Here is a 72,089-nt window from a genome sequence, read left to right as displayed (position 1 = left end):
TCATCAAGGCAGTAACATGGCAGCATCCAGACAGGCATGATGAAGGAGGACCTGAGAGTTCTACATCTTCATCTGAAATCTTCTAGCAGGATATTGACTTCCAGGCAGCTAGCATGAGAGTCTTAAAGCCCACACTCACAGTGCTACACCTATTCCAACAAGGCCACACCTACTCCAACAGGGCCACACCTTCTAATAGTGCCACAAACCACTATACCAAGGATAAGTTTTATGGAACGCAGTATTGTGAGGTGGGAAGGCTTCCCTCAGCAGGCCTATGCTGAGGCATCCTCCTGGCCCCCACCCCAGGAATAGAATGGAATTTATTTGGGGGGCATGGAAAGGAGAGTTGAGAAGGGAGTGGAGGCAGAAAGAAAAAGAGAGGTGACAGAGAGTGACAGACGGGGGGGGGGGGGGGGGGGGAGCTGGGAAGGGGGAGGGAGAGGGGGAGAGGGAGAGATAGAAGAGAGACCGGCCAGAAACGGAGGATGGGGGGGCGGGGGGGGGGGAGAAAGGGGTTAGAGACAGAGAAGTAGGTCAAAGAGAGAAAAGAGGCAGAGAAAGCGAAAAGAGGCCAAACAATCCTTTTATAACTAGCCAGGCCTATCTGTCTATTGCTAGGTAACTGTTGGGCGGAGCCTAGAGAGAGTGCTGAGGTGCTAACGTTAAGGCATCATCCCTGTTGCTTTGCTTCTGGTTAACCTACTGAATCAGGAGTATCTCAAATACACTCACATAACTTTAGCATTTCCTCTAGGCTCTGCCCAACAGTTACTTAGCAACAGCAAGGGGTAGGTTCCAGCCAGGAGCCAGGCACTTAAGAATTGCTCCTTCCATGAGCTCTTGGGCCCTCTCTTTTCTCCCTCTCCCCATCCCCCTGCCCTCTTCCTCCCCTCTATCCTCTTCTCCGGGTCCCTTTTATACTAAGCCCATTCTATGGCTGATTTCTCAGAGGCAATACTTCTCTACACAGGCCCACCTAGGTGCTCCGTTTTGCTATTTCACAGCAACCATTTTATAAAACACAACACTAATGAGTGAATAACAAGGCTATCTCTGAATTAGTTAATTACCGCCAGGAGGGCCGGGGGGAGCTGTGATTGCCATATTTTTGAGCTAACAAATGTGTTGAGACTTAGACTGAAGCAGAAGCAGGGTGCATATAAAATGGAAAGCTATAAAAAGTAGGAAATTGGAGGGTATTAAGCTATTGAAACTCATCAGAGTAAAAATAAAAGCAGTTTTCATTCAGTGTAAACCATTAACTCATCTCTGAATGTCACTGGTTACTATAGGAACTTGTGTGATGGAAAATCAAAACTGTTTTTTATGGTTCCTATAAGTGTGTTACCCAGCAGGCCTACTCACTGCCAATGAAGGGTTGAGATCAGCGGGGGGAGGAGATTTTACACGTAAGCAATAGGAAGGAAATGATAAGCAGAGGAATATATCTTTAGATATCCAGTTGCATATTAAATATTTTAATCATTTTACTATTTCATATTGTAATATTACAATATTAAGATTGTAATTATAAACTATTATTAAATTAATAATTTAATAATTAAAATCATAAAACTACATGTAATCAAACTCCAGTTTATTAAGTTAAATTTGTTTGAAAGAACAAAATATTGAGTTTAAACTATAATGTACCATGTGTTATGTAACACTAGAGAGGCAAATTATTTATTATTTTCTTGATTTTTTTCTCATTCCTGAACTATTCTTTCAATTCAAATCTTCATATTTCCTCAGATAAACTACTGAAAGCCACTTCGAAACTCCATCTTCCATTTCTTCCTCCAACTCATTCTTCACAATCCTTCTTTAGCTTACTTTCTGAAATACCACATCTTAGTAAATAACACCCAACATTCCCCCAGTCTACCCAAAATGCTCACTGGAGAATGTGTGCACTTTATAACTAAAATCCTACCAGTGTTTTATATTTCAGCTTATTAAGTTATTTAGGACTATATAATTTATTTTCATAAGAGAATAATATGATAGTAAAATAAAAAAATGTTCATTTGCATTCAAGGTGACTATTGATAAGTAAGGGCCAACTCTATATTGTCCAGATGGAGTATTGTATCCTGCCTTCTTATTGTATATTTTTATGGTATGCTTTCTTTTAAAATATGGTTGGAATATATAATGTGGATGATTAAAGTCAGAGAAGGGTGAAGGAGGCAGGGACAGTAGGAGTTAAATAAAGGTTACTCAGGCAAACAGAAATAAGTTCTAGTATTTACAGAAAGGGTGTGGTGATTAAAGTTCATAGTAAATTATTGAATATTTTATGAATAATTAAAGCAGAGATTCTCAGAAGCTCTAAACTGAAGTGGTGATTGTTTGGTTTGGAACCCTTGGACAAGGGACTGAGGTAGATATTGTATATATTAAAGCAGACCTGGCCTCCAGGTTCTCCCAGCTTCCCTCAGTTCCTACCTGGCATATCCTGTACCCAACCCTGAACTTTTCAGCCCAGGAGCTTGGCTGCCCTTACCCCAGAGGCTTTTCTATATATAATCCAGACCCACCTCTTCCTCTTCCTCTACCTCTTCCTCTTCCTCTTCCTCTTCCTCTCCCTCCCCCTCCCCTTCCTCCTCCCTCTCTCCCTTTTCCTCTTCCTCCCTCTCCCCCTCCCCCTCATCCTCTTCTCTCTGCATGTATGCTCTTTCTTTCTTTCTCTTTACCCTCCCCAACTTCTCTCCCCATGGTGTCTACCCTGGCCTCAACCCAGCTTCCCAATAAGCCTGCATTTAATATAATCTAATGTGGCTTGAATTGGGTCATTTCACCTGTGGAGAAATAACCTATCACTGACAAGCAGGTGTGAACTGGAGAGTGTAGTTTTGGCTACTCTGCTTTGAGCTCCTGGCAAGTCACAGGTATCCACCCGCCTAAGAGCTATCTTGGATCTGCAAACAGAAAACACATACGCACATGTGCACAAATACACACACACACACACACACACACACTCCATTTAATCTTAAAACACCTTGGCTAACTCAATCTCCAGGCACTCCTAAAACGTTGCTACCCTGGCTCAATCTGGGAAGTGGTCACTTGCCTGAAAATTCACATGGCTAGTTGGATTTTTCTCCTGCAGCTATTGTGTCAGGGAGTTCTCAAGATTCTCCTTTGATCCTACCTGAGCAAGTCTCAGTGTCCCACCCAGTACTTAGCCATTGGCCACTGGCATCTTTATTGATAGATCAAAAACCAATTGAGGACAAGGACCTTCAGCATCTGGACATGCAGATTCAAAGCATTAGCACCAATCTCCAACAGTGAACACTAATTACACTGATTTGATCAGTACATGTTTTATAACACATGTTGCACTTTCACCTCCACATGCACACTTAGATATGTCAATCAGCTCTGCCTCCTCTTCACATTTCTACCCAGAAATCTAATGTTCACTCAGTGTATGTTTCTATAAGTGTGACATAATACTTGGGTTTTACAGTTTTCATGATTCTTGACACTCAGGGATAAAGTTTTCTTATTATGTCTACGAGGGGGGTTGTGTGGGCCTTCTATACCAGAGGTCCATATCTTTCTCAGGATTTACCAGCATTATTTATCATCATCATCATCATCATCATCATCATCACCATCATCATCATCACTATTATTATCATTATGATTGTTGCTATTATGTGTCTGGTGTGTGTATGGATACATGTACCACCAAGTACCTGTGAAGGTGGTCGGAGGACAGCTCTGTAGAGACAGTTCTCTCTTCCCACCACTACATGGATCCCAGAGATCAAGGTCAGGCTATTAGGCTTCTTTGACAAGTACCCTTAGGCACTGAGCCATCATCTCTGCCACAAATTAGACGAATTTTTAAGCCATTATTTAATCTTTTAATCCCTTCCTTTACAGCAGTCCCCAACTCTGTAAGCCCTAAAAATAAGAATATTTATTCTTTTTGATTTATATTTCCCTATTTCTTCCTGCATTTGTTTCTTTACCTGACTGAAATATTTCAAAGTCCTTGCTTCAAGTCCAGCCTTTCTTTTTTCTGTGTGCTTTAGCTTGTAGTTGAGGCTTTCAGATGTGTGTGTGTGTGTGTGTGTGTGTGTGTGTGTGTGTGTGTGTTATATGCATGTATACTTGTATATGCCAGTGTGCATACTTGTATATACATGGGGACAAAAAAGGACAGGGGGTCATTTTTTCTATGAAGCTCTACTTTATTCTGCTCACACAAGGTCTCTCTCTAAAATCAGGAGCTTGTTGTTTTACAGCTGGGTAAGTGGCCAGTAAGCCCTAGAAATACTCCTGTCTCTATTTCCAAGAACTAGGGCTTCAGACTTGCATAGCGACAGCCAGCTCTTATGTGGATGCTGGATATCCGAACTCAAATCCTCATGCTTGTATTGCAAATTGTCTTCCTCACTGGGCCACATCTCTAGCCTTCAAATATATTTTTAATTTGACTTATTAATGAAGCACTTATTTGCTATAATTTAGGGGACTTTATTAGGCCTAGAGAACAAAATATACTTTAGTCAGGGATGCAGTTATCTTTCTTCTGAGGAAAAGACAATGATTAGTAAGTATGGGACACACATAAAAAATCATTTGCGAAAAAAACAGCTATTGTCATGAATAAGTTTACTCAACTCTGGTTAAGTATCTTTTTGGTGCTTCTGTCAAATAAACATAAGAATTTTTCAGAAGCCTCTAACTCTGATGACAGGGAGAGCTCAGAAAAGATTAGATGAATCTTGATTCTGGACCTAATTTTAAGGACTTTTAATTTGATTTTTTTTACCATGTTGCTCCACATGCCCAAAGACATTGGATGTGTATTGTTCTCTCGGCCCGATATGAGCAAGAATGCATGCAAGATAATTGTAAATAGCAATATTAAACTTAAAGCTGTCATGGCAAAAGCAATAATAATGAAAATTCTTGTGAGCCACTGGAAAGTTCTTGAGTTTGTTGGGTTGTGGTAGGATGGTAGGTCAGTGCAACAAAACCATCTAATTTTTCCCATTGTTGATCATAAAAATTTGGTTCTGAGACTCCACAAAGAAAAAACAATAGTGATATAATCATAAATGAATAAATTACATGAGGATGGCCCACATCCCTAAGAAACAGATTCCTGGATTATTAGTTTCAGTGGCCTATAGTCAGGAAAGGCTTGTCTAAAGTTTAGTCAACCTGAGAATAAGATCAATATGCCTTTCTTAGCCCCTATTCTTTTCTTTTTCCTTCTTCCTTCTGTCTATTACATCTCAAAGGCAAGGATCCTAGATATTATTCTGGTACCTTCTGCTCTTGTTAATCAACATTTCACCTTGGATAGCCTGGGGATTTAATCATCTTAGTGACTCCCTAAGCGGAGAACCTCGGTGTCTTTTTTACTGCTTCACTACCCACCCCATCACAAATCTGATCTCTTAAATGCTTAGTAAGCTGGCCCCACCCTTTGAATGTCTACTTTAACATGTCACATGTTTAACCTGTTTCAACTTAAATCAGTTTCTCCTACTAGCTTCCTGTCTTAGGATCTCCATTGCTGTGAAGAGACACCATGACCAAGGCAACTCCTACAAGGGGCGACATCTAATTGGGGCTGGCTTACAGGTTCAAAGGTTCATTCCATTATCATCAAGGTGGGAACATGGCAACATTCAGGCAGGCATAGCACTGGAGTTGCTGAGAGTTTTACATCTTGAATGTAAGGCAGCCAGGAGAAGACTATCCTCAAGCAGCTAAGAGGAAGGTCTCTCAAAGCCCACCCCCACAGTGACACACTTCCTCCAACAAGACCACACCTCCTAATATTGCCCCTCTTTGGGCCAAGGATATTCAAACCACACTTTCATTCTCCCAGATGTTAAATACTCCATTAAACTGAGACTATGTAAATAATTTAAGCTCATTCAAAAGTTCCACAAAATACAAAGATAACATCTAATTTTCCTAACATGGAAAGTACATAAACCTCCACAAGCCTATTTTAACCTAGCCCTTGCAATGCCACACACTGTTTAGCCATGATTCATGCTGTCTTCCTACTTCAACAAACCAAATCCAACCCATCCAGTGTGATTGATTCTCAGCTTCTTTTCCCAGAGTCTCTGGTCCTCTTTAATTAGGTAGAGGATGTCTATAAAGCCTTGAAATTAAAGTTCTACATCTGTTCATATGTATCTATGTATGTTTTACACTGAACATGAAGTTTTTATAAGCACCTCATGTTTTCCACTTTTATATCCCCCCCAGTGAAGGACACAATGATTATTACATGGATGTCTGATAATTGCTTGTTGATTTCATTCACAAAATGAGTTACGTAGTGAAAAACTATTTTACTCTGTTGTGGATACTATAACAAAATGCCATTGTTAGTGGTTTGTAAACAACAGAATATATTTGTCCCCATACTAGAGACAGGAAAATTGAAGGTAACTTACGCATCCTTGCTTGTTCACAACCAAGTCTTAAACAGAGCAAGTGTGTTTGTGTACACAGACATGCAGAGAAGAGTTTGTCCACACACTCATTTACAGATCTTTATAGAAATAGGATACAGAAGTAAGTGACCTTAAGGCTTTTTCTATGAACTTAACAAAGTCTAAGATCTCTGACTTTAAGTGTTTCAAACATACATTACACCAAAAACTCTGAAACATGGGTGTGGCATGTATAAAACGATGCTGAAGGAAGAATCCAGATAATCTGTTAGTGAGCTGCAAGCCAACAGAATCCTTCAAAGCCAGGACAGTACACAAAACCAGTTTAGAAGCAAGATTCAGGTACCACTGGAAAAGATAAAGAGCAAGAGACTTCCTACAATTTTATTTCCTGTTTGTGCAAAGACAATGAATATCTGAAATATTTTTGAAATCTGATACATTTAGAGTACTATTTCCCTCCTAACTCATTTATGTCATGCATTAAGCTAAGTGACAAGGCATTAGATGTGACAATGAAAAAACTTGCCAACATGCTAATTAGGTGATAAAGAAAGCTAAAACACTCTCCTGTTTCTGGAGTGTGTCCTTGCTAATTACATGCTGGTTGACCACCACTGGAGTGCTAATACAGAATTATGGCAACTGACTACCACTTAGGTAGAGATTAAGGTTATGTCCTGTACATTTCTGTCACAATGGGTATGCTAACAAATTGCAAAGCAGATTAGAGGCATTTTAACACCTACTACCTAAAATACATACAAATTCTGTTTGTAAAAAAAAAAAAAATACAGAGGAAAAGGAACCTGGCTACTGCTTCTTTACTCCTTCCATCCAAGAGAAATTATGGGCTGGGATTTATTTTGCAACTGATCCCACATACACTTTACAAATAAGATTTCTACAATCGATATTTGAGAAGAGAGAAGAGAAAATGTATTTGATGCACCTTTCCAAATGTTTAGCACTGGGCCTCAGAGAGAAATAGTTCTTCATGGCTTTATTATGTCATCAACTTATGGCCTGAGGCATTAAGATGAATTTCTCCTAAGTGCTTCTTTTTATTAACAAGATGAAAAATAAGTAAGACTTTCAACATTCCAAGACACAATGCATTCTTCTTTAATGTGGCTGCATTCATCTTTTGCCTCCGTAATGGTGATGAAAAACACGTAGCATTATTGTTGTTTAGACTTGAAAAAGACATATTTGCAAAGTTAATCCAAGGTGGATGCACCTTATCAAGCATCTGAAATCTGCTGTTGAAGGCAGCTCTCAGCCCTGTAGGATGAAGACATTATTTTCTTTTGAAAGTCAAAACATCATAGATCAACTCACAACACAGCTTACAGAAATATATTTTGATATATTTTCCTTAAATTTATCTTACATATGAAAAGTAGTCAATTCCACATCTCAACTGTGGCTTTTTGTGCTGTAAGCTTGAAATACTACAGGTGACAAGAAAAGCCTTCTGAATGTCAAATACTAAATTTTTGTTGAATACTTATAAAGGTAAAGAATGACCAAAAATGGACTTAAGAACAAGAGAAAAATTGAAATATTTATTTTTTAATACTCTAAATCAATAAAAAGACATAAAATGTAATACATATACACACGCTTCCTGGGGGGGGGTTAAATAATTTTTATTTCTTATAAAATAAGAATTACATATTATAAATTAATATTACATCTCAAATTTCTTTAAATTAAATAAAATTTGGTAAAAAACAGGTCAACTGGTTTAGTAGGCAACAGTTAACATTTACTTTTATATTGCTGAGGGCTCTGTTTACTATGTGGAATCACATAGTAACACATAGTAAACTGGGATAAATTTCTATATCATTCTGTAAGTTTATCAGGCTGATAAATGTGTGTGCTGCTCTTGAAGGTATGGCCATCCTGGGTCTCTGCTTACTATGATCACACCTAAAGGCAGTTCACCTATTTACATGGGCACCTTGATAGATGCTATTAGTGTATATAGATTATATGCTGAGCAAATCTGTTGGGTGAGAAACCCTAGATTTGCTTCTCGAATACTGAAGTTAATCTGCTTTTCCATCCCCATGATGTACAGCTTCCCAAGTTCTGCTCCTGGGTCCTCACAAGGACGCTTTCCCTTCCGTATTTCTAACTCAAAACAATATGAAAATCATCCTATTTAACATTGAAATGTAATTCCTTATCTCTTTTACTCCATCTTGGATGCATGTTTTAAAATGAACATTTTGTTACTGATAATCTGAGGTAATGGCTTATAAGAAACTGTTGATATTAAGGCGTTCGTTACTCAGCAGCTACGAATTTAGAATCTCTAACGCATTAAGTTATGCTCTATTTTGTGCCATTAAATATACACGAAGAATGTCAATAAAGAAAACAGAAATGGATCCCAGGCCTATTTTCTCTGGAGGACGGTGAGGAGAGAAGGAGGGAGGAAAGAAGGGAAGGAGTCATATAACAAACAGAAAGGCATGTATATTGGGTGATTAGTGCTATGAAAAGCATTGAGAAAGTAGAACACAGTGAGGGGTTGACAGCATAAGGACAGGGACAGGGAAATGTTGGTGTGCTTGTTGTGCAGTGGAGATGACTGGCCAAGCACTGAGGAATATACAGAACAGTGAGAAGAGAACAGAGATTTGCAAGTTAAGAATGGGAAACAGAAAGGGGATGACAAGATGATTTATGGCTTTCTAAGGAAAGACTGAAGAAGTTACCAGAGTCAAACATGGTGTAGAAACTCTAATTACAATTGGGAATTTATTTTCTTTATTCAGTTAATAATGTTTGTGTTTCCAGTAAGACAAGAATTATGGGAGTTTCAGGTGATCCAAACATGAGAAATTGCCTTTGGAGAGTATACTCAGGCTATGGTAGGAATGGTTCAATAGGAATAGTTGGATGGTTAAATCATAAAATGTTAAGTGGAGAGCCAGCAGGGGATAAGCAGTACTTGAGCTAAGCTGAGATGAGTAGAAATTGTGAGGTCTCACGCTAAGAAAAAGAAATAAAGATGTAAAATAAAAAGTAACATAAAGCTTAAAGATTGTCAGGTATTGCAAACAGCTCAACAGTTTTCCTAGTGATAGAGTGATAGATGGTACTGACGTTAAAGCAAAGTGAATTATGTATGCATGATGATGTCCTGTCTGGTCTGGTGGGTAAATCAGGCAAGTGTCCTTAAGGTGAGGAACAGTAGAACTAGCCACATACAAATTTAACCATGTGTACTGAACATGATGAGTTTGTGGAGATTCTCCTGAGTTTCTGGTGATTACAGAAGCATCTTACTAAAAGAGAACACCCTGCTAGGCCCATGTGAGCATCCCCAATTCTACAAGCATGGAGCACAGCAATTTGAGAGCACAACAGAAGCAGGAGCATCATAATGGTTTCCAGTGTCATCCATAAGCTTCTTCCAATCATTATGGCCTTTAATCCTGCCAGCAAGGTACTATCTCCCTCTCCTTTATAACTTTAATGAAAAATGGTTTTAAATTATTTCAACAGCTCATTTTGTTTTAGACTATCCTGACATTCATAGCAGGAGTATAAGAGATATACCTATGAAATCTCAGGAGCAGGTCTTTTTAGTATTCTTCAGAGGTAGCCATGGGAGCCTTATCTAAAACTGCAAAAAGCCAAGCAAAAAAAAGAGTCCTGAATGTCAGCACACTGGAGCCTCTGGAATAAAGTAGTCCTCTGACCAGATAACCAAAGGTCTCTCTCTCTCTCCAAATGTGATGTCTAATACTCAATTTTAGACAGTAACTTTGAAATTATAGTAATCTTTTTCCTTCTGTTATATTCCAGAAATGAAAAGCAAAACATCCATCCATATATAAAATAAAGAAAGGATGAAAGCCAACAAAATTAAACCCTTAAAAACTTTTTAAAGATTTCAATCATGGTTACTATGTATGTATATATACATACATAAATATCATTCATAAATATAACTTAATGGGAAAAATTACTGGATGTTAATAGTGGAAGTTTATGTTGATCAGCATAGACCTGTGCTCCTCAGGCTTCCTAGTGCTATGACCCTTTAATACATTCCTTGTTGTAGTCATTTTGAACTATAAATTCATTTCACTGCTACTTCATAACTGTAATTTTCTATTGTCATAAATTGTTATGTAAATTATTTGATATACATGATATCTGATATGCAAACTCCAAAGTAGTAATGACCCACAGGTTGAGAACTACTGGTCTACACTCTGGCTTTAAACAAAACAAAAGAATCTTTATATTGTTCCTATTTTCTCCAGGAAGAAAAATAATCTTCAATACATGAAGTAAAACTTAGCTGGTATGTATTGAAAACTGGTGTGATTTGAATGAAAATATATTTTGAAGCTTTGATAACTTCTATGTCAGGATATGAGTTATAAACAATAATCTACTTCCCATAATTTTGAGAATTTCGAGTGATAAGAAAGAGTAAGCAGAAAGAATGACACTATGTTAGAGCTGTCATTTTCACAGAGGTACACAAAAATAATCTTCAACAGACATGAAAGTAAAGTCCCCAAGTTGAGAAAGTATAAAATAAAATTTAGCCATCTTGTCAGACCATGTGAGGAGAGAATTAGGGAGAAGGTTGGATGGAAATAAAACCTAACCCTGGGAACTATGAATACTAGGATAAGTTACAATCTACATAACTTATAACAAGTTAGTTATAAATGTTTTTAGCTCTAAGGACATAATTCAAAACTTATGTTCTCTTCATAGTTGTTTGTCTTGTCAAAGAAATACAGCCTGTCACAGCACTTTTAACATTGTATGCCTGTATGCCCAGTGATCAAGGATCCCTTATGTTGTTACAGCTGTGTGTACTAAACAGACATTCTCATAGTAGGCATATAAGACCATCCTAAGAACTAAACCATGGGACATGTGCTAGGAAACTATCTTGAGGAAATGAGGTTTCAATACTAATCTTGAGGGTAAAGTTTACATATTTTGTCTTTGAGAAATAAGAAAATAATTTCTAAAAAGAAAAAAGAAAAAAAAAACCTGAGATGACTCCGATACAAAAGGACGAGAGGCACAGAAGATTAATTAAAATAATAAAGACAAGCATGGAGATACATTATAGGAGAAAGAGTTATGCATTACACTACTCACTTCCACGCAGTACAAAGTGCCCACAGACAAAAAGCTTGACTTACTACCTATGGAAAATAACGATCATTTCCAAAGACTTGATAGATTTTCCAGTCAAGCTAGTGCTCTTGGCTTCCTTTATGTGACTCGTGATGATTTCTGTGTTTTTTCCACGGTAAGAAATCAGAATGTGCCTTTTTGGCAATATATCTTTTCCAGTGCCTTCCAAATTTTACAATCATAAATGAAGGTACATTCCTCCATAGTTTATATCCCCTTTTCTGAAGATAGTAGAAATTTATACTCAATAATAACATGTGCCTTTTTCCTCTGTAGAGGGGAGAAGGCTCTGAAGTATGAAAGAAAAATTAATAAAATGGCAAGACAAAAGTTTTTATTATTGCAGAAAAGTAAGACTAAAGTTTATCTTATCCAAACCATTCACAGGGTTCTTTGAAATTATTGGATATTATACTATATATTACACTGGTCATACTATGAACACATAATCCATATTTATTAGATGAGTGACAAGAATTATTAAATGATTATATGTATGTTGTTGAGGTACCTTTCTTCACATTGTATTAAGGTATGTGCCTGTATTTTCCATTGCTAATTCTATACAAGCAGAGCGCTAAGTACTGGCAGATTTTGGGTATTGTCATTTCTATAACCCACTACTGGGTTTTCTATTTGTAAATGTTTGTCCCTCCACACCTCCCAAAACATGAGTTCAGACAACCCTCATTGGCTAAAGGCAACCAAAGAGAGGTTCTAGTGTTATCTCACTGCTGATTGATTAAAATAAAGATCTGACAGCCAATAGCTGGAACAGGATGTAAGGGGGAGGGACTTCCAGGCAGGCAGAGATTCAGGAAGGATGAAAGAGAAGTGGAAGGATTGAAACAGACATAGAAGAAGCAGAAGTGAGACCTGAGTGGATCAGGGAAGTAAAGAGCTAGCAATGTGGCAGGGACAGTGCCCAGTGCCAGGAAGTCAGGTTAAGTTAGAAGCTAGCTTGTTGTCTTAATTAAACGATGAGCAGGTCCCAAAAGCCCTGGTATAGTATATCAGTAGGTAAGGACTAAATACTTAATCAGTAAGTGTTTTTTATGGAAATAAAGAATTATGAAACTAGGCATTCACCAATCGATGACAAATTCACAATGAGCATAACTACTTCATGGTATAAATAATTAAATAAAAACATCTTTACATTTGTATTCCAGTTATAATGGTGTAAAAGGTGAGGGCTTTAATATGGAAATGATTAAGCAATAGTCAATATGGTTCTGTGTGTCCAGAAAAGGTGAAAAAGCAATGGGAGATCAATGACTGTACCAGCCCACTACAATAGTCACTGTCTAGGCCACAATTTAAAGGAGGAGAATATGATCAAAGCTAAAATACTACTAAGATAAAGAGATTAGGGTTTATGGGGACAGAGTCAAAAATTGAGTGTACCATCTAGAATACTAAAAAGAGCTCTACAAGAGTCTTTAGCTGAATAATCATCTACTCACATATGAGAGACATTCTCCAAGACCAGGGTAATAGCTCTAAAACTGGTAAGTAGACTACATAAAGGGCTTTAAAATGCTCATCTTTGTATCACAGTGCAAAGATCCTAGAATACAAAGAACAAAAAATAAAATCCCACAAAGAATTGTATGCATCCCTAGAACTATTGTTCCTATTCTGAGGATTAAGCTATTATCTCTATAGTGAGGGTTGTTCTCTGCCCATCACTATAAGGTTTAAAATGAAGCTTCATATGATTATATTGACTAATTTTATGTTACAGTAAAACACATCTGACTATAGCAGCCAAAACCATTGTTTACAAGGACCTTCATCCAATAACAGAATTCATATTTATGAATTTAAAATTAACTACAGAGTCCATGACTAGGAGAAATGTTATTAAATAGAATTAGATGAAATCAATACATCAAAAAATCACTATTGAAGCCACTTGTTATAAATGTTTAGCAGACAGAGAAAATAATGAACATGACATTGAAAGGAACTGATGCTGTAAAGGCTCATACTGAACTTCTACAGATAACATTAAAAATAGAGGAGATGACCAGGTAAAATTAATAGCTAAATAGACCAAAAGAACAGAAAGAACTTGAAGATAAGAACAAAATTATCCAAATTAAATACAGGAAAATACTAGAGGAAATGAAACATAATATCAATGTCCTGGTGAATAAATAGACTAAGTAAACCCTACACATAGAGTCACAGAGGTGAGGAGGGATCTGAAGTGAAGAAAGAAAGAACAAAACAAGTAAAAAACAAATACTACTTATAAAGCCCCTAAATCTGATGAAAATTATTCAACTTCAAATATAGGAATCTCAAAAAATCTGAAACTTACAACAAGATTGGCAAAAATATACAAAACCACATCTCTAATGAAATTTATGAATATCAGAAACTCACCTATGAGAAAACATTTTAAGATAAGTGAGTTATTGCTAAATTTTAAATGGCATTCTAGAGATGTTCAGGAATTGTGACTCATAGTGTTAGCTGACCCCTGTGATACAAATATTTCCATCTGGATTATTTTAATATGTCATTTCAATGTTCCTGAATATTCAACTTGGAAGTAAATCACACAATCAGCTTGTACAAAGAGGCACAGCTAGACATAACATGTCACTGGCATAAAAGAACAAATAGAATATGCTATAACACTTCATTTTGGAAGCCAAACAACCAAGAAGCTGAAAGACAAAATCAGAATAAGGCAACAAAAAATTATTCACAAGTTTTCATTAACCATTTTTAAATTAAGCTAAAGGATACTATATAAATCATTTATTTAAACAAAAATAGAGTTCATTAGCAGAAGATACATGTTACAATAAAATATTAAAATATATTCTCAAGGCAGAAGTAAACTTTTTGATGGGATAGCTAGTAACATAAAACATAAATGTGTCATTAAGCATAAAATCATCTATTTATTATTTTGAAACTATTTAAGTGATAACCATGGAAAGCAGATTAGCAAAATATTATAACATGAATATTTGGAAACAAAATATATATCAACAATGCTGTAAGGAATAAAAAATGAAGTAGAATCTTGCCTATGTTTTAACATTGTGAAAATATACAATATTTCCTGGAGGGAGACTCTATTGGGATATATTTATTGTAAACAATAAAAGAACAAAAATGTATTGGAACAAATATCAAACACATGAAAAATATACTAAAGTAAACCAATGTTTATGGTTGTTATATTAACTATGAATGGCTCATACATTCTTACTAAAAGGCAGAGATAAAATAATGGACTAAAATCAAGACCAGAACACATATAGTCGACAATAATATACTTGCAGATTAAGACACAGATAAGTTAAAAAGAAAATGGATTAGTCCATTCTCAGAAAAAAAAAACTTTCATACCAACATCTAAAAATCACAGTTAACATTTATTTTGTTTTCTTTCCAAATTTTGTTCATTTGAGCATTATTTTTCACTAACAACTTCATGTTGTGGTATTGTAAAATAAGCCCAGTAAGTTTAATGTGCCAGGCAATTAAGACTACCATATGCTCTGTCACCCATTTTCTTTTTTATTTAAATAATATTATCATTTATTCTTTGAGAATGGTATAAATATATACATTGTATTTTAATCATATCCATCTCCTAAGTTCATGGACTCATTAAAAATTTCTCACTAAGTCTATTTAGTATTGCTTTTATATACATAAATTGGGAGCCATTCTACCAGTGGTCACACTCTCAAGAAAAACTGACTTTCCCTCTCAAATGGCCTCAACTTTCAATAGATCCTCAGGTAGGAATGAAGCATTCTGAGCTCCTCCTTCATCCATACTGGAATGTTGACAGGTATGCTATAGTACAGGCAACTACAGTTGCTTTGAATTCATGAGTGCAATGACCATGTCATGACTAGAAAACTACACAAACTTTTCCAGGGACTAAAATATAGTGATCAAGTCCTAAGTTATTTTATGAGACATGCATTGTGACAGATCCTGATGCCAAAACCAAAGTCTCTTGAAACAAATAAACAAAAAAGGCCAACTTTCTTCATAAACATAGGCACAAGAAGCCATACCATATTTTAGCACACCAAACACAGTATCTCTTGATCCAATTTGTTTTATCCCAAGAACACAAAGGTTCTTTAACATATAAAAGTCATTCAATGTGTTTACCATTTCAGAAGTCTTAAAAAATCAGAGGGTTGGAGAGATGTCTCAACAAGTATGAGTACTTACTGTTCTTGCAGAGGATGTAGAATCAATTCCTGGTACCTATATCAGGACACAACCCGCAGTAACTCTAGTGGTAGAAGACCACAAACCCTCTAGTTTCTATAGATACCTGCATGCATATGGTATACATACACACACACACACACACACACACACACACAGTAAATAAATCTTTAGAAAGAAAAATTATAGGATTATAATAAATATAGTACAGCATTTGATAAAAGTCAGTATTTATTAATATTTTAGCAAATACATGTAGAAGTAAAATAAACAATCTATTAAAAGTATTTGTGGCAAACATACAAATAATTTTATCCTAACATTGAGAACAAAGTAAAAATCTGTAGTGGAGGCTTTAGTCTCTTCTCATTTGAATACGGCATGATAACCTAAGTACAAATTCCTAATGAATGTATAAAGTAACAAATTATCTAAATGGAACTATCCAGTGGGCTTAAAAAGTATTCAAGATTCAATATTAATGTAAAATCAATTGCATCCCTATATACTTATAATGGAAAACTAGACACAGAATTAAGATGAAATACTATTGAACATGCTAAAATATGACATATGTAAAAGATGTGTCCTAACTAGTGAAAAGCCTGTACATTGACCTACAAAATATTGCTGAGAGAAATGAGAGCAGAAATAAGTGCAGAGGTATATCATGTTCACAGCTTGCAAGACATTTTTACGATGTCAATTCTCTCAAATATGATCCATATATTCCTTTACAACCCCAATCAAAATCCAAGAAGCCTATTTTAGCAAAATCGTCAACAAATTCTAAAATATACATAGAAATTCCAGAACCTAGAATAACCAAGTGAACTTACAAAGTAGGTGTTGATTTATATAATGGTGTTGATATTCTCTCCATAAGATTTTTGACCATTTGTTTATTTAGTTTTGATTAGTCTAGTACATCAACTTCTTCACTAAAACTTTAACGATTCATAGAATGTACATGGAAACATTTTAAGTGGATTAAAATTCGTGACAGACTTCTCACCAAAGAAGATATTAAAATGACCGATCAAAAGAAAAAGAATCTCATTCTCATAATCAGTAGTGAGAAGAAAATTTAACATGTGACACCACAAATCAATCACTCAGATGATTACATCTAAAATATGCTTCATCTCTTATCTCAAAGATGAGACACAAAGTATAATAGATTTGGAAGTTTTTCTGATTTTGGTGTGATTGTAGATATATGAGGAGATATCTTACGATGATGTCTTAGTTTCTTCTCTGTTGCTGTGGTAAAATAATGTCCAGAACCAATTCAGCAAATAAACACTTTATTTAGATTATGAGTTACAATTCATTATCAGGGAAGCCAGAGAAAGAACTTAAGACAAGAATCTGGAAGCAGAGAACATGGAGGGAAATTCCTTATTTACTTACTTCCTCTAGTTAAACTTACCTCCTTATAAAGCCCAGGATCACATACCCCGGGACAGAACTGCTCACAGTAAGAAAAGACCCACAGACATGACCACAGGCCAATCTGATTGAGGCAGTTCCTCAATTGAGGTTCACTCTTCCTAGATGGGATGTGTCAAGTTGACAACAGAAGCTAACTATGACAGACGGTAACCAAGAAGAAATACTAAATACACACATTCTCATAGGCACTATATATATATATATATATATATATATATATACACACATATATACATATATATGTATATTAATATGTATATATTATATGTATATGTTATATATGCATATATGTATATAATATGCATATATGTATATTAATATACATATATATATAAAGTGCCTATGAGAATGTGTGTATTTAGTATTTCTTCTTGGAAGAAATATATATAGTATTTCACTATATATATATATATATATATATTGCCTATTTCAAGATATATATATATATATATATATATATATATATATATATATATATCCTGAAATAATATGCATAATATGCAACAATTTAGATGTACTTGTAATGTGGTTGTGATCACATGAGATTAGGTGAGGAATTTTCCGGCTTTGGGATCGTATCAACAATCAAAGAGTATAGGATTCACAGTAGGCCAGGTAGGCTAGAAGGTAGAGCCACTTTCACATAGACCTAATGTCCTGAGCTTAATCCCTAGATCCTAGTAGGAAGCAAGAGAGAAACAATTCACTAGAGTTGGCCTCTGTCTTCCAGATGTTCCCTTCAGTACAGCTCACATCCCCAAATTCACACATATGCACATACAAAATGAATTTTAAAAAATATTTTAATCATAAAAATTTTAAATGTTTTAAAATTCATATTTTTCAAAGTTAAGGGTATTTATCCTGCACTAGTAATGCCAAACACAGGTAAGCACATGGAAATACAAATGCTTAACACATTTCTGGTAGGAATACATAATGCAACAGCCTCTTTGGAAAGCAATTTACAATTTTTTTAAAAAAAAATCTTAACATGTATAAACAACCTGCCAATCTTAGACCTGGAAATTTACCCAAGTAATGAAAACATTTGTCTAGTGAAATTTATAATTGATTATACAAAACAGGTTTTATTCATATTAGTAAAACCACTGGAAATTATTTAAATGTTCTTTTTAATGACTGCATAAAATAGAGTTACAATCATACATGAAATATTGCTTCATATTAAAAAAAGAAGTGTTGAGATATATAACAACATATAAAAAAACTTACGTTAAGTAAAAGAAACCAGACAGAAATAGCTATTTTCTTCTTATTGCCTTCAAATCAAATGTCCCAATCTTAAGTGGCAAAATTGCAGACAGAAAATGGGAGAATAAATAAATAAATGCAAAACTATTCAAATTCACAGGTTGAAAAACATTTTTGTGATATCAGTTCTCCTAAATGAAAAGTATGAATTCTATAGACTCCCTGTCAAAACCCAAGAAGATTATGTTACAGAAATAATCATGCAAATCTGGAAGATACATAGAAATGCAAAGAGACTAAAATAAGCAAGGACTTTAAAAACTACAACAAAGCAATTCCACTACGGTTGTGTATAACGCAATACTGCCGGGAGCCAACCCCCTCGCCCCCGACTTGGGGGTGAGAGAAGGGGAGAGAAAGAGAGATGCAGCTGGTTCTTCTTTCTTCTCCTCCCACCGTCAGGTTCTTCTTCGAGGCAGCCCCTACGCTACTGTAGCTGACCTGCAGTCAGCATCCTGGCCCTAAGACCAGCAAGGTGTTAAGTAAATAGCCCTGTGCTATCCTAAAAACTTCTTCTGAGGGTCAATGGACTGCAGGCTAGGGTGATTAACACCTGTAGCCTAACAGCAGAGGATTAGGCAACGTGGTCTTTGTTCTATCTCAGCAGGAACTGCTGGGCTCTAACTTACAAGAAGAAAAGACACTTTAGAAAAGTTACTATAGAGTTTATTTAGTGTAAAAAGTATCCTATGAAAGCTATCTGAGGGGAAACGTGGAAAGGTCCTGAGTGGGGAAGAAGAAAAGATTCTAACAAAGTAAAATTCTAAGGGAGAAAAATTCTAAGCAGGGGGAAAGGAAAGGGCGATGGGGTCTAACTAACTGACTAGTCTAACTCACCATTCTAACTGCCTCATTCTAACTTCCTATTCTAACTGCTCTATTCTAACTGCTCTATTCTAACTGCTCTATTCTAACTGACTGTCATGTCTTTGTCCTCAGAACTTATACATCTTTCAGAGTACATGGTCACATGTTACAAGGTTCATCACAAGTTCACACCAAATTTCAAGTCATAAATTGAAATAGAAGTTTACAACACAGAATGTTTACATGAATACCCATTAGGAGTAATTATCTAACTAGACATTCATCACCTGTCTAGCTCCACAGGTTCGCAGAAAGTTTGAAACTATAACTTAAGAAATTAGTGAAGTTTTGTATAGATAAACCCAGGCAATATTTTCTCTTCTGTCCTGGTACCTATAATAAATTGTGGATTCCCTCTAGTAACCTAGGCTAATGGTTTTATGACCTCTTGGAATGTGCTCTGGGCAGGAGAAGATCCAGTTACTATCACTCTTGGGGCAATTAACTGATAACACTCAGGAGACTGGCAGAGTTCTCATTGCAGTTTGACTATGCCTGAGGGACTTAATAGCAGTCCCGATATAAAAGAACTTAATAATCACTGATATAATTTTAGGAATTCTTATAAGATCATCATTAAGACTTAAGAAGTCATCTATTTGTCTATATAGTATCACTACAAGACAGTACATCTTCGTGGATCTGCAGAGATCTGCTACAAAGGGGTGTGCTATTGCTTAGTGATAGTAGCATATGTATAATAATAATAATAATGGGAAAAGCATATTAATAGCAGGAATCTTTCCTAAAATCACGTCCACCACAGCCTTGCTAATGGGGCACACTCGTCGCAGATTATATAATAATCCGAGGCAAGCATTTCAGGATGATCATCTGCTCATTATTAGCTTGTCCCATTATGGCTCCCGACAGCAATACTAGTGTCGAGTTTCTCTCTCTTTTCTAAAAATGCAAAACCATAAAAACAAAATGCAAGGCACAGGTTGTCTGGACTACAGAGATGCACAGAGAAACAAAACCGTGAAGTAAAGTAAGTGTCCTAACATAGTTTTAGAAAAACCTGCATTTTTCTCCAAAATTCATTGAAAATTATTCAACTAAATTTAAATTATATGCAGAATAATTTTTTTATCAAAACCCAAACTCAGCTGAAAACTTTAGAACACTAATTCTATAAGCAAGAAATATCTTCACTGAAATATGGAATTAATGGTAATTCTTTAGATGGAAATTACCTTATCTTGTTAACTACATCTGTGAGAGACCAATTAACTTCTATTTCACAGGATGTAACCACACATCCCCTTGGACTGGAAAATGGTACCTTATTATTGTTGCTCTGATAGAATAATTGTTAATATCGTTTTTTTTTTTTTTGTAATTTCAAAACTATTCCAGTGTGTATAGACTTTATAGTCACTCATTCACTACCATCAGCAAATTAGTAGCCTAGCGAACTCAAGTTCAGGCTTCTTTATTCAGAACTGCAACCTCCCACTAATTCACATTCTTCTAACACAGGTGGAAAATGAAAATTACATCTGAGTCCGCTTGTCAACCAGATTTAGTAAATTGTTGAACACAGACTCTCTAACACACACATGCATGCACACACAAGTATGCGTACACACACACATATGTGTGTTCCACTTATTCACCTACACTCACACATGCATACACATAGGCACACGTCCACATACACCTATGCTCACACAAGCACATGGTCATACTAGAATGCTCACACATGTATTCGTAGTTAAGTTTATTCATAAAACTGTATGTGTGAGGGGTTTACATCTAGAGGTTCTCTGTTTTCCATCAGTCAGCAGACAATGACGTAGTTTGTGTAGTAAGCATCAATACAACTCTCTCAGAGCATATTCCAAGCCTCAGCACCTTCACTATTTATTGTAATTCTTTTCTGAGTCACTGACTCATTAACCATAAGATCAGATTACTTCTATTAAGTTGAGGTAACTAAAACTCTTGTTTCCCCAGCATTTCAGAAGGAATTTAGTAGAAGTTATATTTACATGGTGGCCTTATGGAAATTATGAAATCTCAACCTTCAGTATATTACAGAGTGACCTTCCTTAGAAGGTGGGTTGTTTCGGGTGTAATCAGTTCAGTTAAGATCTTACTAGGTGAGCTTAATCCAATTTGACTAGCATCCTTGTGCAAAGAGGAAAGATGGGGAGACAAGCAAAGGAAAGACAGCAAAGCCACTAATGGAGGCAGATGGAAACAATGCACGCACAAGACAAGGATCAGCAAGGATTGTCACCAAAACACTAGCTAGAAGAGGTAAACAACCTCCTGTCCTGCAGGCTTGGCTGCAGACAACTTTCCTTTTGATTTTGGACCTGTCATCGCACATCCTTAAGACAATACTTTTCTGGCAATCGAAGCCAAGCAATCACTGTTCTTTACCTCAGCAACATGAAACTAATTTTAAAAACTGAATTACTTAGTAAATTCTCAAATACTATGATCATATAATTTCCCCCAAAATGTGCTCATTAATCCCCAACACTGGCTTCATCTTAGAATATTTTGTTAACCCTTTACTTATCACCAGCATTACTAATTAAGGTAAAATCAGGCATCATACTTAGCTTTTATATAAAATTTAGTATGTCAAGAGCTTTCTAAATTATAGCTTCTAAAACAATCTACTTTCTATTGCTGTGATACACACCACATCCAAAAGCAAGGTGGGGAGGAAATAGTTTATTTTATCTTACAGCTTACGGTCCATTAAGAAAACTAAATCAGGGAAAGAACTCAAGCAGAAGCAAAAGCAAGAACCATGGCTTGTTTTCAAGGCAAGAACTTACTGGCTTGCTTCCCAGCTACCTTTCACATACCTCCCAGGACCACCTGCCCAGCGATGTCACCACCTAAGTTAAGCTGGTCTCTCCCACATCAATAAACCACCAAAATATGATACACAGATTTGTCTAAAGGCCAGTCCTAAGAATGCAATTCCCCAGATGAGGCTCCCTCCTCCCAAGTGACCCTAGTTTGCATCAAGTTGACAGAAACAAACCAACACAGCTGTTGTCATCATGTATCCTTCCCCATAACACTCATACAGCATGTATCTGCCTTGACAATTCTTTCTGAATTCTACAACATAGCCTCTGACTCTGGGTCAAAGAAGAGACAGAAGAATTATCCCAGGGTGAACAAGAAAACTCTCTGTTTTCACCTTTGACTTCCATAGTCCTTCTTTGAGACTGCCATTGAAGTTTATCTTGTGCTTTCCCAGCATCCATCATGTGTAGCAACAGCTAAACACTATTAGATATTTTTTTACATGGAACATTACACCTTCAGCTCCAGGGCATCAACTCTGATATTTTCCCAATAGTCAGGAGAAAATAAAATTATAACTTAAAAATAACCAAAATGACATGCTGTCCCCATTAGGAGCAATGGAAAGGATAAGCAGTTGTCAGTTATCCATTCACTTAGGTAGATGGCCCTCTTCCTTAGAATGTCAGAACCGGTGATGGGTGGTTTAAATCACTCAGCACAAAAATCTTCCTGCAAGAAATAAGAATAAGTAAGAATGTGGGAGCAATAAAATTAATTAAGAATGACTGCTATGGTTTTCCAATATGTTCATTTCTTGATCTGGAAATATGTTGCACACGTGTATGCATTTAGAAGAGAAGTATTTCCCAAGAGAACCAATTGGTCAGTCCAAATTTTTCAGTCTTTTGTGTATGTATATGTGTTATTAATGTAAACAATGTAAATCTAATTATTTTATGTGTTCAGTTCACTGGCCTTAATCATTTTCATAATGTTGTAAAGCTATTACGACTTATTCATTCCATTGCAAACATGAAATCTTACTTTTACACAATAATCTTTTTTGCAATATAATCCATTTCATGACAAATATCTAAAAAAAATACACAATAGACATCTCAAATGTAAAAGCTGAAGCTATAACTTCTCTGAGGTATGGTTGAGGAGGAGGATTTTTTTTTTTTTTTTTTGTAGCCATGAGGGAGTTACAGCCAGGGACATCCAGAAGAATCCAGAGCAGGGAGAAAAGCAACATACTGAACGTGGCTTGCAGACTTGACCAGATCATGGGAAATGGGTAAGAGAGGAAAACAAGGAGAGTGTGGGGAAAGGAGACCAAAAGAAAAGGCAAGAGAGGAAGGAAAAAGAAAAGCATAGCCGAATGACAGGATTATAAGAGAATAAGAAGCTGGGGGAGGGAAGACCAAGAGCTGAAGAAGCTTAGAGTAGGGGGCAGGGTGAGAAGAGCCAGCATGGACTGGGTACAAGTAAAGGGTACTTGTGATACTAAAATAGCCTAGAGGCCAACTAGCACTTTGGTATATTAATACACGCCACAGAGAGCGATTTATCCTGAATTTCCTTTGGACCTGATGTTAAATATTATCTTAAATAAATATCTACTAAATATTTGGTCAGTACTTCGGCACTTTTTTTAATGTCTCCTAACAAAATGGCTGACTATGGGCTGGAGAGATGGCTCAGTACCTAAGATTCCTTCCTGCTGCCTGAAGAATGCAAGGTCAATTATATTAAGAACCCACATTGAATGACTCAGAACTACCTCTAACTTCATCTCCAGAGGATGTAGCACCCTCTTCTGGCCTTTAGTGGCACCTGCATACACGTGGGCACACAACATACATACACACAAATAAAAAATAAAATAATTGTTTCAATTTTCAATGAAATTAGAAGCTATTCTGAAAATCATTTTTAACATTCTCAGTAATGTTGCCTATATTGTTTAGCAGTTTTCTCTGAGATAAAAATCTTTCATTTTAGAGAGAAACTTCTTAAGATATAGGTTGTAAAAGGGAAGTACAAACACAGCATATTTTTAAAAAGAATGTTTTGGGGGGGAAGGTAACATTGCCTAGATTGGTGGTTCTCAACCCTCCTAGTTCTGCGACCTTTGAATATAGTTTCTCGTGCTGTGGTGACCCCCCCCCCACAACTACAAAGTTATTTTATTGTTACTTTACAACTATAATTTTTATACTGTTATAAATCATAATATAAATATCCTAAGATGCAGAATATCTATTATGTGATCCTTGAAGGGTCATGACCTACAAGTTGAGAACCACTGGTGAGAGGGAGGGTATAGTTCCACAGCCAGTGCTTCTGTGAAGTCACATTCTACTATTTTTCCATTCATGGCCTCATCGCTTTTATTTGTCATTCATTTTACCTCAATCCTGGGATCTGTACTAATTTCTTTATTTTCTAATAAAGGAATAAAATAGTACAAACTCTGACTGGGAATTTTTGTTGTAAAGGAATAAAATGGTCTAAATTCTGATTGGAAACTTCAGGATATGCAGGACTTCCTATATGCATGATCCAGTATATAGGCTTAGATTTTTTTTCAAAACGTACTTTTAATAAGAATATTTAAGTGCTTTAACCTCACTGTTAGCCCACCACCTACCAGAGGTAGTGGAAATGAAAGGTTAATAGGACAAAGGAAGATGCGGACCTGTTTAGAAATATTTTTTTGGAACAAAGTCAGTCTGCGTTGTCAGGATATCAGCAATTCACTTCATATGAGTCAGAAGCAGTGGTTTGATCTATTCACACACACCATTCATGAATCAACAATAGCAGTTCAATCCAGAAGAAACTGTGAGGCTCTGCCAGTCAGCCCGAGTGTGCAGAACCATCAAGAAGCCCCCAGAACACTATCAGAAGTTCTCTTGTTTGTTTCTTTCTATGAAGTCAAAACAAATGATGACCAGCAAAGAATGGCAAGGTGAACCAATACCACACAGTGTACTCAGCAAAGACCAGCATCAGCAGAGCCCAACAATGACCAGCAAAGAATGGTAAAAAGAATCAATACCATAAGTGTTGTTCCCTGTTTGTTGGCTTAGATTTATACCCTTTCTAAACATCATGTGTTCTCTCAAGCATCAACTCCAGCAAAAAACAAAGTGACCCTTTTTATGGCTGCTTCTAGAAAAACATCACGTGTCTGTTCTTAGCAAAATATCCTCCCCTGTGTCTGCTTCAGCAAAAACATCCTCTCAATAAGACAGTTTCCAGAAAAATATCACATGACACAACTGAGTCTCAAAAAAAAAAAAAAAAACCCCAAAAACAGAAATTTCTATTTCACCAGTAGCTTATGCTTCCACTTGAAACACGGGCCTATAATGTCGCTTTTGTTTTCCAAACATTGTTTTGTTCTCAATACCCTTATAGTGCTACGTATTTTATGCTTATTTGGATAGTTAGTTGTGCAAAGCTTTATAACTCTGTCAAATGTCACATTGTACATACAAGTGTGTTAAATAAAGCTCTTTGGACCATCTGTGCAAGTTTGGTTATCCAGTCTCAGCCATATTCTGAGTTTCAAAACTATTCACAAAGACACTGAATTTCTTGGTCCTCTTACCAGAGTGAAAGTACTTATGTCATCAGGGTCTGATGGCTCAACACTTTGGGGCCTAATGTCTATGCAGCCCTTGTCAGTGACTAATCCAGACCTCATTTGCATTAAGAGCCTTAACCCCAGTCATGGGTTTAATTTGTTTAAAACTATATTTAGGCCTTTGGGAGCCTGTATAATGAATTTCATTAAACAGAAAGATTATATAATGTACTCTTTTATGATTAATTAACTCTCTATAAAGATAGTAATTATAATTAAACTCATAATTTGGCTCGTGCATCATTATCATAATAATTGATCAAGTCTTTTTACCCCACAAGCCTTCAAAAACTGCAATGCACGTGAGACAGAAACAACCCTAAATCATTAAAAGAAAGCCATTGTCACATATACTTCACAATCCACTGTGCCTTTCCAGTTCTTTCAGCTAATGGCTTCTTTCTTCGCTGTAACAATTTCTTTCCCCCTAAGCACTTCTATTACTGAAAAGGTGACAATACATTTGTCTGTAATGTTCATATTTCAGGCAGGAAGGGCTGTAGAGTTTAGGCATTGATGGTGCTTTTGCTTTTGAAACACAACAGGCTACTTTCTCCAGTTCTTTAAGCTTGTAGTTGTGGGCCTTAGCCAAAATATTAAAGACATGGACGCCATTCATCAGAGAGTCCACTAAATAAACATTTCAGGATCACAACTTAGATTAGCATGGGACAGTGTGGAATGCACTCACTGCAAAAGTGAGGAGGAAGACTCTTCCTCTCCTGACTGTTCACTGATGATTCCCAAACCCACAAAAATGCCCAGCAGGAGTTATAATTAATCTCGACACACAGTCACGTTCCGGATGTTCACATGATTTATCCTAAGACATCATTGTTCTTCATAGCATGCTCTTCTATCTGGGAGCATACACAATGGCAGCTGTGAGGAAATGCTGCAGGCAAAATAAACAGCAGCAGCAGCATGGCTATTTTTAGCCAGCAGGATGGAGTCAGCCCCCAGCTGCTGGCTGTGCTCACACAAGCAAGCGCTGAAGCATCAGCATTCCATAGCACACAGGAGCAAGCCTACTGCAATAACAATTCCAAAGCCTTCAGAAAATCCTGACTGAGCAAGGAATTCTCTCTGTAATTGCTATACTCAGGTAAAAGTTTTAAAGAAATAGCAAAAGATTTGAATGTTGAAGTTCTATCCAAAACAATTTCCTTAGAAATGGACTGAATGCATATGTATTTCAGCTACTGTAATTCCACTTTCTCAATTCATTTTCTAATTCTTCACACACACACACGCACACACACACACACACACACACACACGGACACTTCTTGAAAATTTTTTCAAAGAGAAAAAAACAAATAAGTAAATTTTTAAACGTCATCATGTATCGTTTATCTTGGCCAAATGAACTGGTGCTGTTCTGTTTCTTTAAAATGAATTAATTAATCTAAGTAATCTGGTTTTCCAAGTCATGCTGATACCTTCTGCTGTTCCCTGCCTCCAGACCCTGCTCTGCTGTATACTGCAGGCTGCAGCCATGGGTTTCCCTACTTTAGTGTGTGCCACCGCCTCTGTCTGATCTACATCATCTTTCAGAGTTCTGTTCAAGCACTGTCTTCTATGAGAAAGAAACCTTTCATTCTCTCCCATACCTAGTTGCACTTTTCAGATGCCAGTCAAGCAAAACTCCATCTTTATCACCACAGCTCCAACACACATCAACCAAGAGGAACTAAAGGTATCATGTATTTGATGAATGAATGAATGAATGAATGAATGCCATTGTAGACATCTAATTAGCATTAATAAGCCCATTCACATACCCATAGAGCCATCACACATCACCTGACCAGCAGTTAACACTAGTAGAGGTGAAAAGCTAAAACTCTTTAGATATAAAGACCATCCTGACCCCATAGAAGAGGCTGGATTATCATCAGTTTTCTAAGAGGAAGAGAACAAAAGTCAATTACACTTGCTAATTTTGCTTGGGACTTTGCACAGATGTAGTCTATGATCTGAGGTAGATCTGTGATCTACTAGCAGATCTATGATCCACAGGCTGAACCAAACAGAATTGCCTGACATGGATCAAGATTTCCAGGAATGCTTCAGATACACTCTAGGAGAGAACAGAAAGGATATCATATCACAGGGACGTATTGTGAAACTGCCTGTATTTGCAGCTCACCTAGTTCACAGCTCATTACCATTACCATTAGGTCATTACTGTGCCCATGTCTTAGGGTTTCCATTACTGGAAAAAAAAAAGTCCAGGGCCAAACCACCTTGTGGAGGAAAGGTTTATTTCACCTTGCAGCCCGTAATCCAGTGACGTTCAGGCAGGAGACCTGGAGACAGAAGCTGGTGCCATGGAGGAGTTTGCTGGCTTGCTCCCTAAGGTTTGACAGTCTGTTTCCTTATATACCTCAAGACAACCTGTCCAGAGGTTGCATTATCCACAGGGCACTGGACCATCACATATTAGTCACTAATTAAGAAAATACCACACAGTCCAATTTGTATAGGGCAGTCTGGAGGGGTGTTTTCTCAAGTGAGCTTCTTTCTTCACAAATAACTCTAGTGTCAAATTGACATAAACACGAGGCAGTAGAATCACCTGAATGGCATTGGGGAATCTGGGGAAATTTTGTTTCTTTAATCGCATTTTATCTACTAGAATTACTATGCCTATGTATTTTAATACTGAAATGCATATTATAACCTATAACTTACTCTTTATATCCTACTTAAATTACAATTTAGATTCTATTAAAAACTTAAAGTTCATAATAATTATGTACAATCTTTATGTGAAATTAAAGAGATATTTCATATTTACTATAGAAAAGTTTGTTTCATCTCAAAAAAAAAAAAAAAAAACAAGAAAATGGATTTTATCTCACTGGCAGTCAGTTTACTTTCCTCTCGGCCTTCATTGAGTGCGTTCCTCAGCTACCACACCACCACCCTGGAGATTTAGCAAGAAATTTATTATGCTCCAAGATTTGAAGCAGAGACTGATGTCAGATTTTCTGACACTTGAAAAACACAGTGATATATTCCAATATGGAATTCAAGGACATTTCAGAGAATGCAATTAAAATAATTTTTGTTTTATACATATATATGTTTGTGTATGTACATACATGTGTGTACATGTATATAATATATACATATATAATATGTATAATACATATACTTTATATATATCTGTGTGTGTCTATGTATGTATGTATGTATGTATGTATGTATGTATATGGACTAGGCATGATAACTAAGTAGGTACAGGCATCTTGATGTCAAGCCTGACACAGGCATACACACACACACACATACACACACACACTCACATTCACATTAAAACATTTTGGTAAAAGAATTTGGGAAAGTTCTTTTTTATTTGTTTATTTCTTGTTTTTCTTCATCCTTTGAAGCGGGCTCTCACCCTGTAACTGAGGCTGGCCTGGAACTCTCTACATAACCGTTAGTTTCAATTTCATGGCAGTCTCCCTGCCTCTGCCTCAGTTCTGAAATTACAGGCATGAGTTACATATGTGGCTTTCTTTTTCACCTCTTAATAGGTGCAAAAAATGGATTTTTCACAATCCTGTGTTCTTAATACCATTGTCAGTGGCCCATATCAAAACTTCCAAGTTACAGTATGCAGCATAGAATCTTGTTCCATTATTTGGTTGTAAAGTCAGCACATGCAGCCAAAATCAACTTTATCTAAGTATTCTAGAATTTTCTCTCCATCATGCATAAATACTGTACATACTTTTGACCAAGAACTCAGAAAAATAATTATTACACATATCAAAGTCTGATAATCAATTAGAAAGGTTAATGGACTAAAAAATGTCCATGGAGAATTTCTTCTGAGGGAATGAATAGACTTTTCCGCTCCTGTGATATCTGGCACATGATTGGTAGTCAAGGAAAAAATGGTTGTGAAATTTCACAGCATTCTCATTTTCTTTTATTATTCATTCTAATCTGCCTATTTCTCTTTGGGGCATTCTCAAGGTTATTTCACTTATTTTTAAGACAAGTTTTGCTTCAAAGAAAATTTGCAAAAACTGTATAGATTCCCATGTACCCCAATACAATCTCCCTATCAGAAACATCTCAGCATGGTACACAAGTTACAATCTCAGAAACAATCGTGTTCATTATTTACATAGCAAATGACCTGTGCTTGCTTCATAAGTTGTATCTATTTTTTCTGTCTCAGCAGCTCATCAAGAATTGCACATTATACTTCACTGATGTTTCCTTACACCCTTCTTGGCTGTTCCTTACGTTTTTATTGTTTTGGATATCTGTAATAGTTGATCTTGGTTGTCATTTTGACGAGACTTGGAATTATCATGGAAAGCTACCTCTTAACTCGTCAGTGGGGGCATTTTCAAAGACACTGCTCCTCAATATGTGCACCTTCTAATGGCTGGCTCAGAAACAGGTTCAAGGAAAGAACAGCTCACACTTGTCTGCCTGTACTGCTTCCTGAGTAACTGCAGCTGTCATCCTTTGCTGATGTCCAGACTCCAGATCTTTCAGCTTCCCAATATGTACTCAATATCAGTGACTCTCCAGTTATCTTTCAGGCTTTCATCAATGGAGTATGACTGCTGCTGCATTCAAATTGTGGATGATGCAGCTACCAGACTTTCTCTCTCCAGTTTTAGTAGATGGCCACTATTGAACTTCCCACCTACCACCATTAGGTAAACATAACAAGTACTCTGTGTGTGAGAGTGTGTGTATGTATGAGTGTGTGTGTGTGTGTGTGTGTGTGTGTGTGTGTGTGTGTGTGTATCTGCCTGTCTGTCTGTCTGTCTTCTGTTAATTCTGTTTCTATGGACAACTCTACCCAAATTCAGATCTGGGGCTGTCGTAATAAGCATGTTCATTGGCATTTGGAACTGGTTTGCAGGAAGAATAAGTTGTTTGGTAGAGGAAATTTCAAGACATTTTAACATCCAGATTTTGGCACTGTTAGTTTTTCTTGTTCCTAGTCAGATTTTCAGGTAGAATGAACAGAAGATTACAAAAATGTGCCATTTACTGAGGAAAACAATATGAGTTTAATGTTGCAGAAAAGGCAGATAAGGAGAGAGTAGCCATAATTACTTCGTGCCATTAAAGAGAAATCAGCAACTTAATCCATTCCTTTTGAACTCAGCCTCATTCAAATTTTCAGGACACGGGCAGAGTATTTGTTGGCAGATTTGTTGCCAGATCTGACATGAATGGCCCTTATCCAGGTGCTCAATAGCCCTGCTGTTCTCCTCTGGAACGGTATCAACCAGGTTCCTACTGTCTCCCACACTCTGCACTCAGACAAGAGAAGAGGTGTTCCACCCACTAAAGGAGCCAACAGATGAAATGCAAATCATTTTAAAAGAGAAAGATTGAACACAGAACGCCACTAATGGTGGTCCATGCTCAAAAATAACTGTTAGAGAAGCATCCCCTCATACTATTGACAGAATGGGTCCAAGCTACAAGCTAGCTGCAGAATTTAGCAGCATAGTCTATGTCATCAGATAGTAGCTGAGACTTCCTCTTTGTTGCTGTAACCCATCTACCTGACATTCCTTCCAGTGTATTTGAAAACTGTCTTGATTTGTGAATTTCTTTTGTTCTGTAACCAAAAAAAGAAACCCAAAAACCAAACAAACAACAACAACAAAACCCTCATGAAACCTTCTCCACATTTCAACATGTAATTTAGGCCAATGTGAGTTTATGTTCCCGGGCTATAGTCTCTTACATTTTATATTACAATAAACAATACCTTTGTGCTGAGAACTGGTCTTACAAGAATACAGAACATGAGTTACTAGGTTTAGGAGGCTGACTTGAGGTTCCAGAAAGTTGCTGAAGGAAGACAAAACATAGAAGATCCAAGTTTTCTAAAATGACAGCCCTGAAAGTCCACTGACAGAATATAAGTGAAGCCTAATTTGCATTCGAGACCTTAAATGTTGGGGATGCCTGAACAATAGGATGTCCACTAAAGAAAGCTACAGGCAGGAGTAGTATTTATCACTCAGAAGTGATACTATGCAAAATTGCAGGGACAGAGCTTCTTAAGCCACCATAAGCCCAAGATGTCAGAAATGGAACATAGACGTTTGGCCTGTTGTGTTTTATTCTTACCTTGCTGTTTTCCAGCCCTCCATTTTAGAGCAAGAATAGTTAGTTATTCTGTTCTGTTACATATTATAATTATGTAGCTTGATTTTTATTTGTTTGTTTGTTTACAGAGACTCACAAAAGACTTTTCCTTGAGACTCAAAAGAAACTGAATTTGGAACTGCTTAGTGTAGAGCTCCTAGGACTTGCAGAATTTATCTATAATAATAGATAAGGTAAATATGAGATGACCATGACCCTTCAAGAATAGGGAGTAGAAAATTATGGTTGCAAATTATGTATTGAGATGTCAAATTGACCATATCAGAGGAGTTTCCTGAAAAGATTATCTGAGAATATAAGACCACTCCTAATTTGGGTATCAGTAGTCTATGTGATAAAGTCCCAGACTAAATAAAAATGGGAAAGGGGGAGTCTAGCTGATGGTCAGTATTTCCTTTCCTCTGTTTCCTGATTTGCCCAAATGTAAGCAAATTCCTGCCATCAAAGCTTTCTTCCCCACCATTTTTACCAAAACCATGCCTTCCCACTATGATGGAATATATAGGCAAATCATAAATCAAAATAAATCTTGTACTTTTTAAGAAGATATATATAGTCTCATGAATGTATGTGCATGTGAAGCCGGAAGACGGCATTAGACTGGAGTTTCAGGTAGTAGTAATTTATCTAACAGGGGTTTTTGGAACCAAACTTGGGTGTTCTGCAAGAGTAACAAGCATCCTGAATGGCTGAGACATCTCTTCATTCACCAGACCATGACTATTTTAAGGAGTATTGATCAGGTGCTGTAGAATGTCCTTCCATTGAGATTCCCAATGTTTTCCTTATAACTAGTTTGGAAGGGCTTAAGAAGGAACCACAGAGGAAAATGCCATTCTTGTCACATCATAGCAAAGATGCACACTGTCAACTTGACTTATTGTTGCTGGTGTTGACCTTGCAGGTGCACTAGCAGCAAAGAAGAGCTCCTGTCCTGTCCTGTGTTTTTGTCAGTGAGCAACTGACATTGTCAGGTGTTTGTGGATTTTATCCATTCTACTGCAAGTGAATGGCAGTAAAATGTTCTTGGCATCTCTGTTCTTTTGTACACACAAATAAAGTGAAGTCTTTCATATGCTTAGTAGAACCGATTTGAATAGATATTTTTAGAGGCATCTGTGGAGATCTTTTGCCGTTTTTAATTGGGTTTCTTATTCATTAATTTGCATGTGATTAAAATATTTAGAGTAAATCTTTAATCAAATAGATGATATAAGTACTTTCTCCCATCCAGTGGCTTTCCTTTTAATTTTTTGGATAGTATCATTCTCAGAGAAAAGTTGTAATTTTATATAATAATTCCTTTCCAATTTTTCCCACAGAAAGAATTTAGAATTTTGTCTTGAAACTAATATCCTATTCAAAACAACAAATGGTCTCCTGAACATTTTATAGCTGAGGGTTTCATGTCTAGGTCTATGATCTCTTCTGAGTTAATTTTTGGGAGGTCTGTGGCTTGGTGTCCAATTGTTCCATATTCCTTGCTGGGATATTTGTCGGAGTTGGAATAGAAGGTGTCATGACAAGGGTGATCAAAGAAGTAAGAGGCAAAGGAAGAAATGATGTCTTCCTGCTGTGCTCACTGTGACTAATTTTATCTCTGCTGTCACAGGTCCTCTGGGAAAACCATATAAACAAGCTTCAGAAAGTTTCTTTTGTAGTTTCAGACACCACTGAACACCACCACCAGCAACAAAAAATCATGATTAAACTATCAGTTTGCAGGGCCCTCTTAGAGGGGAAAAATTTTAAGCCACTTTTGAGAAAAATCAAAACACAGAACAAATGTAATTTAATAAAGCATTAATGTATACTGGACAATCTTATAAATCATACCCTTACTTAGTGTAGAACCTTCTATTGTACAAATTCTAGACAGTACTACCGTGCCTACCTGCACCCCAGGGCTCTGACTGGCATATCTTGCAAAACAACTTGAAAAGACTGAGAATCCAGTAGTCTTCAGCTCCTCTCCCTTCTTTGCAATGGTCTACATAAAGCCATGAGGAAAAGCTATGTGCAGGTCAGTTCAGAAAACAACCTCAATGCTAGAGCTGAACAGTAGAGACACTCACATTCCGAAGCCTCTGTAAACACCATGTTCTACCCGAAGAAGCCTAAAATTGTCCTTTGCTCCCAGTTCCAAACTGAAAATTAAATGTCAGACACAATCTTAAACCATAGAACTACCTACTAAGAAGATATCAACCCCACATCAGCCGAGTCTCCTGCCATGAAATATACCAAGGAGCTGGCTGCGGGAGGCAATATTAGTTCTGCATGGTAGAGTTTAGCAGTGAAAGTCTAATCACTAAGTGAAAAGCTGCCCTGTTTTTATTTTTTGTTTGAGTTTCTCAACTCTTGAGCTTTTGTCTTCTTCCTGGGCTTTGCTCAGCCTCAGATTCACTTTTAAAGAAAACATGAAAATGTAGTTCTTAGCCCACCTGTGTCTTCAGCAGACTGCCAAGTCATTCTAGCTTCAAAATGAATTAGCTAATGTTCCAAAAATGTGAAATATTTTTATGCCTGCCCAAATTGAAATGGAAAGGAGAAGAAAAAATCTCCAGATTGAAAATTTCAAATGCAAGATCTAAATAATGACTCAGTACTCTCTTTCCATCAGCAACCAAAAGTTTTCAAGGGGGAATATATATATATATATATATGAAATGCTTATTCTAAAAGACAAATGTAGACAGGTAATGGCACAGCCACATTAAAGATATCTATAATTAATTGCAAATATATTTTGTGCACAAAAGATTTAGCAAGAACACCATGTGCACATTACATTCTAATTTTTGTTGACCTGGGTCTTCCTATGTCTGCAAACAACTCCTGTCATGAATATCTAACCTTTGTGAAGCAGAAGGAGGGAGTAAATGAAGCTCACATTTAAATGTAACTGAAAATGTGTCAGGTGAGTTGTAAGTGAATAAAGCATGTCAGAATGATTATTTTCTAAAGGTGACAGACACTGTAGCTGTATTTTCAGGTATGTGGAGAAGCTATTAAAATTCTAGCAAGGTCTATCAGGTTCAGAGAATGACACTGGAAATTTATTACAGGTGCCAAATTCACTCGTATTCTGAAGTGTGTTAATGGTTCCCACTGCAGACTCCTATAAAATTCATTTTAAGCTCTTTGGGGGAAACATGTTTATGAAAATCACAAAGGCTCCAAAGGAAAATCAGGAGAGTGAATGAGACTGTGCATATCTTTATATATGCAAATTACCATATTAGCCAATGATAAATTCTAAATTCTAAGATAGGCCTATCCATAGGACTCATCTTCCAAGGGTCATATACAAAATGTATCTATCAAACCTCAACAATCACCCTACAATTAATGTGAATGTGTGTATACATGTGTATGAAGGTCAGAGGTTGACTTTGGGGACCTGCCTGTATTTGCTTACTCGTCTTATTTATTTGAGATAAGATCTCTCAACTAAACCCAAAGCTTACCAATTCAGCTAAGCTCCCTAACCAATAAGCCCAATTTTCCCCTATCTTTGTTTTACCACTGTCTAGAGAGCTAGGATTACATGCACATACTCCTGTATGTGCTTTTTAGTTCTTGTTTGCTTGTTTACTTTCTTGCTTGCTTGTTTGTTTGTTTCATGGACATATGAAGCATCCAAATTGAGGTAGTCATGTTTGAAAGTCAGTACTTCACAAACGGAGCCATGGCCCCAGCCCTAACCTGTCTTATTTTTCTGTGCTGACTCTATGAACTTATTTGCTCTCAGAATAATAAAACCTCCAAACAACACCCTCTTTTCCTTATTTAGCCATTGTCAAGTACCCTGAAATACACAAACCCTCCCTAAAAGCAGTGCAATACAGAAGGAAATGGATTTTCCTTCCATTCACTCAATGACTCCAAATGCAGAAGTATTTGTGAAATGTTCTAAGAACAAGGTTATGTAATACATACATACATGTATTGAATGTTGCAGGTTACCCCATTAATATATACAGCATGTATATATTATATATATATATATACATGCTGTATATGTGTCGGTTTAAAAAGTAAATTTAACTCAGGCAGGAAAACTTAATCCAAGCACTTAAGAGGCAGAAGCAGAGGGATCGCAAGTTCTAGGACAGCTTGTACTGTATAGTTAAGGTCCTCTTTCAACCCAAAACAGAACAGAACCTAAGAAAGGAAATGTAGTTAGAATTCAACTTATTTCTCATCCTCTAAGAACTCATAGTAGTATTAATATCTCAATATGAAACTTCCCAACTTTTAAAAGTCTCACAATCTTTAAAAGTTTCAATACTTTAAAAGTTCAGTCTCTTTAAAACATCCAAAATCTCTTTCAAAGTTCAAAGCCTCTTGACAATGTGATACTCTAAAAAAAAATCAAAAACAAATTAAATATGTTATTATTTAAAGAAAGAGTAACTATAGTACAGTTATGTTTTTTACAATAAAATCAAGGAAAAAACAATATTCAACAACGTGAAAAAGTCAGTGCTTGATGTATGGGACCCAATTATGATCTTCTGTGCTCCCATGGGCCTGGACTAATTCTCTAAATCTATCCTTTGCCAAACACGAAGCTTATATTCTAGGCTCAAGTGGGCTCCACTCACAACTGCAGCTGTCCTGTGTTCTCATTCAATAATGCTGGAATGTCCACTGCAACCGGACTTTTGAAATTGCTCTTTGATACCCTTGACACAGCTACATGATAACATACCTCAGCTTCTCTCCATGACCCTTCAGTTCTGCAGCTTCTACAACCAAGGATCTACCTTCACCAATGGCCTCTTCTGGCTCACATGTTGCCAAGCCTCAGCTTCACCCCATAACCTCTTCTTGCTTCCAAACCAGTAAAACCTAGGGGGATATTCACACATAAACAAGTTCAGCAGCCAACATGAGCTACAACAATCTCAGCCACCTCTGGAACAAAGCTTTTTGCATGGTGACTCTAAGAAAATACTTCTCAAAAGATTTCTTCTCAGTGATGCTAGTCTCTTCTTGATGACAGCTAATTCTTTAGTCCTAGCTGCATACTATCAACTGTCTTCACTAAGTTTTCACTTTAGTGCTTCTAGTTTCTTGTTAATCGCATTCAATTCTTCAGCCCCAGGGGCTAAAACCACAGATTCTTATTTCAAAATATTGAATAGCCTGAGTAGACCCTTCAAGGCCCTCTTAAACTTCCCCCTAACCTTCCGAAGCCAAGCCTCTCATCTTCACTGATCTTAGCATTATCTTCTAAGTTCCCACAGCAGTGCTCTGAGTATTCAGACCTTTTCTAGCTCAAAGTTCCAAATGACATCCAATCATTCCCCAGATCACACGGTCACCAACACCCCATGGTTTAAGTATCAATTTTTATCTTAGTTAAAGTTTCTATTGCTGTAATAAAACACCACTGCCAAAAGCAATGTGGGTAATAAGAGGTTAATCTTAGATTACAACTCTCAAGTCATACTTTATCACTAAGAGAAACCAGACGAGGAACTCCAAGCAAGAAGTGATCTAGAACCGGGCGGTGGTGGCGCACGCCTTTAATCCCAGCACTTGGGAGGCAGAGGCAGGCAGATTTCTGAGTTCAAGGCCAGCCTGGTCTACAGACTGAGTTCCAGGACAGCCAGGGCTACACAGAGAAACCCTGTCTCAAAAAAAAAAAAAAATGTGATCTAGAAGCTATGGGAAATATGCTTTGCAGGCTTACTCCTTCTTACTTGCTCAGCCTGCCCTCTTATAAAACTTATAAAACTTAATACACCCTTACCAGGGCAGGCAACAACAAGAGTAGTCTGGGCCCTCCCACATCAATTATTGATCAAGATAATGCCCACAGTCTTGCCCACAAATAGCATTTTCTCAATTAATGTTCTCTCTTCTTAACTGATTCTAACTCATGTCAAGTACACACACACACACATACAGCACACACACACACACACACAAAACCTAACCAAGTTAATGCATTTTTAAGTTTTATCAATATTATCTTCCAGAAAAAAATAAAAATAACTCAGTGCTCAACCTGCTTTATGGTACATTCATTCATCCACACATCTATAGAAGTAAATGGACCTAGAGCTAGAGGCTATGTGTATCTCTATCAAACTTCAGTGTCTGCTAGGGTGCTGAATCCATATAAAAAGTCAGGAAGTGCATGATGACAGGAGCCTGATATATCGGATGCTCACAGCTAACCATTGAACTGATCAAGGGGTTCCCAATGGAGGAGTTAGAGAGAAGACTGAAGGAGCTGAAAGGGTTTTTGGCCCCACGAGAAAAGCAACAATACCAACCAGCCAGAGCTCCCCAGGGTCTAAACCACCAGCCTGGGAACACCTAGAGAGGGACCCATGGCTCCAGTTGTATATGTAGGGGAGGATGGCCTTGTCGGGCATAGGTGGGAAAGGTGATCCTTGGTCCCATGAAGGCTGAACACCAAGTGGGGGGAGAATTCAAGGGTGGGAAGGTGGGAGTGGGTTGGTGGGTTGGTGGGTGGGTGAGTGGGGGTGCATCCTCATAGAAGCAGGAGGAGGGAGGATGGGATAGGGGGTTCCTAGGTGGAGGGAATGGGGTAAGGGGAAAACATCTGAAATGTAAATAAAATATCCAATAAAAAATAAATAAAAGAAAAACAAAAGAAAAAAAAAGAATTTGCTGCTGAGAGAGAAATAAAAAGAGTGTTTCAACTGCCTTCTAAAAATATTCCTGTTCTCTTGCTATGTGTTGGGATGCCATTTATATGACTGCAGAAAACAGTCAAAGCACACACAAGGTTATACAAAGCCTCAAGTCAGAACATTAGCAACCAAAACACATTTAAATAAACTAAATGACATAACACCTTACCATGAGGGCAAATAATTTCAAAAAAAAAAAAAAAAAAAAAACCTCAGCAGGTTAACTGCTTGTCCTTTTCTCTTTTTGATTAAAATGAACTTAGTCTAATGAATAGCAGGATGCTATTACAACTTTGGCCACCATTCAGCATAGAATCAGGGAAGCCTAGCTGGCAGTCCATTCTGAATTTGGCAAGGAGGATTTGGCAAAAGGTAGATATTGTGAGACAACATTCAAAGAATGTGCAGCTTCTTTGAAGACAACAAACAGTGACTTGGTGGTTAAGTTTCAGAACTCTAGATCTAGACTGTGAAATAATCATAATAATTTTATAGTATTACATCTCAATGAACATATAATTCATGAAATCTAAATTGGCTACATATAATATCCCCATGCCAGTGACTTTTTTTTTTGGATATTGAGCTAAAGTTATGTAAGATGTTAATTACCATTTAGGGGGAATTCATTTATCTGCAGCTGTCTGTAAGTCTATACTTTTTTAAAAGTTAGAAAAATAAGACAATTTACAAGAGAGAATTTTCATAAAGTTAAACTTAACTTGTAAGTTAGCGACTGAAACCTTGCCTTAATGGCTATGAGTTGGGATGCACAAATCTCCTGGCAGCCCCTATAGATACTTTCAGGAGCTATTTAAAAAAGAAGCATTCAGGCAGTAGTCTAAGGGGGAAAAAAAAGGAAATGCCTTGTTGGCTGCTGTAAGACAACCAGCCAGCCACACTTCTTGTAAGAGAGCTCAGCAAAGATTTGGCCGTGCTCTTGTTTCACTGAGCTGCTCTTTTTCATCATCAGAAAAGTGATTTTCTGTGTAACAAGGACTAAATATTTTTCCCCAGTCATATTTTCTAAATCACATTTATCTTCCCGGTAAAATATTACCTTTTCTTTGTATCAAAGAGCAAATCTAATGTCTTCTAACAGTAGAATGGGAAAATGTAATCTATCTTTTTAAACTTCCAGGTGGTTTTTTTTGTTTGTTTGTCTGTTTGTCTGTTTCTTGTGTAATAACTGCTTACTATTCTCATTAGGTTGTGTTTTAGAGACACATAGGAAAACATATGTGGGAGATGATAATATCCTAACCTAAATAATTAGAACATGCTCTCCACCTGCTATCCACCATCCTACAAACAGGGAGAATTTGTGACTGTCTAAAACAAATATCTCTACTTCTCCGATGAACTTTGAAAAAGATGTTAGCAGCCAGATGACACAGGAAGTCAGAGGAGGGATTTCAGGGCAATAGAACTTTTGTGACTGACATGAGATTGGGGATGCTTTTGTTATAGAAGTGCAGGGTCCAATTAAAGACACACTTTCTAAAGAATGCCTAGAGGTATGTGACCATTTTCCAGTGACCAACTAAAGGAAAAGTGAAGTCCATGATTTTACTACAAAATTGACTAGAGCGATGTTATAGCTTTATCCTAGATTTCCAAGTTGAAACCAAGCTATTTCACTAACACTTGAACATTGATCAATTTTTTATAGACTCATCTTCTACTACACGTGAGACACAGAAGGGTAGATGGACAACCTGCTGGATACATCTGAATCATGTAAAGGACTAACTAGAGGGAGATTGATTCTCAGGGCTCTAAATTATTTTCATTGAGAAGTGGTAACAGCAGTTAGCAGTGGCCCCAGCACTTCATGCCAATCAACTAATGAGAGTCAGGAGAGATGCTTTACAAAATGGAAGGGGTGATACAGGAGACACTGAGGTATTGCTTTTTTGCCTCCTTCTTTGAGGTGAAATCCAGCATCAGCTGTTACTCCTCCCTTCTGAGATTAGAGGGGAAACTGGATAGTCATTTTGAAATTGCAATGAATTTAAATCTGTTTGCAAAGGATTTGTTTCTATCCTACAGTCAATACATTTAGTACAGTGAGCAAAACCCCGCCTTCAATGACAAGTTCTGAGCTGTATTATGCAGTTTGGTTTCCAGCTCTACTCAATATAGAGACAGCATGCAGTTCCTCTGTAATTTCCAGATTCTCTGCCTTTGTCCATTAATTGACTTAATAAGATGTTCTTAGGATTGACTATTACTACTATCTGTACAAGGAAACAAGAAGGTGTTATAGCTAAAAGAAACATTGTGTTCTTCTAAGCAAGTCTTTATCTAGCAATGCATTTCTCAGCACAGACATGACCCATCTTAATGAATAAACAGAAGAAGCCTTCTAAGTTTCCACAAAAGAACATATAGTTGACTAACTAGCTCTCAATAAGGAAAATTAAACATGTAACTCAAAAATGATGACAAAATGCCAGATCTTAGCATCAGAAATCTGTTTTGAATGTTCAATGCCATCACAGATTCCATTTTTCCACTACATAATATGGAAAAATCATAATCCATAGCATATGTCTATGTGTATACACATATATACATATATACAAACACTATATATGTATATATGTATATAGTGTTTGTATATATGTATATATATATATATATATATATATCACTACATCAAACCATCAAATTTAAATTTTTATTCAGAAAAAACTATCAACAATGTAATGGAAATCTTTCAAGCAAAAGAAAATATTTGTAATATCTAAAAAAAGTAAATATTCAGAATACATAAAGAATGCTCTTCATTCAACAAAAAATACAAGTTATTAAGAAATGTTCACAGGACTTAAACAGAAATCTTCCTAAAATACTATACAAATAACTGACTAACATATTAATTTTATCCAACTCAAAAAACCTTAAGGAAATGCAGGACAAAAAAAAATATACAAAGATAAATTCCCATTAAAATAGTCATTTTTAAAAAGAAAAATAGAAAACACTTTATCCCCTGTGCTTCATTTTCTGGCCCACAACTCTGTTTTCCCAGAGGTCAATCAGCACCAGGTATACCAGGTAAAATTCTATCCAAACCCTTTACCCACAAAATCCCCTTAAAGGATACTCAACAGCTGTAAACAGATGCAAATCCACTGGGTTCCATTTTCTGGTCTACAACTCTGCCTGCTTTTCTGGAGGTTCACAGGCAGCAGGTGTAGCAGGTAAACATATCCCCAAGCCCTTGCCCACCAAATACCCAACATAAGCATAACCAACAGCTGAAAACTGCACCCTTTCCCTTGGGTTCCATTTTCTGGCCAACTCTGCCAGTTTGATCAGAGGCTAGCCAGCACCAGAGACACCAGGATGACACGCTGCCACCAGGGACTCAAGGCCATATTGGCATAGGGGACTCCAGGGGCAAGGTTAGCACCCAAAACCTCAGAGACCACACAGGCCACAAAAATCCAGTGGAAACATCCTACTGGACCTGAAGAATCACTAGTCACCAGAATCCCACTCCACTCAGGCCTGAAAACTGAGAGGAAAGAGAATCCAAGGGGAAAAAATACAAAAAACAAACAAACAAACCACCTATCCAACAAAAATAAACTGAGAAATTGGCATCTAAACCACAACATTGAGATAATTAGAGGCCAGCATAAGAATAAAATCAACAATAACCAAGACAATATGGCACCACCAGAGCCAAGCTATCCTAATACAGCAATCCCTGAATATTCTAGCATAACTGAAGCACAAAAAAAATTATCTTAAAACCAATGTTATGAAGATGATAGTGGCCTTTAAAAACGAAATGGGTAAATCCCTTAAAGAAATACAGGAAAATACAAACAAGTGAAGGAAATGCATAAAACTGTTCAAGACCTAAAAATGAAAATAGAAGCAATAAAGAAAACACAATCGGAGGAAATCGTGGTGATGGAAAACCTAGGTAAGAGAATAGAAACTACAGATGCAAGCATCACCAGCAGAATACAATAGATGGAAGAGGGAATCTCAGGCATAGAAGATATGATAGAAGAAATTAATACATTGGTCAAAGAAATGTTATATCTGAAAAGTTTCTGACACAAAACATCCAGGAAATCTGGGAGACTATGAAAAGACCAAACCTAAAAATAATAATAGAAAGAAAAATTTCAAAAATATCATAGAAGAAAATCTACCTAACATACTGAGAGAGATGCAAATAAACCTACAAGAAGCTACAGAACACCAAGTAGATTGGCCCAAAACAGGAAATCCTCTTACAAGGGATAAAGGCCAAGTAACATTTGAAGGCAGACTTATTAGACTTATAAGCCAAAAAGAGCTTGGACAGACAGGTGTCTTGCAGTCTCTAAGAGACCATAGATGTCAGCAGACTACTATACTCAGCAAAATTTTCAATCACCATAGATGGAGAAAACAATATATTCCATCCATGATAAAACCAAATTTAAATTATATCTTCTCAAAAACCAGCCCTACAGAAATTACTAGAAGAAAACTCCAACCAGAAATGTTAACTATACCCAAGGGGGAAAAAAAAACAGGAAATAAATAAATTTACACTAGAAAAGCCAAAAGAATGGAAACACACACACACCCTGCCACCAACAACATCAAAATAAAAGGATTTAACAATTATTGGTCATTAAAATCTTTCAACATCAGTAGATACAAGAACAGGATCCATCATTCTGCTACACACAAGAAAGACATTAAGAAAATCATTAAGAGGCATTAAGAGGTATCACCTTGGGCAGGAAAAAGATTTCCCAAGCAAATGGACCAAAAATCAAGCTGGAGTGGCTATTCTAGTATCTGATAAAATAGGCTTTTAACCAAAATTAATTAAAAGCGGTACAGAAGGACACTTCATATTCATCAAAAAAATTGAGACACTATGATGTCTCAATTCTGAATATCTATGCCACAGATGCAAAGGAACACACATTTGTAAAAGAAATACTACTAAAGCTTAAATCATACAAAGAACACCACATTAATGGTGGAAGTCTTTAAGACCCCACTCTCACCAATGGACAGTTCATCCAGACAGACATCAAACAGAAATAATGAAACCAGCCAGCGCTATGAATCAAATAAACCTAATAGATATCTACAGAACTTTTCACCCAAATAAAAGCAAAAGCACCTTATGCAATTTTCTCAAAAAAAAACCTAACCTTATACTCAATCACAAAATCAGTCTCAACAGATAGAATAAAATTGAAATAATCCCCTGTATCTTATCAGACCACCATGGATTAATACTGGACTTCAACAGTGACAGAAACAACAGAAAGCCTACAAACTCATGGAAACTGAACAAGTCTCTACTCAATGACCACTGGCTCAATAAAGAAATAAAGAAAATGAAGACTTTATAGAACTCAATGAAAATGAATGTGCAACATTTCCAAACCTATGAGACACAATGAAAGCACTGCTGAGAGGAAAGTTCGTAGCATTAAGTGTGTTTATAAAGAAATTAGTGAGATCTCATGCTAGTTACTAAACAGAATACCCAAAAGCTCTAGAACAAAAAGAAACAAACATAACCAAGAGGAATAAATGGCAGGAAATAATCATACTCAGAGCTGAAATCAATAAAATAGAAACAAAGAAAAGATTGCAAAGAATTAATAAAACAAAGAACTGAATATTTGAAAAAATAAAAATAGGGAAACTTAAATAAATTTTCAACCTCCTTAATCATCAAGAAAATGCAAATCAAAAGGATGCTGAGAGTCTATATTACACCTACCAGAATGGCCAAGATCAAAACCTCACATGATGGCATATGCAGGCAAGGACGTGGAGCAAGGGGAATACTACTCTATTGCTGGTAGGAGTGAAAACTTGTACAACCATTTTGGAAATCAATATGAAGATTTTTCATGCTGGGAATAGTTCTACCCAAGTCCCAGCAATACCACTCCTTGTCATATACCCAAAAGATGACCCACTATACCACAGGTACATTTGCTCAACTATGTTCACAGCAGCTTTATTCATAAAAGTCATAAACTAGAAACAACATAGATGTCTCTCAACTGAAGAATGCATAAAGAAAATGTAGTGTATCTAAGCAGTAGCAGACTATTCGGTCATTAAAAACAAAGACGTCACAAATTTTGCAGGCAAATGGACAGAACTAGAGAATATCATCCTAAGTAAGGTAACCCAGACCCAAAAGAACATGCATAGTATGTACTCATTGATAAGTGGATATTAGCAATAAAGTACAGAACACCCAGGCTACACTCCACAGTCCCAAAGAAGGTAAACAAGAAGGTAGCATAATAGAAGACACTTGAATCTCACTTAGAAAGGGGAATAAAATAGTCATAGAATGCAGATGTGGGAAGGGACATTGGTGGGAGAGGGGATGAATAAAGGAATGAGGGGGTCAAGAAAGGGCCAGGAGAATGAATGGAAATCTGCAGCTGGCAGGGGTAGAGAGTTGGGGGGTGGGGGGAGCTTAAGAACATGCCAGGAGAATGAATGGAAATCTGCAGCTGGCAGGGGTAGAGAGTTGGTGGGGGGAGGGGCTTAAGAACATGCCAGAGACCTGTAATGGTAGTTCTCTGGGGTAAATAGGAGTGACTACCTGAGACTTACAGCAGTAAAGATGTGGAACCTGAAGTGTTGACCTCCTGTGGCCTGGCAGGAATCCCAGTGGAGCAATAAGAATACCAAAACCCACCCACAAAACTTTCAGCCCAAAATTTATCCTTTATATAAGAAATACAGGGAAGGGAGATGAATCAGAGACCTAAGGAATGGCCAATCAATAACCAGCCCAACTTGAGAACCATCCCATGAGAAAGCAATAATCCCTGATACTCTGTTATGCTTGAAGACAGGAGCCTAGCATAACTGTCCTCTGAGAGGCTCTACCCATCAGCTGACTGTAGCAGATGTATCAACCCACAGCCAAACATCGGATGGAGCTCAAGGACTCTTATGGAAGAGTTGTGGGAAGAATTGAGGACCCTTAAGGGGATAGGAACTCCACAGAAGACCAACACAGTCAACTAAACTAGAAGAATAAATATGGTCTTAGGCCCCTTTGCACATATGTAGCAGAAGTGTAGCTTGGTCTTCATGTGCTTCCCCCCAACAACTGGAGCAGGGCCTATCCCTAAAGCTTTGTCTGTGGAACACATTCCTCTAACTGGTCTGCCTTGTCTGGCCTCAGTGGGTGAGAATGTGCCTAGCCCTAAAGAGACTTGACATGCCAGGATTGGGGGATACCCAGAGGGAACCTCCACCCTTTCAGAGGGGAAGGGGAGGGGGAGGCATTATGTGAGGTGGGATAGGAGGGCAGCAATTAAGATGTCAAGTAAATAAAAAATTAAAAACTGCTAAAAAGATCAACAATTAATAAATGGGACTTCATGAAACTGGAAAGCTTCAGTAAGGTAAATAACACCGTCAAAATTACAAAACAGCAAACTTCAGAATAGGAAAATATTTTTAACAACTCCACATTTGACAGACGGCTGACATCCAAATATATATATATATATATATATATATATATATATATATATATATATATATATTTAAAAACTCATGAAACTAGACATTAACAAATGTCTAAAAGTGGATATTAGTCAAAACGTACAGGATAGCCATACTACAACCCACAGACCCAAAGAAGCTAAAAACAAGGAGAGCCCAAAGAGGGACTCTTGAATCTTACTGAGAAGAGGAAACAGATTAGCTATCAGGAGATGGAGACATGGAGGGAGGGAAGGGACTTGGTTGGGGAAGGGGTAGGAATGGGAACAGGAGGGATCAGGTTTGAGGAGGAAAGGGAGAGACAACTGGAAGGGGGACTCATCTCTAGGATGAACTAGAAACCTAGGGCAATGGAAACCCCCAGGAATCTATAAGGGTAACCCTAAGTCACTTAGCAACTGGGGATACAGAGCCCAAAATGTCAATCTCCTGTAACTAGGCAAGACTTCCAAAAACGGGATTGGGACACCAACCCAACCATGAAACCTTATACCCACAATTTGTCCTGCCTACAAGAGGTGCTGGTGGGAAAGACTGAACAGAAATTGAGTGAAGAGTCAACCAAGGACAGTCACAGCTTGAAACCAATGCTCTGAGAGGGAGGCCACCCCTGAAACTGTTAATAATATTCTGCTGTACCTGCAGACAGGAAGCTAGCATAACTGTCATCAGAAAGGCTTCATCAAGCAATAGATGGAAACAGAAGCAGAGACCCAAGCCTAACATTAGGCAGAGCTTGGGGAATCCTGTGGAAGGGAAGGAGGAAGGATTGAAGGAGCCAGAGGAGTCAAAGACACCACAAGAAAACATAAAGAATCAATTAAGCTGGGCCCATAGAGGCTTAGAGACAATGAAATGCCAACCAAAGAGCATGCACGGGACAGACCTGGGCCTTCTGCACATATGGAACAGTTGTGTAGCTAGGTCTTCATGTGGGATTCCTAACAGGGGAGAAAAGGCTCTTTCCCCCCCAGAGCGCCTGTGTGTCTGCCAGAGAGGAGGGAGTGGATCGTGGAACCAGGGGAATCTGGTCTGATTGGGAGTGAGGGCCAAGTGTATGGAAGAGAGAAAGCCTTCCTTGGGAGTCATAGGCAAAGCTCTTTAGTTGAAGGCCTTCCCCGTGGTAATCATTAATGAAGCAGCAATCTGAAATGATCCCTATTTGTTCATATTGTTTTATTTTATGGTAGATGTACATGTATGCGCTTTATTCAGGGGACACTAGAGATTATATATCTTTGGGCGGTGGGGAGGAATACCCAGGAATGGAAGCTCGTTGGCTGAAGGCTCAAGGCTATCTAGGTATCACATTAGCATGGAGAAGAACTCCAGGTATAAACCTTTCTAGTTCTCCATTCATGTTGTCACAAATGCTAACTTATTCGGTGTGTGTGTGTGTGTGTGTGTGTGTGTGTGTGTGTGTGTGTGTGTATGTGTGTATGTGTGTGTGTGATATCATTTATCCATGCACCAATTCATCTAGGTTGTTTCTATATCTTGGTAATTGGCGATAGCTCTGGAGTGGGCATGATAGTGGAGATGTCTCCTTAACATCTTGACATTTCTTTGTGATATATATTCAGAAATAAGACAGGCAATACAGCAGTTCAAGTTTCAACTTTTTGAGACTTATCCATTGATATGTTAGTAAATTAGGCTGCGGTGATGTATATTCCCATTTCTCCACACCTTGAGCAGCACTTAAACTTAGCTGATATTGTTACTGTAATAGCTGTTCCTACTCAGAAGACAGATCTCCTGATGTTCGGCTTACATTTCCCTGATGATTAAGTGAAACTAAACATTTTTACATGCATATTAATTATTTGTATGCCTTCTTTAAAAAATGCCTATCATTGCCCATTTTTAATTGGGTTGTTATTCATTTAGAGGAATTTATACCCTGAATGTCAACTCTGTCAAATCCATGACTAGTAGGTTTTTTATGACTCCTAATTTATTTGAGTTTAGTGATGAGCAACGTCTACTTAAGAATTCTTACTAAAATCCTAATATCATATCCTATCATAGACTCATTCAAGAACCTCAATTATTGTAGATTCTTTCTTTGCAATTTTTTTTGTTTTTATTATTTTTGCTTTACTTTCTTTTTTCCTCTTACCAACCTTATCATGTCATCTCTGCCTTCATTTGACTTATTTATAGAAATTTCATACCATTTACCAGATTGATCATTTTAATACTAATGATGTCTCTCTCCATCTCTACAGACTCTCATTAACATACTCTTGATCCCTTTTATTTGTCTTCTATGTCTTAAAATAATTTTATCACTGAATTTTGTACTTTGAAGAAGTGATCCATGCCTTCTCAAGTTTTGTTTTCTTTGTTTATTTTTGCTTGTTTGTTTTTAAGGAATCTCTGCCAGTATACTAATTAATTATTCTGTGTTGATTTATATTTTACCCTAGCTCTTCTATGGAAGCTAGTCAAAAAAAAATTTTTTTTACTAATATTGAATTTAGCTCAAAAATGTTTTAAATGTTGATTATTAATATCAATATTAATATATTCCCCCTTAAAAGCAGCTACCAGCACTGAAAAAAATCACTAGAAAGTATTAGTGACTGTCAAAGACTGTCAAGTGACTCACTAAGGACTAATCTGTAGAAAATAAAGTAACATCAAGCATTGTGCAGTCTCAATCTTGTCATTCATCCTTACTGTTATTATTTTTAATTTGGTTATATGTATACCCTTAATTTTATGCTATTTTGCAAATGTTCCCATCAATATATACACAAACACATGTATGTCTGATAGATAATAAAGTGAGAGAAAGTTAAGACTGGTTTTATAGAAATGAGTCAGATTCCCATACCTGAAAATAAAATGCATAGCTCAATTCATATGCCGAGTCAAGTTAATCAATTTAAAATTCAATTGCCCACAAGTAACTGATTAGGGAACTAACAATCAATAAATTTTTTTTGGACTAACACTCATACAGTATTTGTTCTAAGAATATTAGACCAAAGTTGTTAGATGTATAGATCAAAGATTCTAGATGTGGGTAAGTACATGTACCATTTACCCATGAAGTTATATGGTATAAATTTATCTCCAAAACAACATTTCACCTTATATAAGGGTTGATACGAATACAGTCAATAAGAATTTGGTAAGCTGGAAATGATTATTATTATTATTAATGTTTATTAATTATTGTTATTATTATAGAAGAAGATACTCTGCGTTTAGAGTTCCAGAATGGAATGGTCCCCGATGGCAGAGTCAAGGCAGCAGGTTCTTCTTATTCTTTCATTTCGTATTTTCTTGGAAGTTTCATTGATAACCTCTATTAATTGTGGAAAATATTTTGGTATACTGGATGTCAATAAGCATGCCAGATAGAGAAACAAGTATTATGGACAACATATCCCAAGTGTCTTAGTCACTGTTCTATTGCTGTGAACAGACACCATGACTAAGACAAATCCTTTAAAATAAAGCATTTAATTGGTCTACAGTTTCTGAGGTGTAGCCCATTATCATCATGCTGGATGAACATGGCAGCTGTCACCACAGACATGGTGTTAGAAAAGCAGTTGAGTTACAACCTCCTAGATGAGAGAGAGAGAGAGAGAGAGAGAGAGAGAGAGAGAGAGAGAGAGAGAATCAGTTGAATTATAACCTCCTGGATGAGAGAGAGAGAGAGAGAGAGAGAGAGAGAGAGAGAGAGAGAGAGAGAGAGAGAGAGAGATTGGCATGGGCTATTGAAACCTCAAGGCCCACTCACAGTGACATACTTGCTCCAACAAGGCCACACCTCCTAATTCTTCTAATGCTATCAAAGAGTTCCTCTTGGTGATGACTAAGCATTTAAAAATATGAGCCTGTGGGCCATTCTTATCCAAACCACTAGACCCCTAGGCAAAGATTTCTATGCAGATATAAAGAGTGTTTACGTGAAGCCTACAAAATAACCACAGCATCAATGAAAGCTGAAGTTGGAGCTGTTCCATTCATATACTGAACCCATTATGTGCAATGAAATGCAGCTTATAGTGATGTCATGGAGAGAGATGTGAAGAAATAAAGAAAATTACCACAAAAAAGCAAAAATATTGTATATATGCATATGGAACACTGAAGTTCTCTCAGTCCTTCTGGCACATACTTGCTTTAACCTTGCAACTAAGATGAGGCTGACAGGACAGCACCATTACCTTGGAGCTTCTGGAAACACACATCACAGACTTTACTCAATGACCTTACTGTAATGAGTCAGAGTCTCCGTATTGACTCTGATTCATACTTTAAAGTGCTTACTGGGAAAAGCTCTACATTTTATAAGATACCATAATACACTAGTAGCAAATAATCCTAGGTAGGACTTAGGATCAGACCATTGTTGCTGGAAGCAGAACAGTGTTCTCTTTATGCATCAACACTAGTAGCATAACAGGATACTTTATTCTTGCTTTGATTCATATTGACAACATTATGAACACAGGCAAAGATGAGAAACTCAGAACTCTATTGGGTTTGCAAAATATTCCTCGGGGTACACTTCAGCTCTCAACAGCTGTGCACGCAGATCTCCATGCTAGTGTTCAAAATGTGTGAAAGAGGATCCGTGAGTCAGAAGAGAAAATGCTATTACCTTCAATGCTATCACTCAAAAGTTTGGTCTCTACCCAGGAAAATATCACTGCTGATACTAGGTTAAAATTAGAAGCACATCCAGCTTCCCATACAGTACTGAATATTGTAGCACAGATAGGGAAACATGAGATTAATTTGAGAAATTAACTGTAATCCTGTTTAGTTCTATTTTAGAAATAAAATAAAAGTATGCTCATTTAAAATCCAGCTTTCAGAGCTGATTAACCTTTTTCTCTTGAAAAACAGCAATGGTGTTTGAAGCCTCCAGAGCATAATCATTTAACTCCCCACAAAGGTTACTATTCTAAACCTCATGGTCTGCCCAGATCTATGGGATTATGTAGAACACAAAGAGTCATAATGATACCTGACCTGGCTCCATGGGTCATGGCAGAACACACTGAATTAATGAACTTTCTTGGGGTACCAGTCCCTGTAACCTACATCAGTGACCCATAAGAACAGGGCTAAATCTTCTTGGGAAAAAAATCAGAATAGAAGCAATAACCAGAGGCCTATTTTGGGCTGAGTATGGAAAGTCTTACCTTCTGTGCTAAATTATATGCTTAGCTAGGTAGTGAAAATGTGTTTCTTTAAGACCCAGTGTCTCAGTAGGCTTGGACTTCACTTTGCCTTGATGCCTGGTCATGGTCAGAAAGAAGCTGCAGTTGTTTATTATGGATTATGTGTACACATCAGCAAGGTAGTATCCATCTCTGTCCTTCCTATCAGACATCACAAGGTTAACGTGGACGATGCTACCTGAGTACTAATAATGTATGGAAGCTGCTGCTAAGCAGAGCAGGGTAGAGAGGTATATGAGTAGCTGAGAAAGTGCGTTCCCTTGCTGGAATATGCATGCAAAGAGGATCGATAGACTGAGATGCATATCCTTGTAATTTCAGGTACAAGAGGTTGACAGCTTGTATCCTTCTTGGGACACAATCAGTATTCACACTACTCTCATCTCATATATTCTTGTGCTCCAGGCACTTTTAACCACCTATGATCTAGGGGCATGGCATTTCTGTTCTCTAAAAACAAGAGCTTGAAGAGTAATGTTTTCCCATTCTTTGGGTTTGCCCATGTAAAGGAAGAGAGATTACCACGCATGGAGAGCATGCTTTTGCTTTTATCCCAATTACTGGTGACACAGTAAGAAGATGAGAAATTTTGAAAGGAAAATACTCATAACTAAAGTTTAAATCTCTTATATATTCCACTTTGCTTTTTCGTGTAAACCCCTTTAAGTGAAACGCTTTTTGAGATTTGTTATATAATCAGAGTACAAAAAAATTATAATGTTCTTCACTTCTCGATAACTAAGGACCCTCACCTCATTTTCCTTCTAGGAAAACATACAGTGTCTTCAGAGCAACTATTCAGTGCTCTCACACACGCTCACACTTTCCTTCTCACAGGGTACATTTTGGGCTGCAGACAGACATACAGAGAAGAAATACATGCCATATCATGTACTGACTACCACTTTGCATACATTTATGGAGCACCATGTGATGTGATGAAACCTACATATTATAGAATGATTACATCAAACTACGGAGTGTGTCTAGTACCTCACATGTGTCTCTTACTGCCTTTTATCATCATTATGGCTCCCAGCCTTAGCTTAAGGTCAGGCAGGACCATATCCATTGCTTCCCGATGTGAGGAATTATGTTGGTTGTGTAGGTACATCTTAGCCATTTCAAGGGAGGTTAGAATAAGTATGGCCAAGGAAGTCCCTCTGGTTGTTCATTATACTAAATGAACAACTCTGAGAGGCTTATAGTCTTGAAATGCCCACTGAGTATTTCCATTTTGTCATTCTGCTAACCTATGGGGCATATAATTTACCTAAGAGTCTCATAATATTTCTATTTTACATTCTGGGGAAAATGCACTGCTACCCAGTGCCTTTAATTCACCTGATGTACCAATGGCTATGCCTGCAAAAAGGTTTTCTGTAATCAGAGGAACTGAGCCTTTCTTAGGGACTTCAGTCATGACTGTGAAACCAGTGCTTACTTCATCCGGAACACATCTCACCACAGCTACTATGGTGCACATATTGTGTTTTCCATCTCTCGTGCTTCAGGGCTTGTTATGTAAAGTCATGTTTTGGGAAATCCATGAAACAAATCTGTTTTTGTGATGTCCCTGGCTCTTTCAGCTGAAAGCTGAAACTTTCTTTTAACTTCCCATCATTAACTTTATTAATTTTTCTCAAAAATTTTTAAAATTTTGTTTAATGTCATTTCCTCCCCTTTCTTTTCTCCCTCCAACTCTTTCCATGTCCTCTTCCATCAACTTTTCAAAGTGGTCCCCCTTAATTCCTCTATAATTCATGGCCTCTCTTCTCCTTTGATTAATGATATAAATAAATGCATGCACATATAAACAATTAAATACAACCTTTATAGTCGGTATATTATTGATTTGAAGCTTTTCTGTTTAGTACTGAATAACCTTCATCCCTGGGAAAGACTAACTCTTCCTTTCTCAGACTTGGCTGTATTTCTTTGTCTTTAGGACCCCTTGGGATTTCCCATTCCACATTAGGGTGTCTATTGGGAGTATCATTGTTTGAATCTCCTTTAGGCAGCCATATTGTTGCAATAGTGTAGGTATAGCTTCTCTATACGTGTCATTCTGTAGGTGACATTCTGTAGGTGTCATTCTGTAGGTGTCATTCTATAGGTGTCATTCAGGAAGAGAAAATCTCAAATCAGACTCCACAGTCCTTTGGAATGTTCCTTGAGCCTTAGGTACAGAAGTTGATGTATCTGTTGGCAACTTACCATCAGTTGTTTTCCGTATTTTGACCAATTATAGTCTTCATCTGTTGTTGCTTTTTTGATGAAGGGTGAGAGCCACATTTATCTGTGGGATAAGGATAAATATTTATAATGCAGGTGGAAACTATACAGGTCTAGTAAAGGGGTAATAGTAGGTTGTCTTCTAAGATTCATGACCTCACTATACCCTGACTTCTAGTACCAGATTTCCCTCCTGTTGAATGGGCCTTAAATCTAGTTAGATAGCTATTGGTTACTAACACTTTATAAGAGCCATTATAGCACCTTTAAGAATATCTTGCCATGGTGGTAAGACTATTGATTGCTTCTCCCTTTGGCATCTTTTATGGCACCTTCTGGTACTACAAAAGCTAGTCCTCAAAAACCATGCTTTCAGCTCAGATTCAGCCCAAACTGAATCTGGTGTATACAGCATCCATTACCTTCAGCACTAGGGATTTGATTTAACCCCTGGGAAGCAACCAAGGGCAACAGCAATGGCCTACATGGTTTTGGGATTCCCTTGAACTATCTTGACCTACAACTCAAAGGGAAGTTTCTCATACCTGGTCCTGGATTTTTGTTAAGTGGTTTATGGCTCTTGAAGGGATTATTGTTAGCCAAAGTATGGATATATATACACACACTTAGATGTGTTACATGTAATTTTAGGTAAATATAAAATCATATACTTATGGCTTTTTTCAAACATCCTTGAAAAGCATCCTCCTACCGTCTCTTTAGTTAATCTTTTTTCTCCCTGCTTCCCAATTAAAGTGGCCCTTCTCATTTTTCCATGCTCTATGTCCCATTTCATATCACCCTGTATGCTCCTTTTCCCCTCTCTAGAAGCCCCCAATATATTTTTTAACTTTTTGGGTTAAGATTCTTATCTCTGATATAGAGATGGAAAAGTATATGCAATAGCTCAAAGACCATGATTTTTACTTTACTTTTTTTTAGTACTTTATCTTCCATGTATAGCAAAGCAAAATAGACAACATTTACTGCAATTTCAATGATGAAGCAGAAAGAACTTGGGACATACACACTTTAATATCAAAGAATTACACTGATACACATTGCCCCTTCAACTGGCAATGCTAAACACAACTTATACATTTCATTGATATTGTAAGAGCCTTCTTGTCCAGAGTGGCAACTCTTCTCTGCAAATGTCTTTTTGTTCCTTGCCTCTGCTTCCTCCATCAGACTGTCAGCCTTCATTTCTGTTTATGGCCACTTCCAACACTTCCTTTGCCTATTTTCCAGTTTGTAATTTTTTGCCTACTTTCAGTTGAGAAACTGGATAACCATGCTTGTTAAAAATATTATCGTAAGAAAATTCATTAAAGCCCTGGCCCTAGCGGTTAAATACATGCATTTATAACCATGATGTTAACCTTGAAAGATATTTTTTCTTATTTCTGACTGTGGATTGTTTTGTCAAGGTAGGAGTTTGTCAGGAAGTCCACCACTAAATAAGAAGTTTATCAGTATAGCTTAAAACAAAGCATTATCACTCTTCTTTTTCAAAATGACACAATAAAAGCCTTGTAATTTAAACCATGGTAATCATATTTGAGCTTATGATGGAAATCAGAGCCCAGTGGTTTCTTTCCAGACATGTCTACAAAAGGCAAAGCCTCCATCAGGAAGTAGTGGGTTTTCTTACTCTGTGTTTTCTGTGAATAAAGTGTATTTCCACCTCTCTTTCCTGTAAGAACATTGATTTCAGTTACTCAAAGTTTAGAGTGATGATCCTGCTGCTCCTGTGGTGATTCCAACCAAGTACCTTCAGTTGTGAGAGATCTGGACATTAACAGTGTTAAAAAGCCATGGGCTAAAAACCCAGACATTTTCTTGTAGTTGTGTGAAAGGACCTCAGACTAGAAACATGGACAAGAATAAGAGTAAGGCAGGTAGGTGTACCAGAAAATTAACAATCATGGAAATAAGTACCTTTTCCAGTAATTACCCTCATTCAGCATCCTGGTCCCTGAGGGGAGCATCCTCCTTCACAGCTAAGGTCCTTAGCTCTGAGGATGCTCAATCTATCAGTCGTAGAGATACTGCTGGTGATGAGCAACCAGGGATTGGCTATGCAGAGACTATTCAACAACCTTCAGGACATTTTGTATTAGTTCCCGGAATGAGTGCCCACTCTGTCTACCTGTTCTTTAGTTCTTTGTTTCATTTTATTCTCTCTATCTCTCTGTCTCTCTCTGTCTCTCTCTCTATCTCCCTCCCTCCCTCTCTCTGTCTCTCTCTCTCTCTCTCTCTCACTCTCTCATTCACTTCTTATTTGTTAGTAGAAGAAATATTTTTGTTCTAGCATATAAGGGATCAAACTTATGCCTGTTCTACAAATAAAGTCCTCATTAACCTCAGTCTCCACCTCTCCTCAGCCATGCAGTGTTCACATTTGCCACCTCCTCTCTGCATAGCCCATCTTCTGCAAAGAGGATTCATAGGATTTGTCTCTAGTGTTGGATGCCACAAATAAGCTTTTTGCATAACTGGTGTGCAGTGAATAGTCAATTCATTCATTCCTTTATTTTTTCCACTTTTGGAAATAACTTTATATAAATAGGTTCTTTTACAAAGAAGAAATACATTACAGAGCTTCCATGTTATGAGTATGGTGGATTCCACCCTTACTGGGAAATGGGTTCCAGCTCCATTATCCTGTTCATACCTATGCACTCATCCTTCAAAGCAGACGTTCAACTCTACTGCTAGTGCCTTTGCTTGTTTGTTTGTTTGTTTGTTTGTTTGTTTCGTTTGTTTGTTTTGTCATGTAGAAACCAGGCTTTTCAGTACAGCTTAGACTTTGTTTATAACTTTCTGGTCACAACACTGAAGAAGGCTGGTGAGAACAATGACACCTTTGATGATGCTAGATCAGGACTTCAGGATTTTCATGCCAACATGCTTTACAAGATTTTTTTTCTTTTTTACAGAACAACCTTCTCTTCCATTTTGTCATCTTTTTATCTTGCTTTATTAATCATTTGAGAGCTAGATGTCACAGGGGATGCTTGTCAACATGAATCTCTCCATCCTTGCTACCATAATGTAGTTGCTGCTACCAAAATGTTAATGGCATCCATGGCAGGCTGAATGTCTCCAGTAGCAGATCTCACCAGCACATATGCAGAATTTATCAGTACTGCCTCCTGAGCATGTCCTTGGAGGTGGCTCAGCAAAGCTGGGGAGATGGATTCCAAGAGCTCCCATGGTAGACTACAGTGTGTTTCTTACTGTGTGCATCATCATCACCTTTTTGGGGAACCTCCATAATTTCTTGTATAACATAGGATGGGTCTCTGGACTCAATATGTAGGATAGGACATTCCTTCCATGTTTGTCATTTAGTTGTCATTTACTATGTTGGATAAGGAACTGATGATTTCTGATTTAATTATATGTTTCACCAGCTTAGTACCATCAATACAATCAAATGCCACCAGTAAAACTGAATGAGAGTACTGGCTACTAGTCACCTTTTCATCAGACTTCTTCACTGTTCTCACGCCACTTTCCTACTCTTGGGTGTACATGCCACAGGAAGCAGATGACAACAAGCACACCATCATGTTTGGGGACAGGTATAGCACTGCTTGCTGAATGACTTCAATGAGTTCTGATTGAAGTTCTGGGGAAGTGCGTGGGTTAAAAAAAAATGTTCAAGAATCCCTTATGAACCAGAGTGTGCTTAATTTGGGGCCATTGGAGTCAGAGTCTGCTTCATTTCATTCAGAATGAGCTCTAATTTTCTGGATGTACCTCTAGCACCTTGTCCAGAGTTCGGTGATCTGCTGCCTAGTAAAGCTCGCATGTGTTCCCTGAGAGCTCCCTGTCAGCATATTCCTCTAGTCCAAAATGGCTTAGTCATTGTACACATACTACACAATGGCTAGTGTCTCCGAGTGCCTCAGCATCTTCCTCACGTGGCCTTTGAAATTTGATTACCACTGCAGTTTGTGGTTCACTGCTACATGGTAGAAATTTTTAGCAATATTCCTGGAATATTTGATTTTATTCATCCAAATCTCACAACTCTTCAAAAGCCTGCACCCTCTGCTCTTTGTTGTCGTACTGAATGCAGCACAGAATCACACATGTTGAATCATGAGTAAAGGAAAAGTTTTAGTTTCCCCTTGAATCAAATTCTACAAATCACTCATCAACTTCACTCTTTTTTTTTCCTTTGTCACCTTTTCTACCAAATCCATTGCCTGGACCGTGACGCCATAGTCCTGTAGCTGAACACCCTCTGTGTTTCAGTTCTTTCTTCCTCATTTTGAAACTGCCCCATCTGGGTTTCTTGGCTGTTGATTCATCATCTCCATTGTTTAGTGTCTGCCTGGAATTTTCTCTGCTTGTTGAATTCATCTGCCTCCTGTGATTTGTGGCTTGCTCTTGAGCTGCGCCATGCCCTTGTTGGTAGGTTTTGTGGCACCTTTCTCAAAGTTCCTACATAAAATTTTAGACTCATCTTCCTTAACAAAACTGTTAAGGAATGTTGGGTTGTTTTTGAAGAGCAAGAATTAATGTTTATGTGAAATATATTCTCTTCTTGTGATGTCTTTGGACTCTTTCCTCTGACTTTTTTTGCATTTGACTTCCATCTTAGCAACTCATACACATGGGGCAGAGGCACACAGAGCTAATTCATTTATTCCCTTACAAAAAAAGTCTATACACTTAGTACTGGATTAATAAGTTAATACTGTCCTTCTCTGTGTATTATCTATCACTGAGTAAAATAGAAATTAGTTTTAGCAGCTTAAAAAATAAAAATTAATATCAGGAATTTTAATGTCTCTTGTCGATTTATAATCCAATGGATAACATGATTTGGTAAATTCCCAGTTATGTTGTACTGTGATGAGTACTGCCACAGGTAGACCCAGCCAGAGAGGAGTAAGATATGACATGGGCATGTGGGCTGAGTGTTCATAGAATGGCTAGGAGGATATTAGAGGTAGGACGAATAGCCTTGGTGGGAGTGTGGCAGTGGTGAGCATGAGCTTCTCATATTCTGAGAACAGGAAGTGAGATTGACCAAAGCACCAGACCCTTTGGCCTACAAGCTATCACCATGTCTGAACCAAGGCCATGGCTCCTAGGTACTGCTTATCTGGGCAGGAAGGTTATATGAGGAGTACTCCAAGGTGGTGTAGATACCACCGGAAGACAAGTTTGATAAAGACTCCCTGGAATGCCTACCATACTCTTCTTGGGACTAGTTAAAGTCTAACATGCTTCTGCCCAATCCCTGCTTCAGCCTTTCTTTCTTTTATTTGAGATTTGACGTGCATAGTTATCTAGAAGCTCTCTCATTCTCTACCAGCTTTTCCCCCATTTTCTCTCACAGATATATTCTCTGATAAATTCATTACATAGTTAATCTAGATTTGGTGTTGACTTACCAGTGACCCTGGACTAACACAGGGAAAGAAAGGCTCCTACAAAAACCTTTTATTGAAGACAATTTATTGAGAAAAGATGTTAAATCATTTTGCTAAGGATACATTGTTAGAGTAGAAAGTTTTGTGGATGTATCACTACTTACGTGATATATAGTCCTTTACCTGCATCCATGTTTCTCTTGGATAATTCCAGTAGACTATACCCTTTATTTCCCTTATTTATAGCATAACCTGACAGATTTTTCCTAGATAATCAACATCTAAGCAGATGTTTATAATAACTATTTATATAGAATTGGAAGAATTTATAATTTTTGATATATATATATATATATATCAATTGGGAGCATAATTATTATTTTTTATTTATTAGATATTTTATTTACGCTTCAGATGCCATCCCCTTTCCCCATCCCCCCCTTAGAAAATCCCTATCCCATACCCCCTTTTCCTTTTTACATTTATACATTTTTTTAAAAAAAATGTTAATCATAGGCTTTATAAGTTTGGAATTGTTCAATCAGAGGTGTAACCCACTAACCAACCTAGATATAACAACTATCTTTGACTGGTGGAGATACATGAACATCTGCCTCCCTGTCTCCCCCCTCTTTCTCTCTTTCATCATCTAGCTTCTCCTCTCCTTCTTCTCCTCTTCTTACTCCTTTTCTTCCTCTCAGTACTCCTCCCACCTTAGCTTCTCCTACATATCACCCTTCCTGTTAAAATGAAACTTTTCTCACAAAATACAATTAGAGCATAATTATGCCAATTTGTACCAGTGAGGTACAAGATAGTCCTAATACCCAGCCCATCCTTTTGTTGACTAACCAGCACCTCTGTCATCTATCCTAACTAAAACATTTAGTTCTGAACCTGGCTTTAGGATGAATGTCAGCTGACGACCATCCACTCAAATCTTTTCTCTTAAGGTAAATAGAACCAATTTCATAAGGTAAATTCAACCCCGTCAGAAATCCAGAATGACTGAGTTAACTATAATTGTGGGAAGCACAAAGCATAGCTTCTAAAACTTAGCCAATTTATAGAGACCTCTGAACACCTGGACACTCGCTCTACTTCAAAACGTTGGAGCATCTGTTCTTCTGCCTTCTGGCCCAGGATCATCTGACAGACCTTAGTGCTGCAGAATTATTAAGGGCTGATTACTCTGTCTAGGCAGATATAATCAGATGACTATTCTGCAAGTGTGTCCTTTTCTGGACAGTAATTTGTCTGTAGAAGGGAAATGGCAATTCTTGCCTAGTGGCTTTCTCACCACAACTGGAGTAACTCCAAGGATGCTCAATTTCTTCTTAGAATACAATATAGGAAGCTGTCTGGAGCAGACAGGTCTCTAATGAAAATGAACATTAATACTGAAATGTTTGTCATGTCAATTCTAAGGATTTCTGATGTTTTGAAAACCAACTATCCATGTAATCTGGACTGTTGCCTGTTAACTCCACTCAGCTATTTCTAAATAAAACATAGAGAACACCCTTATAATAAACTCCAAGTCATGAATTTGCTATAGTCCCTTAACTCACAGGCTGACCATCTCAAATCAGTTAAAAAAAGTTAAAGAAGGACTGGGTCTAAGCTTTGTATTCCTAAGTGTGTTATACTGGTACAATGCCTATGAGAGTAACAATATTCATCTCACTCTTATATCACTAAGAAGCTCATGCCAATGAAAACCTTAAAATTTGTAAACAAAGTAAATTGGTGCCATTTAAGAATTTATATCTTCATCTTGATATTAATTATACAGATTTCTACTAATAGGTTATGGCTACGCAATTAACCCCTAGGTAATCCTCTCTATTCCCACAAAACCACTACTTTTCCCTAGAAAGACAGTCCAACATTTACCACTTTAGTCCCCAAGCCCAGGGAATAGGGGTGCTGACTCTTCATTAGCTTTTTCAAGCTGATTATGAGCGTTGAGATATTAGAAGAGGAGTGGGGGGGAAGAGCAAATTGACAATCCTCTGATGCTGTGTCTTCACTGCCTCCAGATGGAATTCCCGGACCTCAGAGGTTTGAGCAGGTCTGCCCAGCTTGCTTGTTGAGTAGATACACCAAGGCTGATCATTCTGCAATATACAATTCTCAAAACAAATTTTAGTATCAAGATAGTTTTTTTTAAAGAGGGCTGACATTTTATTAAGAATGTTGGTTCTAACCGCTTTTCTATTTTTCCCCTCTTTTATTGGATATAATATTTACATTTCAAATTTTATCCCCTTACCGCATTTCCCCCACCACCCAGGAACCCCTTATCCCATCCCCCCTCCTCCTGCTTCTTTGAAGGTGTTTACCCACCTACCCCCAGGTCCCTTCCCCACCCTCAAATTCCCCCCCTCAGTGCTCAGCCTTCAGGGTACCAATGACCTTGTCTCCAACCTATGCCCAACAAGGCCATCCTCCCCTACATATCCATCTGGAGTCATGTGTCTCTCCATATGTGGGAGCATAATTATTAAAACAAAAGGTTAAAATATTAGTGTTATAACAAATTAAGTACATACATTGACATATATCAATATAGCCACCCATCATTTAATGGCAAAATATTTTCTAAGAGATACATCATTGAGTGACTTGTCATATGTGTTGGAATTCAGATCAGAGACAAACAGTTGAGGAACATATTTTACAAACCAAAGTGGACCTGGCCTCCAGGTTTTCCCAGTATCCCTCAGTCTCTACCTATTACTGGGCATGGCTGCCATATCCAGCCCTGAACTTTGTAGCTCAAGGACTGGGCTTCCCCTCCCCTAGAACATCATCTGTATATAATCCAGACAGTTTTGGTCTCCTTTCTCTTTCCCCATCCTCCTCTGCCTTTTCTCTGTGTCAGCATGAGCATGCTCTTTCTCTCTTTTTCTTCCTCCTCCACTCTGCTTCCCTCCTCATGATGACTTCCCTGGCCACCTTCCTTGATGCTAGTGAACCAACACGAGATTGGCTTTGGCTTCCCAATAAACTTGCCTTTATATTCTTTAATTTGGCTTGAATTGGCTCATTTCATCAGCGGACAATAACTTATCAATATGTAAATATTATAGAGTGTGCTTACACAAATGTAGACATCTTTGATCAATCACTTAGCATAACCTCTGGTACAGTGAATGGATATGACAGCTAGAAACATTTGAAACAGATTGTGTAATGCAGTTCACTGTTTTAAAGTAAGCTTTTATGATTATTGCCTAATATAATATGATGACTATGTAAACAAGTAACATATTTCTTTTTTTTTTTCACGAAACGTCCATACTATTTTCTATAATGGCTATACTATTTTAAATTCACACTAAGAATTTGCATGCCTTCTCTGAACCCTTGCCAACCTTTACTATTTTTATTGTTTTTATAATCACAATTTGTAGTGCAGGGAAGTAATATCTTTGTGAATATTTGAGTTTCTACTTCAACATTTCTTTTAGCTAGTTTCAAGAAATGTCTGTGCCGATTCCTAAAGTAGGTCACGTGCTCCTTGCTAATGTGTTTCTCTAGTTCCTTCTATGTTGGCTATCAACCCCTTTTTCATTCTATAGATTACTGAGACTGTCTCCCATTTGCTATGACATCTCTTCACTTCATCAATTTTTTTTTTGCTACACAAGAGCCCTTTACCTTGATAAAATATCATTTGTCTACTTTTGCTTTGGTTCCTGTACTTTTTGTGGTTTGTGTCAAAATTCTTGACTTTGCCAACATCCTGAGTCATTTCTCTTATTTTTCTCTAATAGTTTCATGTCTTTCCTAAGTCTTTAATCTACTTTCAGTTGAATTTTGTAACTGATGAAAAAGGGAAGTCTAATTTTACTCTTCTGCAAAAAGATATCTAATACTTGTGCATCACTAAGTGAAAAGACTACTACCCTTTGTTTAATGAATGTTCATAGTACCTTCTGAGCTGTCTATGAAAATACTCAGATGAGTGTTTTAAAGCCCATGCCTTGATGATTTGATCAGTTCCATTTTGAAGTAACATATTTCTTATCAGTATCAAAGATTATGTGCTATTCATATTGGTATCTATTAGACTTTTATACAATTGAGAGAAGAGAATATCACCACACATGTGAGACTAACTTGCATTAGATGTTATGACAGCTATGCTAACACTAGACAATGGAAATATTTCAGCTTCCTTACAGCATTACAGGACCACTATTGTATATGTGACCTCTAGTTGACAGATGCATTGTTATGCAGAACAAGACTCTTTAGTCAAACTGGTAGCATTAGAGCTCATACTAAGTGATTATTCTGTTAGTTCTCTCTGCTTTCTTGTTTTCTTTTGGTGCATGTGTACCACAGGATAAGAAGAGAAGCACTCTATAATTAGTCCCAGTGGATGGCATGAATAGAACTGTCATGGGCACTAACCCTAGCAGACAAAGAATGGGTTTTATCTCCCTATAATGAGGGGGGTGGTAATTTGTTCAGCAATGGCAGAAATGTCACTCCTGTAATGTGGGGGTTCATAGAGTCCATGTGAGGATCAGAGGGCGTGCCTTCTGCTCATTCAGAATCAAGGAAACCTTGACCCTGTTCATAAAGTCATAAAGATACAAGTGAAGAGCTCTAGTCATCTGGGTTCCTGCCCTTCAGGGTCAGCAGGAGCAGAGATGTGACTTAGCAAGTCTTAAGTAAGTAAACTACATCTTCTGTACGTGAAACACAACATATTTCTAGAGACATAAGAACTGAGGCATAAGGCACTGCTACAGAAAACACTGAGTTCCTGTCATGTTGTGATCATGCATGTACATCCGGACCAGGTTTCACAGCAGTGAAGTTTCATCCCACAAATACCTACATGTTATTTTTGGGTTTTTGCCAAATATATTCTTAATCTCCGTGAGCATAACCAATAAATGTGCACACATCTTTGTTTTTTTCAAAATCATTCTTTTCAGTCATTCTTACATGTTCATCATCACACTGTCTTGTCACTGGGTTTGGGTTCACTTGGAAAGGGTAAGAAAAGAAAAGAAAAAAACAACAACAAGCACCCTACATACCACCCCCAACTCCTGTCTCTCTGTCATGGAGGCATCATTTGGAATGGCCACCTCTCCATAATTCAACCTTCTACAGAAGTGACTCTGCCTTATCATGGCCTACCTTAACTTTACTTTTCCAGACAGCTCATTGGCCTTTTAATCCTCCAGGATTAGCAGCTTCCGACTGTTCCTAGCCTCTGAATGATTCCATTATCCCTTGTTCTCTCTATGTAACAAACAGCCTAATGATACATCAACTCTGGCTTAAGTGTCCAAGGTAGATTCTGTTTCCCAAATCAATCCAAACTGAATGAGACAATCTCCTCCAGGTTCTGAAACCTTAATAACTGAATGCCAGAGACATATCTGATGTCATTATACTTACGGACCTTCATATAATGACATGAAAGTTAACCAATCACCTGATGCAGATAATTCATAACTGCATTTTCACCAGCTAATAAAAAACAGGGACACCTAAACTGAGCACCTCTGAGGATTAGTCCTTCCTTTGTTTGACACAAGAGGCACTAGTCAAACAGTAGAAATGACACAGAGGGAATATGACTTTAAGCCACTAAGAGTTTAATCATGGAATCTGTTTTAGTTGCGTTTAATGAACAGAATAATCTCAAACCTTTAAAGAAATCTTCTGTCTCCTTAAAGGAGGTATGCTCTGATTCTGTTCTTTGTGCCTTGCTTGTACTAGAAGCTTGCTCTTTTAGCCAAGGCATATTTTTTGCTTTTGGGCCTGGCACTGTATGGGCCAACCTTCCCTTGTGTTTCCCCTTTTCCTCTTAGACAATCCCAGACAATTGTATATGAGAGTGACCAGCACTTGTCAGGACAGGAGATGGCATTTGGAGGACACTGTCACCACATGCACGCATCATCTCAGCATCATATCCCAAAGCAGAGGTAGGAAAGGGGAAGCTTGAACTATCGACAGGAAGTGACCTACTTAGGGAGACCACAGAGTACAGAACCTAGTTTTTCACAGACAAGCTGCACGACAGATCACATTATTCTACCCTTGGATCCCTGTTTCTTCAGTTATAAAATCAAGAAAATGTACATACGTCATAAACTGTAGGGAGAATCAATGAATTTTTTTTTTTACAAATTATTTTTAAAAGCACTTGGCCTTATAAGAAGGCCTCAACAGAGATATATTCCACATGCGTGGACACACACACACGCGCACACGTGCACACACGCGCGCGCACATACACACACTCATGCACACACACAAGCATGTACGTATGCACATACACACAACTCTTCTGAGAACCATAGGATTTCCTGACAAAGAGAAAAACCCTAAAACAACAAGAGAAACAAAGCCCACCTTCACTTTTAGTGCCATTACACAGAATGCAAACAAAAGATTGTATTTTTATATAATATTTTATAATTTTATATAATTATATTTTATATAATTTTATATAAGTGTATAATATAATAGGATTTTGAAAAACAACTTATGCTTCCACAGAGACCATGAAAGTGGCTTTGCATTTAAATATATAAGCCACATATAAAAAAGTTATAATCTGAAATGTTATCAGTATTCTTTGGAAGAAAAATTGTCCTTGAGGCAGCTGCATCTGCAGACCCCTTGTTAAATGTCAAAACTCCACAGCAATTATGTTATTATAAGGTAGAATGGATGATGTCAAATGTGTTTGCTTCCTGAAGCACTGTTTAATCTACTTCAATAACCTTTTTAAAGATTAAGTTGAAAATCGGTATTTCAGTGCAAGTCTGTTTCAAAAATCTCAGATAATTTAAAGTTGCCACATCATTCCATTAAAGGTTAAATTTCACCAAATATTTTTTTAAATAAACGTTGCCATTACAACCTAGTAAACTTGCATGTTCCAATGTTCTGTTAATTCCCTAAACTATTAAACTTCTCTCTTGAAATACAACATCCAGAGCTGTACTCTCCCCAGAACACATTTTCTGACAAATGACAGCACTCGGGCACTTAGGGTACAGTGAAATGTATCCTCATGCGGGCAACTTCATGCAAGAGAGAATTCTCACTCAGAAGCTTTGGGAGTGCCCCTGAGATTCACATCAGCAGCTCAGCCACTTTGGAAGGTGAGCCTGGGAACAGACATTCTTTACAAGGGCTCTTGCAAGGTTTTGTTGACATTTCTGTGCTATAACCTCTTGTGTTTGTACTTACTGTTCATAATGATCATTTATAGATACAGGCTGTGGCTTTGAGATTAACAGAAGAGTGAGTCACTATAAAAAATAGTATTGAAAATTGATTTACTTTCTTTTTAATGGGCTCTCATGTTGCTTTAGGCTGGCCTTGAACTCACTATGTAGCTTATGTAAACAAGGATGGCATTGAATTTTTGATCCAACACACAACTCTTAAGTGTGTGGTTGGTTTGTATGATGCTGCAACCCAGGCTTTGTGCATGCTAGGCACACACTCCATAAACCGAACATATTCCCAACCCCTCTTTTTATTAGTTTTAACTGAAAGATATTATGGTCAGAAATTTTGGCCCCACTAGATGTGTGGCCTTGAATGAATTGTTCAGTATTTCTGAGCTTTAATTTCCTCCTCTTCTGTAGTGAACAAGGCCAGAATTACATGGAATATAATTTAGGCTTTGGGGAAAATGCCTGACTCATCAAATATTCTCTCTTTGCTTTTTTCTACTCTTAAAAACACCTTTTTGTGGGGCTAGCAAAAAGGCTCCACAGGTAAATGTCCATAATGACAAGCCTGAGGATCAGAGCGTGTTCCTTCGCTCACATGAAAGAAGGAAAGACCCAAAACCACACATGCTCCCTTGATCAATAAATAAACTGTATTAAAACCCTTTAAAGCTACCTATTTCTGTGTTTATCTTTTTTCATTAGCAGCCATCTCTTTCCCCAGACAACTACAACCAAAGAAAAACACTACTGAAGTTATGCATCCAATAAAACTTCATTGACAATCACTATCTTCCAGCAGAATGAATAAGACATTGATTTATTGCATTGCAGTAGTTGCAGGTATGAGTATTACCTAAAATAATAGACACTTTTTTGTGCCCCAACAATATATAAACTAATTCACTAAATGCATTCTGCCACAACAAAGAGCAGTTTTAATCTCAGTTACAACATTTTTAAGGACCATGAAAAGCTTTAGTCTCCACTCTGCCTTCATGGTTCAACTCAAGTTTAAGTTGATTCTAAAGTAAGGTGCCTACAAAAATTATATGGCTATAATTTTTAAAAATTCAGAATTCCTCCCAAATGCAATTTTTATCTACCCCCAAAGCCATAGGAAATTGAGTATATCTCATTTGTATAGCAGCAGACTCCCAGACCTTCCAGAAGATAAAACAAAACAAAATGTAATAATGAAACTGGATCTAAAGCATGAATTGACAATGGTTTTCATTATTATCTGATCAAGTTAAGCTTCTTGGAAGGGTACCTTCATATTTCAATGGTTACTTGGCTTCAAGAGGCTTTTGATAATTGAATGACAACTTAGAAATAGACATATATTACTAATAATCACCCTACATACTCTCTAGGGTCTAAAACCCAGGATCATCTGTGAAATCAAAATTAATCTCTAAGGCTACAGAAAAACAGCAACAAATATGGCCAATACCAAGAGTGAAATGTAGCCAAAAGCACTCTCCAGAAAGAGGATGTTTCAGATTGCTGTTCTAAAATTAAAATACAGATACTGTTTTGAGAAAGAAACTCCTAGACAGAGGAAGGTTCATGGGACAAAGCCTGAAAGTGTAAAAGAAAAAGATGCATTGAAAAACTATATGAGCCGATCTATATAGGATACATCTTGCTTAGTGATAGTCCTGTAATAACTAAATTATTTAAACATATTTGCCCTTGATCCTTCTCACTGGAAGACTACAGGGTTATTTACATGTTTATATGCAGAGATACTGTTCTCACATATAGTTTTCAATCATCAAAAACCATAGGAAGACCAACTAGAAGCAGTCTCAACTAACCTAGACACCTGGAAGTTCCCAGAGACTGAGCCACCAACCAAGAGCATACATAGGCTGGTCTGAGGCCCCTGACACATATATAGCAGAGGACTGCCTGGTCTGGCCTCAGTGGGAGAAGATGCACCTAACTCTTGAAGGACTTGAAGCCCCAGGGAAAAGGAAGTCTTACTGGGGGAGCACTCTCTTGGAGGCAAGGAGAGGAGGAGTGGGACGGAGATGAGGAGGGGGTCAACAGATGGTGTGTAAATAGTAATAAAAAAGTCAAAATTTTTCCCAATGAAAACTATGCAGAACACTGTGCTATACAGTGTCAGTCAATGGCCATTACTGTATCATTATGACATAGTTACTGATTTTTGTTGAATAATCTTTAGGCTAAGTACACTCTACAAAATACATGTATGTTGCTATGGCCTTTCTTTCTTCAGTCAGGGCTATATGCTGACAATAAACATCCATCATGCATGTCAAAAATTAATACCACTGGACCTGAAGGTAAGAAGATTCAGTAAGGTCTCAGGTTCCAGATTCTAGAATTTCAATGTCTTTACTATATAATGTCATATTTTTTGAGAAAAAATGGTACAGTACAGAGGCTATAGCCATTTACCTTAGAGAAAAGTATCAAGGAAACAATGAGAACCACTAGGTCATGTAAAGCCTGTGGCTGGCTAAGGGACCATAAATAAAAGATAAAGTGGACTAACTTTCAAACAAAACCAAAACCAAAACATGTTGCTAAAGAGAATCTGAAGGAAGTATAGGAATGAGGATTAGATTCCAAGGACTTACACCCTGATTTATTTGCCACCAATTTAACTGTAAACTCCATTGTGGCTGAACCACAGTAGTGGGTAAAGCACCAGCAAAGAGGTTTTAAAAAGTCAATCAATGTTCAATCATAAAGGGACTCAATATAAGTTTAAGAGCCTGAATTTATTCTTTTGCATGGATAATAAAAGTATTAAGTATTTGGAACCCATGAGTTAACAGTAAGGATACTTGTGTTTAGGAAATAAAATCGATGGTAGAGCATCACAACTTTTGGAAATGAGACTGGGCATGATCCAGGTGGAGTGGCCAAAGTCAGGTGTTTGTCTCACATTTACTGCGTCTGAGAGAAGACATCAGAGCATGTAAAGGTAAGACTCCCTGGTGTAAGCTAGCTGTCCCTTGACCCTCTGCCCTCAGATATATCTTCCCATCCAGGTCTAAGATACATTTTCTTCAAACTAATTCCATCACTACTCTGAAAATAGGCACAGACCCCATGAGTGGAACAAGAGAACTTAAAATGTCAGGTTCCATGTAAAGGTTACTCAGCAGGGACATATCTTACTCCAGCATGCCCCACCTTGCTTGATAGGAGAATTGAAAAGGTTGCCAATGCCTGTTAGACAATCATACTGGAAAGATCCTTTTATCTCTTTTAGCCACAGGATCACAGGAAGCTGAAGGTCTGGCTTTTCAATAGAAGATGAAGGTCCACTTCATCTTAAGTATAAAATATAGAGGATCATAGTACCACAACAGGAACATACAGATCCATTGCTAGCCATTATATTTCCCAGGGGGAATTTTCCAGACATAATTGTTAGGAGGATCTTTGAGAGGCTCACTTATACTGTCATGGGGGACATTCCTTTGATACTGAAACCACTGGTCCTTTAACTCTCAAGGACAGGAGTCTTAACACATTCGTGTAGTCAAAACAGAGCCATTCAGAGATATCCTGTTAGTGTTACAGGTAAAATCTGTTGAACTTTCAGCCATCACAATGATGGATGTGTGCCTGAAAGATGACACAGCATGTGAGATTCTGTCACAACAAATGCCCTCCAAAAGGACTCCACACCATCCATTTTCAAAATCCTTGCAGGAAGAGTAACTTCAGTGGTCCTGTAGCTGTGGTTGTTTGGCTGATGAGAGTGATGGACGCATCCATTCAGAAAAGTCAGAGGATTCATCAGGTTTATCCAACTCAGTCCTTAGGATCTGCTGTCATTAGCTTGAGTAATGGCCATAGTGTCTGTAAGTGAAAACGGTCTTTTACATGAATAATCACTTCAGTGAACAAGCAAAGGTTAAGGAGAGATATCAGAGATTACATTTCAGAGTGGGAGTTATCCTTGGCTTCTGTTCACTTTAACTAATACATATTAAAGAGGATTTTGCAATTTTTATATGCTGTGAAAACTCGATGTCATTGTCAAGCAAGATTTATGACTGGAAAATGGGAAAATTCTCTAAATAAGGTTTTTTTTTTTTTTTTAAAGAATTGTTCATCGTCATGAATTCTTTCTCTTTAAAGCACTTGAAAATTAATGATTCCACAAATCACAAGGACAAAAAAATTAGATATTTAGCTTAAAGACCAAATCTAAAGGCAAAGGATACCTATCTAGATTTTCAAAGTCTTAAATCGTTCCAAGAAATGTTGAGCATAACTAACAAAAAGAAATTGGATCTGAGAGGCCATCATTTAAACAAGAGGTTTTTTTTTTAATGGCAAATAGCCCTGTCATCATATGTCCTTAGAGTGAGTTTAGAAACTAAAGTATCAGCCTGTACATGGAAGCTAACCATAGCTCATAAATAATGACATAAAGTGGATACATACAGAATAGTTTCCATGTAAATGCTGACTTGCAATTGGCACTAAATTATTTTAAAATGTGTAATATAAATGAATATATGCACATGGCTGATGTAAAAAGCCTTTATCATCGATTGGTTTAATAGTTTCAGTGAGTTCAGAATTATCCCCTTCTTTGGACCACATCCAAGAAATTTACAATGGTGAGAGAGGCAGGTGTAGTTTACATCTGAAAACTAAAGCACGTGGTTTCAATAAGAAGGGAGAATGGTCAAGGCCTTCTTCACTGGGGTAAGATAGTGTAGCCACTGGCCCTTGACACCCATAGCACTTCTGCTTTGAGAGTTTTCCACTTCTTGAAAGAACCACATCTCCAGACACTCGCTGGATATGTTCTTTTCTTGGAGCAGACAGGCATTTCTTTATATGCTTGATTCTCCTTCAAGGAAGCTGTGCCTTGGCTCTGTATATGTACCTATGTAAATATGATTGAGTTCTTCAGCATTTTGAATGCTTACACCTATCAAATAATTTGTTAGAAAATTAAACTTTTATTCATTTGGTCTGCATCACATCTTTATTTTGGAGACTGTATATTAAACAACTTCACATAAAAGTTTAGTCTAATTCCAATATCATTTTAGAATAGATTTGCTATGTTATTAAAAGATTATTATTTAACCAATAAGGCCTTGTTTGTTTTAGAACAATCCCTAGTAAACAAAAGAAATACTGAGCCTTTTGCAAATTAGTTCAGTTACTATTATGAACTATGTCCACTGATTTCACAGTTTTTGTGCCAAAATAATTGGCTGTTATTTTGGTATGTCATCAACTTTAAGGACATTTGAAAACAGCTTAAAAAATAAAATAAAATCCACATACCTTCTAGTTAAATCATCGACTTGGTTTCCCATGTGATTTGTAGCTTAAAGCACATATTACAATAGCATATTTTGAAATTTATCTCAAAAATTAAGAAGACATGATTTATATTTTACCTTCATCCTCAACAAGTATACAGTAGAATAAGGATATGCATTGTTAGGAAATAAAATTTTAAGAGCAGGAGAAATGGCTCAGTGTTTAAGAATGATCTGTTCCATCACCTGTGTAGGACGGCTCACAACTGTCTATAATTCCAGCTCCAAAGGACACAACACCCACTGCTGGCCTCTGTGGACAATTATACTCATGTGTATGTACCCCCACACAGATACACACTGATAATCATAAAACAAAAATAAACATTTTAATTATTTTTTATTTCTGTACTCAGTCACAATGAAATGGCTAGTAGCGAACTTGCTCTTAATAGCCAGT

The 72,089-nt window shown here is 37.3% G+C and overlaps 1 long non-coding RNA gene and 1 pseudogene across 1 annotated transcript; both read right to left on the bottom strand.

Moving 5' to 3' along the window:
• Window positions 1-19,249: 19,249 nt before the first annotated feature.
• Window positions 19,250-61,349, bottom strand: LOC143443836 (uncharacterized). The gene is made up of 4 exons (XR_013113129.1): window positions 61,015-61,349; window positions 53,705-53,786; window positions 36,788-36,927; window positions 19,250-22,976 (listed from the first exon to the last, which is right to left on the bottom strand). It is a non-coding gene; the product is annotated as an uncharacterized LOC143443836 (long non-coding RNA).
• On the bottom strand, window positions 56,366-59,311 carry LOC117717323 (pumilio homolog 3 pseudogene; annotated as a pseudogene).
• Window positions 61,350-72,089: the final 10,740 nt, after the last annotated feature.

The sequence above is a fragment of the Arvicanthis niloticus genome, chromosome 11, assembly GCF_011762505.2.
Source record: "Arvicanthis niloticus isolate mArvNil1 chromosome 11, mArvNil1.pat.X, whole genome shotgun sequence".
Classification (NCBI taxonomy): Eukaryota; Metazoa; Chordata; class Mammalia; order Rodentia; family Muridae; genus Arvicanthis; species Arvicanthis niloticus.
Note: the sequence above shows the minus strand (reverse complement) of the source record. Positions and strands in the feature narration are given on the sequence as shown.